Here is a 72089-nt window from a genome sequence, read left to right as displayed (position 1 = left end):
GTTCATATTCATAAATGTTACAGGGACTTTACCACTACGGTAAATTTGGCATAAATACATACTCGGAGAAACATTATGGCAAAGAACATAGATTCTGATTTTCATTATGAATGGACTTACATCTTCACTAACCTGGTAAAATAAAATAGCCATAGTTTAGCACAATCAAACCAACCTGTCAATTTTTAACAGCTGTTTGGAAAAGCCATGTGGAATAGAGAAGAGCTGCATAGTCACTATAAGCTTGCTCTTGGACCATTGAAGTCAATAACAGGTTAGTCATTGCCTTCAGTGGGATGAAGACAAAGTCCCTAATAGAGCAGATAGTGGTAAATAGCATTGAAAAATGTCAGTTTTATTTAAGATAGAGAATGGTTCCCTCAATAGTTGTAATACTTTCTCATTTCTATATAGTTCCTATTAGAAATTCCTTTGAAAACTGCAAATACAGAACTAGCACGCAATTTCAGATTTGCAGGTAATCTGAGAAAATTGGGAAGTTTTAAAGTACCACCATGCTATCATGCTTGTAATTGCTATGGATCATCTAGTGTATTAGGGCTGCTTGTTTTCTTTGGCAACATTGACTTAGTAACTATCAGTCCAAAGAACTTCACCATCTAATTATCTGATAAGGTATTTTGCCAGTTACGGTGATCGGAGTGAGACAGATTCTCTTTTATTTCCTTTTTACATCAAACTTTTATTTAGCAAGTGTTGGCAGAGAGACGTGATCCTGCTCTTTGGCTGCCTACCTGCTCCATCTGGTGCCCAGAGTTGTCTGGTGGCTATGCAAATAATGTTTGGTTGTTGCCATCCTTCTGCTAGTATTTCATAACCTGTCCTGCAGCATGCCACTGGTGTTGGCCTTCTTTAATTTAAATACACTCAGTAGTTTATTAAAATAGATGCTACACTTGCTGGAACCATATCCCCACCTACACAGATCTATCTATTTGACAGAGGGCCAGATGCTCACGCTTTAACAATGTGGTGAAGCTGTCTGAATGATAAAGTGTTCACATATAATGATGGGTGTAGTCTAAAACCCAGAATAGAATAAGGTAGAGAGGATTAAAAAATTAGGCTTGCTTACATGGTCATGAATAAAATATAATTCAGTATCACTATTTCAAACACCTTACACAATGTTGCTCACCTATGTTTCTCTATTAGTGTCTGTCCCTTTAACCATTTGAACCAATGCACTAATGTATTTTTACATGCAGCGTTGTTGTAGCCATGTTGATCCCAGAATATGAGAGAGCCCAGGTGGCTAAGGTAATATCTCTCTTATTGGACCAACTTCTGTTGGTGAGAGACACAAGTTCTGGAGCTTACACAGAGTTCTTCTTCTGGTCTGGGAAATGTTCTCAGCATGAGAAGTAAACACAGCTTGAAAAAAAATGAGCATAAGTAGTTAATATGTATCTCAAAGGGCCATTCAAGGTGAAGTGACCCATTATCATCTCTCCAGTCATGGGGGGCAGGGGTGGGAACCCTGGGGAGGGGGGCATGGATTTAAGTGGATAAATAAGTTATAAATCCACTGTCTCTGTTCAGTCCATGACTTTCTGTATCTAGCAAAGTTATGAATTTAAGTTCCCAGGCCTATCTTTTGAAGGTGTTCAGGTTTCCTTTGAAGATGAGGATTGAATTGTCAAATAGAGTGATCGCTTTGTGAAAAGTGCCTCCACACTGCTTCAATGCAGAAATAAAACCCCTTCTGACTTCACACCTCTAGCTGTCACCTGCCAACCCACACTGGAACCCATGTGCAGTATCATCAAACAGTTACAACCCATATAGGAACACATCCTGAAATCAATCTTTCCTGAAATCTCTCTCCAAGCTCATCAGAAGCAAGCTCCCCACAGATCAGGATGCACCAACTCCAAGAGGCACCAGACCCTGCCAGAACAAAGGATGTAAAATCTGAAAAATCTTTCCACTGTTACTATGATCAACATCCCTCACAACACACCTTTCAAGATCTACGGGTCCTACATGTGCCTATCACAACATGTTGTGTACCTCATCCAGTGCACTAAATGCCCCAATAACAACTATCTGGGTGAAACTAGACAACCAGTACATTCTCAACTGAACTCAGAAAAATGATGAAAGACAAAAACACCCTAACACCTGTGTGTGAACACTTTTCACAAAGCGATCTTTTTATAGCTGACCTCTCAATCCTCATCCGCAAAGGAAACCTGCAAAACATTTTCAAAAGATCTGCCCGGAAGCTTAAGTTCATAACTTTGCTAGATATTAAAAACCATAGTGGACTGAACAGAGACACTGGATTTATGGCTTATGACTTCAATCTATAAACCTCTTAACTCTTCCCCCACCCTGCTGCTTTTTTCTCCCCCCACCCACCTCTTCAATGAATGGAAAGTTGTTAACAGGTCACTTCACCTTGAATGGTCTCTTGAAATATGCTAACTCATTATGCTAAATAAGCTATTCCATGCTGTTTATTTGTGACACTGAGTACAATTCCCAGACCTGAAGAAGAGCTCTGTGTAAGCTTCAGATCTTATCCAATGAAAGATATTACCTCACCCATCTTGTCTCTGTTGTTTTTATGGAAACTTTCTGTTTTGTTTGTTTTTTCTGGCTTCCTTCTTACGGAGGCAGTCTGGCTCACTCTGAACTTACAACGGTGAGGTATCCAGCAAACTTAGCATCTGTGAATCTGGGCTAGCTAACACTACTCTTTCAGCTCTGTATCTGAACATTTTGGACTAGTAACAAACTCATTCTATGTCTGTCAGTTGTGTTTCAAGTACTACAATCAGTCTTACTATATTATGTGTTCTCTCCCCTTCCTGATAAGTTATCTTCAGTGACCAAACTACTGTCTTCTGTCCATCAAAAATAGCACCACCAGAATTATCTGCCTCTTCAAAGCATGTTTTCTCTGTTCTGCAGCTGTTCACTCTGAAAACCATGAGGTGCTAATACATTGATGTGGTGATGTACATTTTTATTCATCTACACAAATATTAAAGCATCTTCACATAATATGGTTGGGGGTGTTCTTTCACCAAATGTCTTTTCACCATTCATGCCTGTAAGGGGCTCTCTGTGAATATGGTGCAAAAAGCAGAGCTTGCAGATACCTCATGTTGAAGGAAAAAATGATCCTCATGATGGCGTAGACTTTCATGAGGAGTAGAACTCATGCAAGGTAATGCCCAATTCTGCTAGAAGCAGGGGTGCTGGAATAGAGAGGGACAGGGGGTCATGGCCCCATCATTTTTAAAAGTATGCCCTCCCACTTTTTACCAGCTGTAAGGGACAGGGGGTGGAGAGGAGTGAAGGCGGGGTTGCATTATGGAGAGAGTGGGCGGAGAGGAGCATGCTGGGGGCAGGGCCTCAGGGGAGGAAGAGGCAGTGGGGACCACATTCAGGTACCAGTACATGCCCCCCCCCACAGTTTTAGAGAGCTTTTGCTGCTGCTGGCTAAACGGACTTGTAGCTGACACAATTGATTGTCTATATTAATCTTGTTTTGGTGCTTTACACTATGTGCTATTATAATAGCATAATTTGTATTAAAATGATTTTTAAATCAGCTGTTGATAATGAAAGATTCCCTCCTAATGCATATGTAAAAAAAGTTTAAAGTTACCTTGGAAACTTCTACTTTTGAATTTGTTAGCTTGTGTAGTTTTAAAAATCAGAAGTTTAGTTATATTTTAACATTTGATCATTTCATAGGTATGTTCTGAGATGTAGTTTGAGAAATGTTGTGACAAGGCTTTGGTTAATTGTAATTTTTTGTATCTGCATACATGGCAAAATCCTGGCAATGCTTTAACAGACCAACACAGGAATGATCACAGCACTCATTAAAATCTCAGGACTTGCTTGAACAGTAATGGGGGGAGTGGGAAATCAAAGTGAACACCAGGCCACTTAGGTCAACACATTGGTACTTTCTTGACAGAGAGATTTTCTTTGTAAAGGCAAATAAGTGAAAATACGAATAAGTAGATACAAGGTATTTATCTTCATATGCATCCAGAAAGATAATAGTAGCCAAAATTGCACAAGGCAAAATTAGTATCTAAATTTCAATACAGTGTTTAACAAGTGTTTTGTAATTATTTAAAACTGAAAACAGATCAATCCCATTCTTGCCAGCTACTTCCGGGAGAATAATCCCCACCTCTGTGCAGAGATGCGTTGATTTCAGTTGATTTCAGTGGGGCTTTGTATAGATGCAGGAGAATGCATCTTGCAGGATCAGTGACAGGTATGTAATCATACTTTTGCTATATTGCAAATAGCTTTTTTCCTTGCTGATAATCACAAAACAAGGTAAATTTTCAAAATGATGTGAATTTTAACCACATAATATGGATCAATGTCAAAAATCACTGAGAACAGCATATTAGTTATACATATTCTTGGTGACAAACTAGAGTCGATCAGGAATATTTTGACTAATTTTTTTGTCGGAAAGTGCAGATTTGTCAAGAACTAACCTTTTTGCAGGAAAAGGTCAGTTTCAACTAACTTTTCAACTAAAAACATTGAAGAAAAAAATTCAAAACTGTCTTGCTTTGACATTTTCTAATTCTAGTTTTCTCGTTTGATATGACTTTTTGTTTGAAATTTAAGCCAAGTACAGTTCAAAAATAAATGATCAAAATCAAAACAAATTTCAGAATTATTGAAACAAAATGTTTTGATGGACTTGTGACACATATAGCAATTTCCTGTAATACCCTTGAAAAACCTTAATGAATTAAGTTTAAGTATCTTTGGATATCGGTGAATTAAATGCAAAGGTTATGTATTATTGTGGGCCTAGATGATCAAAGGACTATTGAACCATGTTGCTGACAAGAATCATCTTTTGGGACAATAGGTGTAATGTGGAACTCCTAGGAAATATGTAGGAGGAGATTAATGCAAATTCCTCCACCCTGCAAAATCCCAGTCTTTTGAAGGTACGCCTTGAGGAAGGGACCATTGTATACTACTGATTAGTGTCCTGTTACCAGAATCTGAATATCAAAGCACAAGCTGTATAAAGAGCCAGGCTGATCTGTCCAGTCCAGTTGCCTGCTCTGCTGAGGCTGTTATGAATTTAGAACCACAGGGGGAAAAAGCCTTGGTGGGTTTGGAGGACTGACTCATACCAGATCCCCTGCTGGGGGATGAGGGGCAGAGCTCTGATAAACTTATTAGCGTGCATGTACATTCTTTTGTTGTTAAAGTCTTCCCTGTAATGCTTTCACTTTAAGAATAAATTGTTTAGGAAGAGCTCTGTGGTAACTCAGAACTGTGGTCAACTACCTGGTCATAGCCTTCAAAAAGAAAGCAAAATGCAGACGCTGCCCTTTTAAGCTGTCTGGCTTGCTGGGAATATTATAGTGTGGTCAGGGAATTGCAGCCAGGAAAAACCCCATCAGGAGGGAGAGGGGTGCTGGTCTCTGCCAGAGAAAGGTGACTGCTAGAAGCAAGTGCCCTTGCTGGACCCCAAAGGGGAAATACAGGGCCTAAATATGCACTAGGAATTATTTTGGGGAAGTTCTACTGCTTGTGATCTAGAGGATGTGAACCTATGAGTTACCCTGAGCTGTGACAGGACCCAAACAGAAATTTAGAGAGGATTTTTGGTTTGCAATTTTTATTTTTTATTTTGTTTTGTTTTATTTTTTACTTTTCATCATTATTGGAGGTGGGAATTTTTTTTCAAAATCTCAAAAAAAAAAAGTTATGCAAAAGGAAACTTTTTCCTGTCAGTTCTAATACAAACAAAATTGTTTGAAAATGGTATTAATGTGAAAAGAATACGAGGATGCTTAACAGCACAATACCTTACTGGCCCCCTCATCCCCTGCATGTGAGTTGTCCAGGCATGGGCTGAATCCTTGGTTGAAGGTATTACTTAGACAGAAGATGGGAATGGATGACCAGGGAAGGGTAACTCGATGGTTGCCTGTCCTGTTCATTCCCTCTGAAGCATCTGGCATTGGCCACTGTCAGAAGACAGGATACTGTGCTAGATGGACCATTGGTCTGACCCAGTGTGGCCATTTTTATGTTCTTAAACTCTCTGGGGCAGGGACTCTCATTTTATTCTGTGCTGTACAGCACAACGGTGTCCTAGCCTAAGTTCCCTGTAAGCTGTGTGTCCGCACAGCAGCCTATTTAGCACCGCACAGGCGCTTAGGGAACTTGCCCAGGGACCAGCCATGGCCAGATTAGGCCCAGGCAGCCCTCCCCCGGCCCAGACCTGCTGGGGATGGGGGAGGGGTGCCTATCCTGCAGCCCCAGCCCCAGAGCTCCCATGGCGGGGACAGGTGCCTATCCCCCGCAGCCCAGGTGTTGCTGCAGGGAGAGAGCGCTGGGGGGAGTCCCCTTTCCCCACAGTAGCTCCGGAGCACCCTCCTGCACCCTAGACCCCACATCCACGGCCCCACCCCAGAGCCCACACCCCCAGCCGAAGCCTTCACACCCCTGCACCCCAATCCTCTGCCCCAGCCCTGAGCCCCCTCCCATAAGAACCCTTTGGCCCACCCCCACCACATTAATTTTGTTATGTGCACCAATATGAAGGTTATGTGTCACACATCACCTCCATATTGGTGCACATAACAAAATTCATTCTGTACATGGGTGGGAAAAATTAGAGGGAACACTGGTCCAGGCCCATGACTCTGGCTTCTAGGCACTATGACAATACAAATTACTAATAATTAGGAGTTAATGCTACCTGATGGCTAAAAGGTATGTGCTAAAAAGTAATTCTGAGTTGAGTTTAATAAAGTTGCAGCCGGCTGTGTTAAATCCATTCATGTTCAATGTATCTTATTACACGTGTGTCTGGATGAAAATAGCTCTTATCTAACAGGTTTAATCTTAAATGATTCAGATCTATCTAAGATATTTATGTGGCCCATCACCATAGTATCTGAGGCCCTTAATATCTTTAATGTTTTTATCTGCACAATACTTCTGTGAGCTTGAAATGCTATCCCACTTTACAATTGGGGAATTGAGATACATAGAGACTGAATGACTAGCATGTGCATGTATGGATGCAGAAAACAGATGGATTATCAGACTGGGCTCAGTTTCACATGTCATTCAGGCAAAAGAGCAACTAAATTCAGTGAGAATTTTACCTGAATGTGAAATCAGGTTTTATGCAGTTACATTATTATTTATTAAATCTCATCAGTTTTCTGAGACATACAGTAAAGAAAGTCCTGATCCCAAAGAGTTACAGTAAAGAAAGTCCTGATCCCAAAGAGTTACACCCAGAAGATTGGACTGATTTTTTTTAATTGTATTTAATTTGACATACAAAGAAAGAAAGTGGAATATACTTCATCTTGATAAATCACTAACCACAATTCAAGGAATTGGTTTAAAGGTACATAAAATATATAGAAAAGTATGTCAAAGTGCATCAGTCAGGTGTATTAAGTTTCTCATAATCATACAGATGGTGATGTGTACTACTGCAGGAATTGTTCAAAACATGAAATAGTACGATGGGGAAAAAGCCACAGCCTTATGATTTATTATCTTTTCTGTCATGTCAACATTCATATATGTGACATCCTGTTTAAAGGCATTTCCATTCTCTAAATGAATGCAGATACGATATAAGTGTGTGATATGACCATATCACTTAGTTGGAGACCACAGATATTCCAGGGATTTAAAAGTATGGATATCTCATTAGGAAACTTTATGAATGTAGCCTTTCAAATGTCAGTTTAGGTATTTAACAGCTTTTACAACTTTAATCGGCAATAGCTCGGGTTAAAGGTAATAAACGTGCGCTGAACTCCATAAACAGAAATTGCAACAAAATGTTAACAACCACTTTGTCCAGATGATTTCTCCAGCTACATAAAGAGCTGGAGAGGATGTGGTAAAGCAGATGTTGAGCTATTTAAGGTGCAAATGAGTAAACAATTGAATTTCAACCAGATAGGCCAGTTGGATCCCGTAGTCTTGTTATGTTATTCTTTGGCACCACTCATACCATAGTTATCTATCTTCAAAATAGATCAGGCTAGCTCTGTTGTTTTATATAAATACATCTGAAAATGTTGAAACTATTTCAATAACAGTTCACATATCTGCAGTGGCTCAGCAGTACTAGTGTTACAGTTTAAGAATAAAAATTAACATGCGTACTTAATTACAACTTTTTCACTTGTTTTTCAGTATAAATGTTACATAGAATAAATCATAGAACTCATAGTTTCTTCAGTTTCTTCTCCAAATCCTCCCACTGCAGCTTACTCAAAGACAAATAACGGTAAGTTTTCAAGACTACTAGACAAAGCTAACATCCTCTTGTAAGCACTACACAAGCATGAAAATATGTGAGAAGGTTCCCACGAATAATAATGAGTACCCAGTAAGTCAAACGCCTTAGTCAGTTTTGTAAGGCATGAATCAATATATGCTGATTGGAGGAAGCAACTGGCAAGGTGCTCATAATGAGGGTGACACTCCATTTGGAGCTCACTTCCTTTCCTTTCGTTACCTTCCAGGCACACTCCAAAGTTAACCTGTTTCCCCAGGTGTCCTTTGAGGATTGGAGGAAACCAATGGAAGAAAAATGGGAGGCTGATTGAGGGGGTAGAGTATGAAAGGATTAGAAATATTGGGAATTCATGTATCAAGGAAAAAATCTTTTTATTCAACAGTAATAATCTCTGAAAGAGGTCTGGGAGTAGGGGAGAGAATACAATAATACCACATTTGGTCCTTTGATGAACTGAACTCTATTGTTTTGACTTTTTTGGTACAGTGCTCAGGGCACTGGATGGGCACTTTATATAAAATGTTTATAAAATTAAATATAGCTTTGAGGGGGTTTGAGTTTATGAGTAGAAATGATGTCTAGAAAAGCCATAAATATGTATCTTATGGTTAGAGTATCACCAGCTCTTTCATCAAAAAATATATTATTACTTTTATATTAGCTGTCATAGGCTTTCTTTGTATCTGTCTACTGTATGACTAATACGTCTGTCACTGTAATATCTAGTTGTTGCTATCTAGGTCTCCTTTCCAAATTATTTTTTACTTACCTTATCATTAATTCAACCTCTCCCACCTCTTACATACAAACTAAACTATAGGGGATATAAAAACTACATAATGGAAAAATATTTTTGAACATAATTTACTGTGATTACTGAATGTTTGAGGACTTTTGGAGCATATAAATTAGTAAATATATTGATAATAGCTTGTGACTGTGGAAAGTCTATAACTTTTTACAAACAATGGAGTTTTATACAAGACTTGAACAGCAACCTCAGAAATAATACAGGAACAGGCTTACTTACTGAGTAACACATTGACATCTTATTAAACTTTAAACATCTGCCTTGGAACATGGCAAAAGAAGTTGGGAATTGTGCTGCCTTGCCTCACTAAACAAACTTTGTTGCCTCTGCAATACACAAGTGATACGGATTCTCTCTCGCAAATTTTAGGAGCCATACAGTTTCTTTGGATACTAGTCTTCAGACTAAAACTGAATAGAAACAGATGATCAATTCTAGTATTAAAGCAAAGGTACTTTGTGTTCTGGATATGCAAAGGTCATGACGTTAGCATAAAAGCTTTCCCATGTGGAATTTCACATCCCTACATTCTAATAAGGTGTGGTCACTGTGACAAACACCCCATTTGGCAATAGAGACAGAATTTTTTTCTTTTAAATCAACATGCTTTTTTTCTGTCACAGTGCTTGAATTATTCTGATGTATGACACACCTGCCCTTACATACTAAACAAGGAATTATGCAGATGTTGGCTGAAATTCAAGTCTTGCATATTCATTTTAATAAATTCTATTTAGCTCATTGGTGCTATTATGACACATTGTCACTGGGGCTAAAAATTGAGGTCCTACGCAGTTCAATGTCCCTAAGGTCAAGAGATTTTTTACCCCTCTTGTTTCTGGAAAAGCTCACTAATCTTGACTCAGCCAATGTGTTCCATTATTCAACCTCCTGACTGAAGAACTACTGTAAATCTTCTTAGTCATTAGAATATTCTCTTTTATTGTGTCATGTAAATTTCCTACGTACAAAATAATGTATTTACCTTTTGACTGAGCTTTTGTCTATTACTACACTAGTGTCACATTAGTTTAGGCCTGAATCCTGCAATTACCTAAATATATACATAGTTTTACTCATAGGGGGACATTTTAAACTACATACTGAAGTGTTTTTAGAATCAGAAACTTAGGCCAGATCCAAATCCATCAAATGCTTTGAGTGGGCCTTATTCAAAGCCTATGTACCAGGTTCTGAGTATTAACCCTTTAGCAGTCCCATTGATTTTAATGGTACTGCTCCAGGAGTGAGGTACTACTTGATGTTTGTAAGCATAGCAGAAACTGGCCCACAGTAAATGACATGCCACTCTTCTAAGATATAAAAGAATTTTGGAATACGTGTTGAAAGAATGAAAATAGTTTGCTTTTTTATTATCCCATTAGCACATCCCTAACCCTTTAATTTAGTTCATTCGTTCGTTCATTCATTCATTCATTCATTCATTCATTAACAAACTGGATGCCACATTTCCAAACTCAGTAAGATTGGCCAACTTTCAAAGCTGCTGTGGGGAAGGAGAGACCGAGAATGAGCTTGCATTAGGTGGATGAGGTGGATGAGGCTTTCTTCCGGCAACTCGCAGAAGCTACTAGATCACACACCCTGGTTCTCATGGGTGACTTTAATTTTCCTGATATTTGCTGGGAAAGTAATACAGCGGTGCATAGACAATCCAGGAAGTTTTTGGAAAGCGTAGGGGACAATTTCCTGGTGCAAGTGCTAGACGAGCCAACTGGGGGGGAGCTTTTCTTGACCTGCTGCTCACAAACAGGGAAGAATTAGTGGGGGAAGCAAAAGTGGATGGGAATCTGGGAGGCAGTGACCATGAGTTGGTTGAGTTCAGGATCCTGACTCAGGGAAGAAAGGTAAGCAGCAGGATACGGACCCTGGACTTCAGGAAAGCAGACTTCGACTCCCTCAGTGAGCGGATGGGTAGGATCCCCTGGGGGACTAACTTTAAGGGGAAAGGAGTCCAGGAGAGCTGGCTGTATTTCAAGGAATCCCTGTTGAGGTTACAGGGACAAACCATCCCGATGAGTCGAAAGAATAGTAAATATGGCAGGCGACCAGCTTGGCTTAACGGTGAAATCCTAGCGGATCTTAAACATAAAAAAGAAGCTTACAAGAAGTGGAAGGTTGGACATATGACCAGGGAAGAGTATAAAAATATTGCTCGGGCATGTAGGAATGAAATCAGGAGGGCCAAATCGCACCTGGAGCTGCAGCTAGCAAGAGATGTCAAGAGTAACAAGAAGGGTTTCTTCAGGTATGTTGGCAACAAGAAGAAAGCCAAGGAAACTGTGGGCCCCTTACTGAATGAGGGAGGCAACCTAGTGACAGAGGATGTGGAAAAAGCTAATGTGCTCAATGTTTTTTTTGCCTCTGTCTTCACTAACAAGGACAGCTCCCAGACTGCTGCGCTGGGCATCACAACATGGGGAGTAGATGGCCAGCCCTCTGTGGAGAAAGAGGTGGTTAGGGACTATTTAGAAAAGCTGGACGTGCACGAGTCCATGGGGCCGGACGAGTTGCATCCGAGAGTGCTAAAGGAATTGGCGAATGTGATTGCAGAGCCATTGGCCATTATCTTTGAAAACTTGTGGCGAACAGGGGAAGTCCCAGATGACTGGAAAAAGGCTAATGTAGTGCCAATCTTTAAAAAAGGGAAGAAGGAGGATCCTGGGAACTACAGGCCAGTCAGCCTCACCTCAGTCCCCGGAAAAATCATGGAGCAGGTCCTCAAGGAATCAATCCTGAAGCACTTACACGAGAGGAAAGTGATCAGGAACAGTCAGCATGGATTCACCAAGGGTAGGTCATGCCTGACTAATCTAATTGCCTTCTATGATGAGATTACTGGTTCTGTGGATGAAGGGAAAGCAGTGGATGTATTGTTTCTTGACTTTAGCAAAGCTTTTGACACGGTCTCCCACAGTATTCTTGTCAGCAAGTTAAAGAAGTATGGGCTGGATGAATGCACTATAAGGTGGGTAGAAAGTTGGCTAGATTGTCGGGCTCAACGGGTAGTGATCAATGGCTCCATGTCTAGTTGGCAGCCGGTGTCAAGTGGAGTGCCCCAGGGGTTGGTCCTGGGGCCGGTTTTGTTCAATATCTTCATAAATGATCTGGAGGATGGTGTGGATTGCACTCTCAGCAAATTTGCGGATGATACTAAACTGGGAGGAGTGGTAGATACGCTGGAGGGCAGGGATAGGATACAGAGGGACTTAGACAAATTGGAGGATTGGGCCAAAAGAAATCTGATGAGGTTCAATAAGGATAAGTGCAGAGTCCTGCACTTAGGACGGAAGAACCCAATGCACAGCTACAGACTAGGGACCGAATGGCTAGGCAGCAGTTCTGCAGAAAAGGACCTAGGGGTGACAGTGGACGAGAAGCTGGATATGAGTCAGCAGTGTGCCCTTGTTGGCAAGAAGGCCAATGGCATTTTGGGATGTATAAGTAGGAGCATAGTGAGCAGATCGAGGGACGTGATCGTTCCTCTCTATTCGACATTGGTGAGGCCTCATCTGGAGTACTGTGTCCAGTTTTGGGCCCCACACTACAAGAAGGACGTGGATAAATTGGAGAGAGTCCAGCGAAGGGCAACAAAAATGATTAGGGGTCTGGAACACATGACTTATGAGGAGAGGCTGAGGGAACTGGGATTGTTTAGTCTGCAGAAGAGAAGAATGAGGGGGGATTTGATAGCTGCTTTCAACTACCTGAGAGGTGGTTCCAGAGAGGATGGTTCTAGACTATTCTCAGTGGTAGAAGAGGACAGGACAAGGAGTAATGGTCTCAAGTTGCAGTGGGGGAGGTTTAGGTTGGATATTAGGAAAAACTTTTTCACTAGGAGGGTGGTGAAACACTGGAATGCGTTACCTAGGGAGGTGGTAGAATCTCCTTCCTTGGAAGTTTTTAAGGTCAGACTTGACAAAGCCCTGGCTGGGATGATTTAATTGGGGATTGGTCCTGCTTTGAGCAGGGAGTTGGACTAGATGACCTCCTGAGGTTCCTTCCAACCCTGATAATCTATGATTCTATGATTAATTTCACTAACTCAGAAAATTGTATACATGTTAATAACACTGGATTGCTTAATTTTGTATTTCTATTTTTCAGTTTAATGTACCCTGAATAATTCTCACAATTTATAGTTAAGTAAATCGGATTACTGATGATACATATATAGTATGTACTGTGCAGCCTATCAGGAAGATATCAGGTTCCTGGTGTGGTTGTGATCCTTCCTTCAGAATATCTACAACTCTTCTTAGTATATTAAAGATATGAGTTATTTAGATGGGGTAGTGACCTTGAAATGCTGCATGGCATAATGATGATACTGCTACTACATTATCTACTAATAACTGTATGGATAATGTCTCCATTAGAGATGGATGAATCACTTTAAATACAATAAGAATCACCCTTCTCTCACTCTCATTCACACCTACACCCATGCTCACACTCCTATCTCTGCCCACTTTTTTAACCTGAATTTCATTTTTAAAGTTCTGAACTGTTAGGATGAGGTTTTGGCATGTTTAGTTTCTGGCTGGATAGAAACTGAGAGGAATGAAATACCAAAAATGATCCACATACCCCAAAATTCATCAATCCCAATGCAAGGTAAATGGATAAGGTTCAAACTTTCCTTCCTTCCCCTCCCTCCCCCACTCGCCAAATAATAGTGAAGGGTGTCGAGTGTGCAGTTTTTAAAGAATTGAATTATCAAATGTTTCTGAAGTGAAGAGCAAACATTTTGGAAGGAAAGAGAAGGATGTAGGAGATACTGTTACAAATCAGGGTGATCTTAGACTGAAAGAAGAAAGCAAATTCCTTGCAACTAGCCAAGGAAAAGCCAGGAGGAGAAGACATTATCTGGAAGGGGGGGAAAAAGGGAAATTACCAACAGCTTTGGAAATAAGGAATGAGTAGAAATTAGCAGCCATGTAGAATATCTGAAGCTATTTCCTTGTTTCGGCATATGAAGTGTGCTGATTACAGTTCTTGTGCATTTGGTATGTAATTTGATTTTTAAGTATGTTCTGTGGCTCCAGGCTTCAGTTAAGTACCATTGGTTTCTTGGTTTGTATATATTTTCTTCATATTTTCATTAGCAGTCACACACAGAGGTTCAGCTTTCTTTAGTATACAATTATCACTTGAAGACGTGAACTTCATTGTGGCATTGCCTACAATTTGACAAAATGAGTTGTTCTGATAAGTTCCATGATTACTCATAGAGACATACAGTACCAAACAGCTGTAGTTTTTTTAAAAAAAGTTACTGGTTCATCAAGTCACCCACCGCCTCAATGATCCATGATAGAATTTCAGACAAAAGCAGCTGATTTGAGTCAGCCAACTATACATGAGTTTTCCTTCTCCCTTCCCAGAGTTGCATAATTCTTTCCTCTTCTGCATCTGAGGATTTGGTATGTAATCATCAAGAAAAGCATGGTGTATTTAACAGCTAAGAGCAGAAGTATTTGTATATTCAAACCCCACCTTTTTTACTTATGAAAAATAAACAATTACATAGAAACATTTAAAAATTGTGTTCCCTTATGGGAAAAGTCTTAAGAAATTTGACAGCAAATGATATCCTTGGTATAAAATTTTTAAATTAATGTATGGGATGCTATCCTGGTTATGTCTAAATTATTAGTTATGATTTATTAAATCCTATAGGCGGGGTTAAACATTCTGAAGAAGGAGATCGTTTTCTATTATAGCCTATAGTTTTTGTGAGTAATTTCCATAGAATCCGGGTTAATTTCTATGCAAACCTATTAATTTAAACTCTATTAAATTCTACAAACATTTTTATTAAGGATTGAGATTGGTTTTTTTCCCAATTTTGAATTTATTTTAGGAACTTCATTTTAACAAAGAATAACAAATACCAAGCCATGCTAAATCCTCTTATACCAGGGGAAAAAGGCGTAGGTACAGGGCCCAGATACAGTATATTTACACTAACTGGTAGCAGGGGAATTTTCTATTGGGCATTTGCAGCTACACTATGGCTCCTTTGTGCCACCTGAGTGGTGCAAAGGGGTCATAACTGTGTAGAGATTCTGGCCTTTTGCAATGATATCATAACATTTCCAGAGAGTAGAAGAACAAAAGGATTCAGATGGAGAAAATCTGGTAATAAACGCCTAACTTTATTTGCAGTTCAATGCATCTTTTTAAAAGATTTTAATATTTGGTTTGTATTATCTAAAGTTCATGACAAGGTTGATAAAAACACTCTTTCATGCATATTTTTGATGTCAGATTAATGTTTTCTCAGCATGTATAGAAATAGAATTGTAAGCATCAGCATATAGAAACCTATACGATATTTCATAAAAATCAATCTTTTGCAAAGAAAATTTCTTAATTAACAGCATTTTTAGAGAAACTGTATTTTTATGTTCTAAACACATTAAACCAATGGAGTGTGTCATCATGACTTCAGTGCATAAAATACAGCACTAGAAGTAAGTATTGGAGCAATTGATGAACTTAAACTCTAGCAATTGTTGTTGCTAGTTCCTAGCACTAGGTGCTAATGCACTTGGAGTCAAAGGGTTAAACAAAATTGAGCAGAAATATCTCTCAGCTGGACTAAAGTCACTTTCACAGACAGGAAAGAAGCATAAAAAGCTAAATACGGATACATTGCTACCCAAATTGTGTATGCACAAAATTGGTAATTGCTCATATGCATATTTTTTGGCACAACACAGGCACTGAGGATTGAGAATTTAGCCCGAGATATACATTCACCAATCTTAGGAAAGATTTACTAATTTTGCTTTGTACTTCATTTTCCTCTGCAGGAACTCAAGGGGTCTTAGCGTCCTTTAAAACAATAATATGTGTTTATAAACAGTGTTAGGATCTTGGCACACACTTATACCTTGTACTGCCTAAGTTATGTATAAGAAAAAGGAAAAAGAAAAATTCTGTTCTAGCTATATAGCACAAGTCATCTACTTGGAAAATTCACCTATTATAAATGTTATTTTGCCTGACCAGGTATGTATAGCGACATGACTAGAAATAAGCACGTGATTTTTATAATCTTTATAAAATACAAAGCACCTTCCATTCAATAAACTCAAAGAATTGTACAAATATTAATGAACAAATCCCTATGGTATAAGTAAAATTAAAAAAAATAAAAGTACAAGCTTTTACCAAACAGGAAACTGAATGATTTTTCCCAAGAGCACACAGGAAGTATGTGACACAGCTGGGAATAATATCCATGTCTTTTGATTACTAGGCCCGTGTGTCTTAACTGCAAGACTATCTTTCCCTTCTTGTATTTTTTTCCTAGTAGTTGCCAGAATGTACTAGGTGGTATACAAGCATATAAGAAGTAACAGTCATTGCCTTAAAAAACTTGCAATAATTGAGACATAATGTCGTTTAATGCCAGATATAGCACAGGATTTGTCAAAGGTATTAGAACACTTTCTGCTAAGGTGCATCCTAACAATTTAAGGATAGATACTTGCATATAACTGCCATCCTTACAGGTGTGCATCAGCGACATGCACTCTTGTATATGATCTTTTGAAAATGTGTTCTTGAGTGTGACATTGTGATGAGCTAGTGGCTAGATGGGCTCTGAGGCCATCTCTGGAAGTCCAGTGGATATGGGCTGAGGTAGTTCACATAGCTCTGCGTCCATCCTGCAAGAAGCCCTCTCAGTGCACTCTCATCTAAAATCTTGTGATCCCCTCCACTGAAAAGCCTCCACTGAGTAGCCCAGAGCATCCTTTGAGTGCTGGATATCTGCCCCTCCATTTTCTGTCTTTGGAGGCTACCTTGGTTCCTCCAGTGCTCAGTCTTCAGAGTAGACAGGATATCTGCCTATCCTGGAATAGATCAGACACTGATCATTCTTCATCACAGCTGGCTGATAGACTGCGACTAGAGCCCCAGAAGGGCATCTCCAGAAGATACCAGTTGCCTGAGAAGGAAGTGGGAAGGTGTTGGGCAGATTGCTCCAAGAAGGCAACAGTAGGAAGTAGCTGTGTCTGTAGAGCTTGTGGGGTAAAACTGTTGCTGGGAGCAGTTGTCCCATGGGAATGTGCATGGGGAAGGTGTTCCTGTGGAAACAAACTGGTTAAATAAAACTGAAAGAAAACTACTAAAATTGAATGAAAAGCAGAGGGTTATTTCTTAACTTCAGGAAATATGTGGATTTTCTGCGATATTTTACATACTGACCATTATTGGGCCACTTCATTTTTTTTAATGTCAAGATCTTTCAATGTTCATCAGTGCTGACACCCTCAGAAGATCCTCCCTAGGATGAACTCATTACATACCTCCAGCAGAGTGAACATCAGTAATGATAAAGCTAAGGGCCACGTTACTTGGAAATTATGCAATGAATTTTTTAGTGGGGAAGGTAATGTTCACTGAAACTATTGCTTCCTAACTAAGATTTAAATATTAATTTTCAAAAGGATGTGGCTTTGTCACTTTTTAACAAGAAGTGAAGCAAACTCAGCACACTCTTAGATACTTTATTATTTAAAATGAATAGTACTTAGCACCTAAATAGCTATAATGGTACATACATCAGCTCACTAATTCTCATAACTACTCTGTAGATAAGTAAGTATTGGATCTGATTGAAAGCCCATTGAAGTTGATGAATATTTGTGTTGGCTTCAATAGATTTGAGTCAGGCCCTCAAAAACCTGGGATTTGAAGTTGGGTGTTCCTAGCTCCCAGTCCTGTTCATAGCCCACTGGATCTTTCCTGGAGAGGAAGGGCTTGCAGAAACAGAAGGCACGGATAACCCTTGCTCAAAGCTTGAAGCCAGCCACAGGGAACCCCAAAACTGGCTGGGAATGTGCTGAATGAGGAAATCCACTGAGAGCAGCCTCCACAATGGTGCTTCTCTAAAACCCTGACCATAGTTAATAGCTGCATTCCCCTGAGGAGAACAATGGTTCAAATACTTTCTAGCCTTCCCTTATGGAAAACTTCTATACAATGTAATAGGCATCAAACCAATAAGATTCTCTAGAACATAAATGGAAGTGGCTCTTTTTATAAACTACATGAATGCTCATGCGGCTGTATGAATGTACATCATGGACAATAACAGACTGCAGATACCAGTGCTGACTGAACCTGGTGCTATTCTAAATAAAAAGGGCTCTCAGCCATGCTTGTAGATATTTCCTTTGCTTCACACTGACTCAGAGACTAGGCTTCAGAGTGACATACAGTGACAATCCTAAAATCTTACTACATAGATTATGTCCCCCTGTAGAATTCTTCTTTATTCTTTATATTATCAGAGTACCTAGCAGCCCCCAGTCATGTAGCACAACAAGGTCCTGGTCCATATTGTAAACTCACAGAACAAAAAGTCTCTGCTCTAAATCTAAGGATAGATGAAGCAAAAGATGGATGCAGACAGACTAGTGGAGGAGTACAAGGGAACAATGAGACAATCTAAGTCAGTATGACAGGCTGCAGTCTAAGCATGCCAGCTGCCTAGCCATTGTCAAATTTTTTTTGCAGGAATCCTGTCAAAAGAGTTCTGAGGAGGGTTTTGAAGTAGGATAATTAGTTTTGTGGATATTTATGGGGAGCACCTTCCAAGTGTGAGGAGCAGCATGGGACAAAGCTCAAAGGTGCTTAGCAAGTAGGTGAGAAAGCTGGTATCATGGTCCAAAGGGAGGCGGCTCAAAATTTTGATAATGAGGGTATAGATAGGGTTGGGGTAGGTCATAAAGGGATCTGAAAGTAAAAACAAGCAGCTTACGTTTGATATGATGCAGAAGAGGTAACCAGTGGAATGATGCTAAGAGAGGTTAGTTTAGGTATCTATAGATAGGCTATCATTCTCTATTGAATTCTCTAGCACACCTCTGTGTAAAACACCATTTCAGGTGCAATTTAACTAGAACATAATACTACAGAGTTGGCTTATTCCTTTCTGTTCTGTGCGGTGTTGCCTTTATACAATCTAAACATTCATTGGGCATTTTTGCAAGCGTGTTTGATTTGAGATTCATTCTCACCCCTACATGTTTTCCAGCATTACTGTTTCCCAGATCTCTTGCTCCTATTGAGTATATGTTTTGGATTATTTCCTATGCTTCAGGTTATAAAGTGTTTTGGGCAGGAACCGGGCTGTTTTTGTGTTTGGAAGAGATCCTAGAACATTGTGGGTGTTACCACAATCTAAATGATAATATAACTGCTTAAAGTGATGGATATAAATGTCTAAATTAGGAGTAGAGGACAAAGTTGCAAGGATCGATAGCCAAGAGAGACGGAGGAAAAAAGGATTAAGATGACAACACAAGAAATGGTACCGTTAGCTCTTTACAAGACATCTGAAATGAGCTTCCATCCCATAGCAATAAATATGATGAAAAACTGGAATGGAAAGGTTAATGGAGTCTTTTGAAACTACTCAAGTAAAGTCTCATGAAGTCAAATAAATCTAAGTTTCACATTTTTCCTTAGTGTGAAACCGTTTGGTGCTGAGTTCATACAGTGAGCCCTCAATTTTTGTAAGATCACTCAAGTAGCCAAGAAGTCCCTGTTTTTTGTAAATGGTAAACTTTCCCTGGATATTAAAAGCTTTCTTAATGGAATGTGAATAACCATCTTTTATACCATACTTAATTAAATTATTAAACAATTTTCTTGTTTTTCCCCACATCTGTGCTGCTGCAATTTAACTACATTACTGTTAATGAAATCATGATGATTAATCTACATAGTAATAATCTATTCAGTTAAAAGCTGAATAACTTTTATACCTGTTATTCAGGAAGGCTTTATTTGCAGAGGACAGAAACTGGTATTCTATTCATGTAAAAAAGGAAAAGCAATTTTCAGGATGGAGATTCCTCCCCTACCCCACATTTGCGTTGCTTTGGTGACTTAATAAATAGTAGCATGGTGGGGCCATATACTGCTCTCTATTCATGCAGGCAACTCCCATTGAAATCAATAGCATTTCATTCTTGGTCAAGGGTAGCACATGACCCCTGATGTCTCATACCTCATCATTCTCACGGAGACATAAAGCAAACAGGACTGCTTGTAAAAATCAGGTTTCAGACCTTTGTTTTTCATCACATTCTAACATTTAGATTTACATTAGCAGATCAGGTATATGCTATGATTCTGATACTAGTGATAAACCTTTCAAATTATTCTGATCTGACAAATAAGGTCATAAAATAATAGAAGCATCAGCCCCTTTAGTACCAAAAAATTAGATATGAAACCCATGTCTTAAATTCCCCACAACCTGATGGCTGTATACTGGTGATCATGGTTTGAATTTATTGCCACTTACCTTTTCTTGTGACTTCTGTTAAAAAGTAGCGGTAGCAAAATCTAGCTGCAGTACTTTCTACTTTTGTTCACCCAAGAGGGGAAAAAGACATTTCTTTTGTGTATGAAATAAATTTACAATTAGACCAACCTAATCCATAATAAAACAAAAGTGAGATTAACAGGCTAGTGAATCTGATAGCTACATTATTTTTCAGATCTTCAATAGACCAGAACACAAGGATCAAGATAACATGATTAACCAGTTCTGAAAATGTACATTATTAGCATATACCTTTAACCCATGGAATTATAATGAATCCCTAGTTTTTTTCTTTATGGGAAGGTTTTCCCTTTAAGTTATCATCATTCAGCAGGGTTTTACTTATGCCATTCCAACCCTGTGAAAGAAGAGAGCTCTTTGGGCATTTCACACCCTCTACTGGCTAGCACAAATTTGGCAGCACTCTTTACTACACTGTCTCCCTTGTTCCAGGGGAGTTCTGAGACCCATCACTTTATGGGTGTGCCTCAGTTTCCCTTTCCATGTGGTGTTTTGAATTATAGCATCTATTAGCCATGCCTAGTTTTCCTGTTCCTAGTGGAATCATGGACTTCCTAGCTGTATTTGTGCCTAACTGTTCCTGGCACACTGTGGGCCACAAACATACTCCCCCCTGATTTAGTTTCTCCAGGAAGGGTGGACAGAAAGCTCACCCCCTTGGCCACGGAGTCTGGCCATGGTGGGCTTGCACCTAAGTCCTCTGGGTTTAAACCTGTTATAGCATTACAGAAGATAACACAGCAAGAAAATTAATTTCCCATAAGCAGAGTTCCAGCACCTTCTTTGTGTCCATATTAACTCAGGCTACTGGCAGGGCAGTGAGATTTCTCATATCCATATATGTTTGCTCTTTAGCAGCTGCTCAGGCACACCCTTCTGTCCTTCCTCCAGGGTCCCATGGGCATGACTTGATCCTCCTGTTCAAGTCATCTGCATTTCTCCTGATCGGCAAGCTTTTGTCGAACCAGCTCTCTCTTGATGCTTGGCCTCTGGCTCTATCTGTCTCTTTTGCACGAGTGGCCTTTTCCACTCCAACCTTCACAGTTCTGGACTTCCCACTTCCATGACTCCCTCTTCTGGATGATCTATGGCCACATGCCATAGGAGAAAAAGGGACATTTTTTGGCCCCCTGTTTGAAGAAGGTGCCCCATCCTGCCTCGCAACATACGAGCACAGCATAGCCATCAGTTCCAATTTCTGTTGATTTGTAGCAGACAGACTTTGCTGCTTTCTCATGAGCTGTTTGTCACTTATGCTTGCTAACTAGCTTTTATCCACGACAAACTGTCTATATAGCAAGTTTCTGAGCCTGGGTCAACTAGGGTGACCAGATAGTAAGTGTGAAAAATTGGGATGGGGGGTGGGGAGTAATAGGTGCCTATATAAGACACTGCCATGAATTTGGGACTCTCCCTATAAAATTTGGGTTGACAGTTTCAGGCTATTGGGGCTCATGTTAGTGCTCTAAAAACAGCTGTATAGCCAGTGCTTTGAAGTTGCAACTTGAGCTGGAGTTCAGGGTCTGAAGTCCCCCCTGTTTTTAAATTGTTTTAAAGCTGTTTTTAAATTGCCACCCTGAGCCCCACTCACCCAAGTCTGTCGATCTGGACTGGGATGCTCACTGCTACGGGCTGTGCAGACTACCTTAACAGATATGCTCTTGGTTTTCAGTTTAAAGAGCAAAAGTATAAGCTCTTGCAATAAAGTTTTAAAAAGCTTCACATGCTACCAAATAGATCCCAAATGCTGCCACCATTTTGTCACATATGAATTCTGTGTCAACTTTCTTTTGGTAGTTAACATTTGCTTCCTCTCTAACCTTACTAGGAATTAAAATTGGTTAGACAGGGACTGAAATTAGACTCTCAACCTCCAGCTGGTCAGTTTTATGAAGACAACACTTAACTAACAGTTTCTTTTACTTTCCAGAATAAATTCTCATAACTCCCACTGCTTTCACTGGGTGTTTGTGTATTTATGTGGAGAAAATAGAATTCTTACTTATGGTTATCATGTGCAGCCATTGCAAGTACAAAGTTAGCTAAGCCAATAATCAGCTAAGTGTGAAGCCATGACGGGGCTAAATAATGGAATATCTAAACTAAAGAATTTACTAGACTGGATGCAGTACAGGGCTAAGCTAACTACCATTTGCTTACAAGCCTTACATAATCATTTAAGCTGCTTCCCTACTTACATAACTGAACTACAGTACATCAGTATGAACTGTTCATACTTCCCCAGTCACTAAAACACTCAAGGTTCTATCCATATTGTCTATTCAAATAGACACAATGTATATTAAAAATTGCAAAATTAGTGGGATGGGTAAGTCCTTATACCGGATATGATTGCCCAGAGTGTACTGTCAATGGCAAGTGGAAACTGGAATGATCGTGGGCAAAATGGACTATTCTATTGTAAATAGGGTGATAAGAAACATAATGTGTTGCAAAACAAATGCTGAACCTCCTTATACGGTGCATTTGTTGCATTTGTAACAGTATAAGGCCCTTTAATCTGTAGGGACAAGCTTTACTTTGTGAAAGCATGTTCAATATTAGTTTTTAGTTTGATTTAAGTGGACTTTCTCTCCACATTTTCATTTTGCATAGTTTACATGGCTTATGTACATTTCTTATCCCTTATTTTAAAGCAACCATGATGACTTTTCGTTGTTAGAAATTTTTCACACACTTGTAGCCTAATGGTTTATAATCTAAAATATTTTGAATGAAAGGCAAGAAGGGTTTGTTCTTACAGCTAAAGTGGTTTTGCCTAGAAGAAACTGATTTTCCTGTAGTAGATATTCCCTGGGGAAAAACCATTCTGTAATATCTTGGTATGTAATCTGAAAGGATTTTAATAACATGCTTCAGTTGCTCATATCTGCTTTGCAAGCTTATAATACCAGTTGCGCACTTCTCTTAAACTTTGCCTTGATCAAAATAGGGTGTACTTATCACTGATGTAAAATAATTGTTCCAAATATTTGATGCAATGTTTTTATCTTGTCTATTGAAAACGTATTATGCAATGAAAATGTAGTCAACAAGAAATTTGAATATATACAGTGTTGATTGTTTCACGTTCAGAAGAGTTTTAAAAGTCAATTTAATGCTCCATGAAAGTTGCTAGGCTGACAGCCCTAGAGAATTAAGATTTCTCTTTACCTTAAAAGTGGCATGGAAAAAAAAGTGGTAGTGCAAGTTGCGGTGTATTGTCAAAAATCTAACAAGTTTCTAGGCTATTTCTTGGAGCCTCTGGGTACATCTACACAGCAGTGGTAAGTCAAGGCAGCAAACCTCCAAGCCCAGGATGACAGACTCAGGCTCATTGGGCTTGTGCTACCATGTTAAAAACAACTGTATAGACAGATCTTTTAAGTTGCAGCTCAGGCTGGAGCTTGGGCTCTGAAGGCCACCCCCAGCCTGGCCCTAAGCTTCAGAGCCTGAGCTCCAGCACAAGCTGCGAGCTGTCTACACATGCATGTCTACACAACTGTCTACACATGTCTACACAACTATTAGCACCATAGCGTGAGCTCCGTGAGCCTGAGTCTGTTGACCCAGGATCAGAGGCTTGCTGCTGTGGGCTGCAGATATATCCTCTGATGATGATCTTTGTGATGGTAAGTATTTTTGTGATATGGATACCTATCAACTGACAACTAAACTGACACCAAATATCTCCTTATTAGAGATACATCAGCATCCGAATGGTGGGTGCTGCTTTCCACCAACATTTATTTTCTCCTTGTACAGACGTGATGAAGTTATTCTGTTTATTGGGCAGAAAGATATTGCATTCACATGCAAGATTAGGTTCATCAACAGCATCAGACCTGGAGACTCTGAGAAACAGATGTGCTTAGTATTAAGGGGAATCAGAATGTCTGAAAAATCAGGAACTTTGTAACAACTAAGGATCAGGCTACATTATGAAACCTGCCTTCTATGGTTTTGGGACATTTTGACAGGAAATAAAAGTTTTGTGTGTGCCCAGACATCTAGTAGATAGACCACAGCTGATGAGCCACTGGTTCCTAAATTCTGTTCTAACCTCTGGCTTACCAACCTGAAGAGAATAAAAATGTGATTTGTGAAAATTATCATCCAGTAAGAATAAATTCTGTCCTGGGGAGGCTTACATTTAAACAAAACTTTGTGATGATAAATGAGAAACTTTCTTACTATTTGGGCCTTCATCAAGTTTTTGCTGTCTTTGTTTCCCCTTAAAACATCATTAGTGCATATACTAGAACAAAAAGCTCAGGAAAGCTGCATCAAGATATATTTGTGTAGTTACAGACCACAAAATGGAATACCCAGGCTTTAATCATAATTTTAGACAAAGATAGAAAGATCTTGATCATCAGGTCCGCTCTCCAGCCGATTTGTTCTCTGTAGCACATTCTTTCTTCTTTTTTTCTCCAAATCTGATTCTGATGGCAAACTAAATACTTAGCATTGATTTCAGTGTTGAATACTCCCAATAATCAGCCTGTGCAGCGAAATACATGTAATCATTTTTTTTTAAAAATAGTAGTCGTTGTTCTTCCTCCTGGTGGAATCCTTTTGGGACTTCCACTTTACTGAAGATACCTCAGAATGCCACAACACAAATACCAGAATTCATAGAGTTCACTGCAGTTTGATACCACCGAACGATATGTATGTTATCTTTAATGTAACAAGAATTACTAAGTGAATATTATCAAGGGGGGACATAGATGTTTTAAATAATTCTTTAAAACCTTATATTCATGTTGACTGGTTAATGGGGACGTGATAAACCTGCAAACACTTTAAGCATGTGAATGGTCCTATCCTGCAATGAGTACTGGTCAGGTGAGTTTAAGTCTACACAGAGCACCACTGATGTAAACTGGGCTCCATATACATGCAGAGTTCCACCCGCACAGAGCAAAGTGCAGGATCAGGACCTTAAAGTTGAACAAAGCCCAAAAATTCTGAAAAGTAAGCAGTAAAAAACAAATAATTAAGTCTTTGTGCAAAAGACCAAACAGGACTTTTCCTTTAACGGTTTGAAAAACTGCCTATGGATTGTACATAATTACTTGATATAATTAAAAATATTGCCTAATTACATTAATTACATAAATGTAGCACAGTTAAAAAAATCAATCCTAATTAGTGTGTATCTTTGCCAGAGAGACTGTATTGCTCCAGTTTAGTCTCCAGGGTAAAGTATAGATGCGTTTAAAAATACCAAGCCTAATTATATCTTTACTGGAGGTTATGTCTGGTTATGTACAAAGAAAAATATACATTTTATAAAAAATGTTTAAATATTTACCCAAGAAAATCAAACAGTCCTTTGGAAAACCATAATTTCTTTTTAAAAATATTGAATCAAAATTTTTAAAGTATTCTGGTGGCTCAAAAATGCTGTTCTTAAAACAGATTAAAAGTAGCTGTTAAAAAAAGCTAATCAGGTCTTAATTGGGCTGCTTTCCGGAGGAAATATGCATGAATGTCTGGACCATGTAAAAATGTTAAAAAAAAAATTTAAATGACAGATTATGGTTCTGTAGGAAGTTAACCTATTGAATGGAGACAGTAAAACAAAACAAAACTAACAATTCCTGATTGAAAGATTCAAAAGAGAGACCAGGTCATGCAAACCTTAACATATATAAGTAGTCCCATTGAAACTAATGCAACCACTTGCTTGAATAAATGTTTGTAGGATTTGGTCTTCCTGCATGAGTATGTGGAGAATTTATATAAATGAGCTGGCCTCTTTTCTTGGATTATAGATCCCTATAGCTCACTTTAACAATGAGGTAAATTAAGATTAAATGAACTAATGCAGTGCTAGAATGGAAAAAAATCTCCCCTGTAACCACAGGGGTGATGGGATAAACTCTGACCCATCTTTTGATAAGACATTTTGGAAAAAAATAAGAGTTCCTGGGAGTGATTAATGTAATCTCCACCATGTATAGTGTAAAGATATGAATAGCAGTCATCAAAATGGCCATCAGGTATCCAAGGTTCCTTAACTATGGAAGGTTGGTAAGAATTCCTTCAGGTGCTCCCAAGAATTTTCATAAAAGCTAGGGAGACCTGTTTAATATAATCACTCGCCTTGGCAAGGCCTCCTGATCAGTAATGGGGGAAGTATAAGCAAATTATGGTATAATTAATTCCCTGCAGTTGACCTGACCATGAGCACAGTTTCTTAAAAACCCTTCCTGATGATTATTGTGTGATAAGCAGGACTGAAAGAAACCTACAAAGTTTTATTTTTATTTAATGGAAACGGAATGTCAAATTCAGCAAAAATCAGTAGAGTCTTAAATGATTATTACATGCCTCACCAGGATATCCAAAATGAGATAAATCAATCATAGTCCAAGTTTTAAGTCTCTGTCTTCTGAATTCATCCAGTGCTATTTGGGGGAGAACCTTCAGATGATGATGATGATACTAACAATTAATGTATGGTGAAAATCCATTACTTCCATTTACAATACTGATGAAAATGGGGGAGAATTTACTTTTACATTAGTATCTAATTATCACCATAGTATCTAAATGATGAAGAGGGAAATATATCTGCATGATGATTGTTCATAATGGATTTCATAGAGAATTATTTTCTTTACTCTTCCCAAGATCTAGGCAGCTTTCTCTGGTGTATTTTTGTTATTGCTTTAATTTTCCTGGTCTTTTCTTAACCTCTCTTATTGTGATACTTCTTTTATCAAATAGATGGTCTGTACAGCAGGTTTTAAAAGCAGTCATGCTTTGTCTTAGTCTAATCCTCTTCATAAATGAGTCCCCTTGGGAAATAAAATGTTCCGTTCTGAGGGACTTTGCTATAGATTTTGTTAGCTGCATTGTCCCAGAATATGCATGTGTCTGGGGGAGGGAAGACGTGTGATGTAGTTGTTGATGGTAATGAAGACTAAAACTTTGACCTGTAATCAGAAATGAATTGGAAGCAAATAGAGGAATCCTCCTTCAAGAGAGTCTCTTTGGGGGATGCTCATTCAGTGGAGTATCCTGGTAGTGTCCTGTTACAATAAATGGCAATCAGGCAGGTATGTCAGAGTCCACTCTGGAGAAGAGGTAACATTGAAATGCTAATGCGATAAGCAAACTGAAGATACTGCTCATCCACAGCAGTTCCTTTTGGCTGCTTCACAACAACTGGCAGGGAAAGGTAGAAATATAATTTCCAGAGTATTGCAATGACATCTACATTAGCTACATTTCTGACCTGACAGGCGAAATTTCAGATTGACAATTCATAAAAATCTCATTATATTCAGTGGGAATCTCATGAATCTCCTCTCCCACCTAGATAGGAATTATTACTTCAGCAGCTGGCACTGGATATGACAAAGATACCTGATATTGATAAAGATGCAGCTGGAGAATTAATCTGACATCTTACCAGGATGTGTATATAAAATCTTTTGTTCAAGAGGTAATTTTTCTTTATATAGCTAATTACATGGCTTTCTAAAGATTCTGATCAATAATAAATAGATTCAGTCTTTAGTGCAGAAATTGACAGAGCACAAAGTTGGCTGGTTAAGGGCTTGATCCAAGGCCCATATAAGTCAATGAAACATACCCATTAACTCTAACTCAGGGCCTAAATAGAAAAGCAGGGAAGCCTTTAAAAATCTTCATATGATTGCTGTGCACCATTCTGTGGCATGAGTGGAACTAGATTGGAAATGGAATTATAGTTTCAAATATTTCCATAGACAGGATTGATTTTTTTCCTTATCTGTAGCTGGACTATTAACTCTATCAATCACAGATGGGGAACTGCATTTGGAAGTCTCACTCCTAATTATTATTATGTTTACATTTTTCTCCCATTAAATTAAAAAGCATTTCTTTTTTTGATCTTTTGGCCCTTTGTGACTGTTTTTTAGCTTTTAAAGATTTTTTGGTCAACTGATAGTCAAGTCTTAATTGTACTGTCAGTGGAGAAGAGCCAAAATTGTTAAAGCACCTGCTTCTGAAAGATAATTTGTTACAGGAACTGAGGCTAACTAAACGTTAAAAGGAGGGGCCTAAATAGTTACAGAAATGTAATTAGAGTATAGATAGAATCATAGAAGTGTAGGACTGGAAGGGACCTCAATAGGTCATCTAGTCACGTCCTTTGCACTCAGGACAGGACTAAGTAATAACTAGACCATTCCTGACAGGTGTTTGCCTAACTTGCTTTTAAAAACCTCCAGTGATGGAGATTTCACAACCTCCCTAAGTAATTTGTTCCAGTGCTTAACTACCCTGACAGTTAGGAAGTTTTTCCTAAAGTCCAACCTAAATTTCTCTTGCTGCAATTTAAGACCATTGTTTTTTGTCCTATCCTCAGAAGTTAGAGAACTGTTTCACTCTTCTCCTTGTAACAACCTTTTATGTACTTTAAAACTGTTATGCCCCTTCTCAGTCTTTTCTTCTCCAGAATAAACAAACTCAAAGTTTTCAATCTTTCCCCACAGGTCATGTTTTCTAGACCTTTAATCATTTTTGTTGCTCTCCTCTGGACTTTCTCCAATTTGTACACATCTTTCCTGATTTTACTTCATTTGAGGCATGGAGTAGAGTGGAAGAATTACTTCTCATGTCTGGCTTACAGCAGTCCTGCTAATACATCCCAGAATGATGTTCACTTTTTGTTCCCCAACAATGTTACACTGTTGACACATTTAGCTTGCAATCCACTATAACACCCAGGTCCCTTTCCCCAGTGCTCCTTCCTAAGCAGTCATTCCTATTTTGTATGTGTGCAATTGATTGTTCCTTCCTAACTGTAATACTTGCATTTGTCCTGCTTGAATTTCATTCTACTTAATTCAGACTATTTCTCCAGTTCATCCAGACCGCTTTGAATTTTAATCCTCTCTTCGAAGCACTTGCAACGCATCCCAGCTTGGTATTGTCTGCAAACTTTAGTAGTGTACTCTCTCTGCCATTATCTAAATCATTTTATGAAAATATTGAACAGAACCAGACTCAGGACTGATCCCTGTGGGTCTCACTCCATATGCCCTTCCAGCTTGACTCTTAACCACTGATGTCTATTTTCTGGGAATGACAGGTTTCAGAGTAGCAGCCGTGTTAGTCTGTATTCACAAAAAGAAAAGGAGTACTTGTGGCACCTTAGAGACTAACCAATTTATTTGAGCATAAGCTTTCGTGAGCTACAGCTCACTTCATCCGATGAAGTGAGCTGTAGCTCATGAAAGCTTATGCTCAAATAAATTGGTTAGTCTCTAAGGTGCCATAAGTACTCCTTTTCTTTCTGGGAATGGTTTTTCAACCAGTTATGCATTCATCTTAGGCTATGTCTACAGTACTGCGGTAAACTGACCTATGCTATGCAACTCCAGCTATGTTATTTACGTAGGTGGAGTTGACTTACCTTAGTTGGTGTTACCGCGGGGTCTACACTGCGGCGGGGGGGGGTCGATGGGAGAAAATCTCCCATCGACTTACCTTCCTTTTCTCATCAGGGGCAGAGTACAGGAGTCAACTGGAGAGTGATCTGCAGTCGATTTGGCGGGTCTTTACTAGACCCTCTAAATCAACCGCCAGTGGATCGATCTCAAAGTGTCGATCCCCACTGTAATGTAAACCTGTCCTTAGAGTAGCTCTGTCTAGGCTATATTTCCCTAGTTTGTTTATGAAAAGATCATGCAAGACAATATCAAAAGCCTTATTAAAGTCAAGCCATACTACATCTATCACTTCCCCCTATGCACAAGGCTTGTTACCATGTCAAAGAAAGCTATTAGGCTGGTTTGACTTGATTTATTCTTCACAAATCCACATTGACTATTACTTATCACCTTACTGTCTTCTAGGTGTTTGCAAATTGATTGCTTGTGATTACTTGCTCCATTATCTTTCTGGGTACAAAAGTTAAGATAACTGGTCTGTAATTCTCCAGGTTATCCTTATTCTCATTTAAATCAGTTTATGTACCAAATTACTGGAGGATAGCTAATGTGACACCAATTTTTAAAAAAAGGCCCCAGCGGTGATCCCAGCAATTACAGGCCAGTAAATCTATCTTCAGTGCTGGGAAAACTGGTTGAAACAATAGTAAAGAAGAAAATTGTCAGACACATAGATGAACATAATTTATTGGGGAAGAGTCAACATGGTTTTTGTAGAGGAAAATCATGCCTCACCAATCTATTAGAATTCTTTGAGGGGGTCAACAAGCATGTGGACAAGGGAGATCCAGTGGATATAGTATACTTAGATTTTCAGAAAGCCTTTGACAAGGTCCCTCACCAAAGACTCGTAAGCAAAGTAAGCTGTCATGGGATAAGAGGGAAGGTCTTCTCATGGATTGGTAACTGGTTAAAAGATAGGAAACACAGGGTAGGAATAAATGGTCAATTTTCAGAATGGAGAGAGGTAAATAATCATATCCCCCAGGGATCTATACTGGGACAAATCCTTTTCAACATATTCATAAATGATCTGGAAAAAGGGGTAAACAGTGAGGTGGCAAAATTTGCAGATGATACAAAACTATTGAAGATAGTAAAGTCCCAAGCAGACCACAAAGAGCTACAAAAGGAACTCACAAAACTGGGTGACTGGGCAACAAAATGGCAGATGAAATTCAATGTTGATAAATGCAAAGTAGTGTGTATTGAAAAACATAATTCCAACTATACATATACAATGATGGGGTCTAAATTAGCTGTTACCACTCAAAAAAGAGATCTTGGAGTCATTATGGATAGTTCCCTGAAAACATCCACTCAATGTGCAGCGGCAGTCAAAAAAGTGAACAGAATGTTGGGAAAACATTAAGAAAAGGATAGATAATAAGTCAGAAAATATCTTATTGCCCCTATATAAATCCATGGTATGCCCACATCTTGAATACTATATGCAGATGTGGTCACCCCATCTCAAAAAAGATATTTTGGCAGTGGAAAAGGTTCAGAAAAGGGCAGCAAAAATTATTAGTGGTATGGAATGGCTTCCATATGAGGAGAGATTAGTAAAACTGGGATTTTTGAGCTTGGAAAAGAGATGACTAAGGTGGGAATGTGATAGAGGTCTATAAAGTCATGACTGATATTGAGAAAGTAAATAATGTGTTATTTACTTCTTTTCACAACACAAGAACTAGAGGTCACCAAATGAAATTAATAGGCAGCAGGTTTAAAACAAACTAAACAAAGTATTTTTTCACACAATGCACAGTCAATCTGTGGAACTTCTTACTAGAGAATGTTGTGAAGGCAAAGACTATAACAGGGTTCAAAAAAGAACTAGATAAATTAATGAAGGATAGGTCCAACAATGGATATTAGCCAGGATGGGCAGGGATGTTGTCCCTAGCCTCTACTTGCCGGAAGCTGGGAATGGGCGACAGAGGATGGATCACTTGATGATTACCTGTTCTGTTCATTCCCTCTGGGGCACCTGTCATTGGCCACTGTCAGAAGACAGGATACTGGGCTAGATGGACCTTTGATCTTATCCAGTATGGCCATTCTTATGTTTTTGTGTCCTTCCCTATTTTAGCCACCGATCCTACCTCATTTTCACTGGCATTTACTACGCTAGACATCCAATTGCTTCTATCCTTTTTGGGGAAAACTGAAACAAAAAAGGCATTTAGTTCTTCTGCCATTTCCACATTTTCTGTTATTGTCTTTCCCCCTTCATTGAGTAATTGGCCTTCCCTGTTGTTGGTCTTTCTCTTGCTTCTAATGTATTTGTAGAATATTTTTTCTTGTTACCCTTTATGTTCCTAGCTAATTTAATTTCATTTTGTGCCTTGGCCTTTCTAATTATGTCCCTACATACTTGTGCTGTTTGTTTATAGTCATCCTCTGTAATTTGACCTAGTTTTCACTTTTTGTAGGACTCTTTATTGAGGTTCAGATAATTGAAGATCTCCTGGTTAAGCCAGGGTGGTCTCTTGCCGTACTTCCTATCTTTACTGTGCAGTGGGATAGTAATATCTCTTTGAAAAACTGCCAACCTGTTTTTCCCCTTAGACTTGCTTTCCATAGGAATCTTACCTACCAACCCTCTGAGTTTGCTAAAGCCTGACTTCTTGAAGTCCATTATCTTTATTCTGCTGTCTTCACACCTACCATTCCTAAGAATCCTGAATTTTATCATTTCATTAGCACATTCACTTCTAATTGGAGAAGAGAGGGAGGAATAGTGCTTCAATACAGAACAGGTAAGTACCTTATAGAACAAGTACATTATCTTGAACTGTGGCTTTCCTCAGCTGATTGCTTACTGAGCCTCCACTTTGGAGATATGCCAAAGGAGTAAATTAACCTACTTAATGAATGCTACCTAATGTCATTACCAAGCTCACAAGGGCAGTCCAGATATGGGAAATCACTTGCTCCACAGGATCTGTGTTGATGCTGTGGACAAACGATGAGATAATATATAGTGAGGCAAACTTCAAACAGCTTAGAGGTCAAAAATGCAATAATATAGTTCATTATACAAATAGACATTTTAATTGAGTCACAACAGTCAGACTAAGATAGAACTACCCCAGTTTGTGTTTACCAAACACCCTTCTCCTTTTCTGAAAAAATACTATCTGTTCTGTGATGCCTTCCGACTATAAAGACCATTACCACACTCTGTGTGTGTTTGTTATTGTTTAGTATTGTACCTGTTTGTGCCTTTACAATCAGAAATCATCGAGGCAAAGATTATTACAATTGGCACATTTCAATACTGCCATTCTGTCTGGAAGACTCACAACTATGAGTGCTGACCTCAAGACAGACTTTCAAAAGCAGGGCAGATGCCCCAAACTGGTGGCATGTTCTATAACTAGATTTCATCAACCCAGTACCAAATGTGAACTCCCACAGTACTGCAATAGTCTTATAGTGGGGTTACAGACAGTCCCATTAGATATTCCAGTCTATCTTGCTACCTAGGCAAGCTTGATTATGTGAGAAATGGATACTTTCACCAAAAATCACAAATATTCCAGGTTAATCCCAGTACCAAGAGATCAGTCACTCATCCCGGTCAAGTTGTATCCTAGATCTCACACGAAAGACAACGCTTGGTAGCCGATTCCATAGTAAAATAGTGAAATGTTTATTAGCTAAGAAAAGAAATGAGAATTATTGAGAAGTTAAAGCAGGTAAATATATGTACAAATGAGTCACAGTCTATAATTCCAAATTGTAGCAGATGTAGTAATCTGCCAGTTTCCTAAAAGTTTCTCAGGGCTACACAGAATAACTCTAGGGATTTCTGTCTTCTCATTCAGATATGCTGCCCTGTTAGAATCCAAATAATCAAAAGATGAAGGATTTTCCTTTGTATCTATATTTATATTAGTTCTGTTAGAACAATTTGACAGGACAGCTATCACAAGTTTTCTTCTTTGATGGCCGTAAGCGAAGGATGTTTTTAGAGTTTTTGAACTCTGAATGTTCTACACAATGACCACTCACTTTGAAGTGCTCAAGATGCATTATCTTTCTGATAAGTGTCCTTCATTTCCATTACACAAGGCTTCTTTCATGTTTGGAAGGTTATTTAGATATTGGGAGTCATATGCAATGCGAAATATTAACAACATACAGATAAGTGAAAACAATGCAGGTAACATCCCATTAATTTTCATGATGTTTAAAAACCAAATACATTCTTGTACATGAACAATCACTTTGATCTATAATAATAAACAAGTGAATTGACCTAGGTCTTTGGCATGAGCTGGCTCCTGGTCTGCCAGCATCACAGATACACTTATAGCACTCTATAAATAATAGTTATAAACCCCTTCTATGTATTATAATTATGGGAAATGAAGTTTCTTTCACTTCTTTTTCTGGCTACTGCCTCTTTATCCCTGCTTCTTTTCGTTGCCATTGCCACTTCCTCTTTAGAGTTGTGTTTACCCCGCTGCCAATCTAAGATGCTTACTGAGCAGCCTCTTCAATAAGAGGCTGTAGGACAGCATTAAAGGAAACAGGTGAATTCATAGTAAATTCTAAGACCCCAGGCTTGTACACACTTAGGCCCAGATTCCCAAAGGTGCCTAGAAAATGACTGGAACAACAATGAGAGAGACACCTAAACTCCCTATACAATGAATGCGGAGACATAGGTGCCCAAGAATGTGATCCACAAATGTTAGGTGGGGAGTTGCCAAAAGTAGCATATGGGAGATACTAGCATGAAAGGTAGGTATTTCCTAAGCTCCATCCATCTACCGAATTAGGTGTCTAAATCCAGGCTGCAGGGATGCACCTATCTCCTCTTGCAATCCTTAGCTGGGCATCCCTCTCATGGAGCCAGGCAGCTTAGGCGCCTAAATCATTTCTTGTCAGAATGAGTTAAGTGTCTGCCTCACTCCACATAGAATGACCAAAGGAAGAGAAGCAGCCCTGTTTATATCTTTTAGCTTAGTGGTTAGCATACTCTGCTGGATGTGGGAGACCAGATTCAGTCCCCTTTCTGTCTGAGAGGACAAAAGGATTTGAACAGAGGTATTCCACCTCTCTGGAGAGAGCACTAACCACTGAGCTATGGGAGGGGGCTCAATCTTACTTGTTGAAGTTGTTTCACTGTGTATAAATACTTAAACAGTCAATGGGCTAGTGAATTGAATGAAAATAACTCTACAAGCCATTTGTTAGGGCACCCACATGAGAGATGGGAAACCCAGGGCCCAGTACCTTTGTGACAATGATTCTTGAATTATTTATCCAAAGTGGAAGAGTTTCAACAGGTTAGCCAGAGGGCATTCCATATCAGAATATCCCATTACTCGGTGCTAAGAGCACCCTCCCGAGAGATGGTGGAGACCCCTGTTCAAATCATTTCTCCCCATCTGGTAAAGGGAGGAATTGAACCTGTGTCTCCCACATCCTGGGTGATTGCTCTAAGCATTGAGCTAAAAAATAGAAGGTGGGTGGTAGTTTCTCCTCAGGCTGGATTTTGAATGGGGCTTGCTAGGCTTGCTCAGAACACACCTATAAAACACACACATAGAAGGCACGCACTCCTCTGCCTATCTTTTTCTGGTTTATGGATCCATGCTTGGGCTTTGGTGGGAGACCGGCACTTGGAGTGAAGCAGCAGCAGTGCACCTGTCCAGAGACAGAAACTTTGGTGCCTAGGGAAATTTTAGGTGCAAAGCAAATTTAGGGTTAGTCGGCAGCCAAGCAGTGGTGTTATGAATTGCAGTGTAGCCTAAGTCTGGGGTTTAAGTGATTAAGGCCCTTTGTGGATCTGGGCCTTATTTATGTATGTAATTTAACTTGTGTGACGACTACTGAACTACTTGCATAGTAAAGTTACAGATTGTGTTAGTGTTTACAGGACTGGGGTCATACCACAGTGTTCAATCCTTTGCAGTTTTTATTTATGCAAAATGAATGTTGTACTATTTAAGGAAATTACATGATGAATACTTTCCCCCTCTGCAGACTTTGGGAGTGTTCTCTATGATGAAAACATATATAGACGACATATAATGACTGACAGGGATGGAGTTAAATCTTTTTCCCTGAAGTGGAAAGCTGCAACAGGTTTTTTTTTTTCCCCTCACAGCAGGGCCTGTTAAACATCCCAATAATGTGGGGAATATTATTGGGCTCAGCTGAGACAAATTACTAACTTTAACAAAAATCACAACAGCTGGGCCTATAAAAGGGAAGAGTGGATAAGTCTTTTCTTTCCTGGGTTTGGTTAAGTTTTGGAAACATAAAGATTTGGTAAGCAGCTCATTTTTTCTTTATTATGGGTCGGTTGTGCTCTGTGGATGAAAATATGAGGAAAGATTTTAAAACCTAGACCTTATGGTGTTTTTTTTTATTGTTTAATGGGGATCTATCCAAGCTGTAAAATTTCTCTTTTCATACTCTTGGGTGTTGTGATAGAAATCCTATACCTTGCTGTCTCAAGGGCACTTTACTTAGCTGTTTTAAAAACATGATTATGCTTTTATATTGTATGTGTGCTGATGCTGTATATAGAAAAGTGAGACTGAATATGGTATAAGGATCAAGAAAATTCATTCAGCAAAATGTGGCTATAATATTGACATTTTTATTTACATGTAACTGGAAAATACCTTTAATCCCATATAGAGGCCTTTTCCTGCACCCACTACTAAAGTAAATAACCAGAATATGCTTCCCCACCCCTACCACACTGCAGACACAGACTTGCTGGTGTGTTGCTTATTCAGGAAAGACATAATCACACACCAGAACTTGTGCTGTTGACTTCAGTGGGAATAAGACTGGCTCCTAAAATAGTGAGAGAGAACCTAAAAAAGGGAGGGAAATTTACATCAAATTTTCTCAGTGGAAAATTGGTTTTCTCAATCAGTAAGTGAGAGCTTTACTGGCACATATAAAACTAAAAACATAAAATTGTTTTCATCAAAAGCCAAATGCTGGCTTTTAACAAGAAGTAGAAAATTTTCTGTGGAGGTTCTCAGGTTTCTATAATAATACAATAACTACTTGACTATTTAATTTACCTTAGAACTAGAGCTGGCCAAAAATATTCTATTGTTCCATCTTTCAGTAAAACATTGGGTTTCTGACTTACTGGAATTTTTGACAAAGGATCTGTTTCAGTGGAAAATATCAGCTAAAATGGCACTCACAGGAATTGAAGTTCAGATATTTTATGCTCCTGTTCTCCCCCTGCTCATATTTTCTGGTCAGACTACATCTTTCATGATGCACCACAGCCAAATGGACTCTTAGGACATACCCTCTTCCTTCACCAAGAGGAGAAAACATGGTGTATTGTGGAAGACGTAGTCCAACCAGGAAACCAAGTCTGCAGGGGAGAATGAGAGCATAAGGTGCCCAAACTCATAAGAGGCCCTGAAGTGCCATTCTGAATAGAAATGTTTCAGTTTTTAGTTTAAATATCTCCCCTAAAAGTTCCACAAAATCAGGAAAAAACTTTGGTTTTGTCAATTTTCCACATGCAGAAAAAGTATTTTTCAACTAGTTACAGGCTTTGGACTATCTTATAATAATACTTAGAAAGAAATGTTAAACCTAATTGTTCACCATCGTGGGTTTTAGGAATTTTCACTCTTCCAATGAGTTTCAGAAAACTGATTCTGAAACCAAATCTTTGCTTTCTTCATGTACCTCTAATGCAAAAGTTGCACAAAAGATTTTAGCATGAGGAGTAGGTTCAAATTGCTTCGTGAATCAGATCCCACTTTCTGGATATCCTTGAGGAGAAACTACTTCCTGAATATAAAATGTAGACAATTTTATTTCCTTTTCTGAAATCTTTAATTCTGAATACTACAAGATCCATACCTTATATGGTAGCATATATGCCACTGCATACCATAACAAAAGATCAAAAAAGAAAAATTTAGGTCTATACTAGGAATTCCTAGTCATTGAAGTACTGACTTATCTTTATAAAAGACTGCCCTACTTCATCACCTACCAAAGGGTTTTCAGGGTGGTTACACCAAATTACCATGCAACCCACATAGAATGTCTACAGAGACAGGAGTACTACATGCTTGCACAAGTAAATTATAAAGGTTCCAAGTCAGAAAAATAAGAGTAAAAATGTAAAACTGTCTTGTTACTGCTGAACAGTAATAACAGTAGACAAATGGCAATATTTATATACAGAAAATATAATTAACCCAGCAATACAAAGGGAACATGAAATTATCCACAATGGAAGCCTACTCCAAGTTTAGCTTCCGCGGCACAGCCGTCTTGGATATCTGAGAATTTTAGTTTAATCACTGTAATTTTGTATTGTATTATAACTTATACATTGTTATAACAGCCCTTCCAAAATAATTATGCTGAGGTTATAAATGACATTTAAAACAAAAGATTAAAGTGAAGCCATTGTTTGGTTTTCTTTTCCCTAAAATTACATCTCCTTTTTCAACAGATCTGCCCTGTTATGTATGTAGTCACGTCTTTGCTTTTTTTAATAGAGATCTCAGTAATTTCTACTCCCCTTAGTGCTGCAGATCCGATGCATCTGAGGCTCTGAACCAAAGTCTGCTGAAGACAAATCCCTAGCTTGAGTGTGTAGGGCTGTCATTTAAGAAACTTATTTTGGTTGTAGAGTGAGCAAATTTGAACTGGATGGATAGTGGCCTGTCCAGGTTTCCAGTGAAACTTGTGTTTGGAATGGCTTCTCTTCCCCCCTGTTATGGTTTCAGTTTATATAATATATACTGTTTGAGCACAGTGTTTGTTTACATTTATTTACAACTGCATGCCCCCTGAGGTGAATGTTTTTTATGCTTAATTGTTATGTAAATACATTCAATCTATGAATGAACATAAAAAGCAAGTGCATTTCAGTAGGAAAAACTGAAGGTCAATATGTCATATTAATACACAAAAAGCTACATTTAAAAACACATTAGCTTTGTTACACCAATTGGAAAGGCCAGGATATAGCACATTAAGAAATAGATGGTGCCCTGAACTCAATGATTATCCATGATAGCATAAATTAAGACTGAAATATCAGACTAAACTTTGAATTTCCTTGCTCTTATTGGCAGGAATTACATTTGGGGTGAGGATCCTAAAGTTTGAGGTAATCCTGTTAATCTACAGGATATTTTCTAGTGCTTTGCATAGTTCAGTTCTAAATATCTCAAACAATGGGGTACTTCCTGAAGGAAAAATCCATCTGAACATATAAGGACTTGAATATTCTAGGCCAAACTATTTCTGAACTAGACTGTAGCAAGGAAGCCTTAAAATAAGGGATATATCTCAAATGTCTTGTCAGATTCACCTCAAGTTAAACTGAAAGTCTATCCTGTTCAAACCACACACACACTCTCTCTCTCTCTCCCTCCCCCCCACCCCCTGAACTTGGAAGTAGGGTGACCAGATAGCAAGTGTGAAAAATTGCTATTGAGGGTGGGGAGTAATAGGCGCATATATAAGACAAAGCCCCACATATCAGGACTGTCCCTATAAAATAGGGACATCTGGTCACCCTATTTAGCAGTTACAATTTTTGAAGATTTTTAGAATCAGGGGTTAGTGCAAATAAGCTTTGAATGGAAGCTGATGTAAGAGGCAATGAACTCTTCAGAATCATTCGGCAATGGCTTATTGAGAGTTACAGCAGACTAATGTGCAACTTCAGTCTTTTTAAAATGGATATTCTTTATTATTAGTCTATACCTCTTTCTAAGTTTCTACGATTTACTATGTAAGTATGCCTGTGTGATCCTTTTAATCAAATATTTCATGGCCTGACAGAAAAAATAGCATCGGAGGAAGCTATAAACAATAAGTTGCCAAGTAGAGCAGCATTCAATAATGCAGTAATTATTAGATAGTATGTCTAAATGCCAAAATCGGCATTAAATATTTACTGACCCAAGCAGATCACATCTGTTCAATAACAGTTTGTTTAAAGTCCAAATGCAGACATCTAAATTGCCACCACTATAACTGTGTATGTGACCTGAACAAGTCCCATATTTATATACATATAATTCAGATGGCAATTTATACATGCTGTTGCTCAGTTTGTGAATGCACAAATGTGGCATGATGGTTCACCATTACATCTTGTGGAAACAGCTTAGGTGCTCACATTCTAAAATAGTCATGAATAGGCATAGCAATTTGAAATTGAATAATCCAACTCCATAAGTCTCAGATGACTGACACTTTAACCACTGAAATCTCTGTATGTGATTAAAATTCAGTTTAGAAAGAGCTCAAAGTGAAGGAGTGGGGAAGGAGAAACAGCCTGTAGAATCAGACTCATCTGTTTGTAGAAATAGATATTGGTCTGTTTGTCCAAAATAATACAATAGAAAATCCCTAGATTATTTTTTTAAAGCTTTTTATAAAACATAATGAGACTTTTGGGGCAATATTTTGCTCTATTACAATTGTATGGCATGTTAAGTGTCACATTCAATCACCTTTTTGCAAGCCATGTTACTGTGGAGGAGCATGTTTGGACATCCGTGACCATGCTATGCCTACTTTACACATTTTCATTGACAAAGTAACTTCGAGTTGGTTGATGAGCATTTCTTGGTAAAGGCCCAGGCCGCACTGAAGACCTCCTCCTGGAACCTTACCCAGTGAAGTCTGTGCGTGGGGTGCTGCTGACTCCAGTATTGCCTATCCTGGGTTGGAAAATGATCATATCTTTCTGTGGACCATAGAAAATAAAACTCACTTCATTCCCTATGAAATATAAGTCTTAGTTTAAAGAGACAGCTTGTTGAGCAGGGACTACATCTCTGAATCTTCAAAAATGACTGACACCCTCAATTTAAGGACTTGATCCAAACCATCAGTGGTAGTCTTTCCATTGATTTCAATTGGCTTTGGATGAGGTCCTTAATAAAACAGGGGTGTCAACCATAATGACCTCAACCTAAGACCATTGATGTCAATTGAATGACTGATGCTGATTTCAGTGGGCGTCAGCTCAATCCTTAGGCGAAGAATTGATAATATCTGTCAGTTATGGTATGACAGCCAGAACACTGGCTTTGAGCAATCAAAACTTAGTAAAGGTCAGAGCAATCCGTGGTAAAACAAATGAAAGACTAAACATCTCAAAGTAGGTCTCATTCTGAACCTAGGTCTCAATTTCTGAAAAGCTGAAAGTTTCACTTCAGACATATATATTTGAACACATTACAACTAAGAAGCAAACTCTACTTACTTTGCAATATTAGCCATGTCTTGGTCTCTTTGTTTGGTTTCTTTCCCCATGATTATACGTTTAACTGCCTCTGCTTTTGGAAATGCCTCAGTACAGGGAGGTTCACCAAAGGGAGTGTAAGAAACGTGTGCTACTAAGCAAAAGGAAATCAACACTGCCAGTATGTCAGCAGGTGTCTCATGTTCACTGCTATCTTCACTAGTGTGCAGCTCAATATCTCAAACAAATATTATTTTGCTTGATTGCAAATAATACCAGCTTTCAGTCTTGCCAGAAGTCAAGTTAAAAAGTATCTGTCAGGTGAATTCATGACAGCCATATCTTCAGAAGATTGACATTTCATTCTGTACAAGAAAATTATTACACAGAATGAGTGAAGCAGTTCAAAAACCCTGGCTGACCCTTTCAAACAGGACTGGAAGAACAACTTTGCATTTTTTTAACCTTCCTGTCTAATTAAGAGTTTCTCAAAACTTCCCCAAAATACAGACCAAACCCAAGCCAAAAAAAGAACACACTGTAGGGATACAGAGGCAGCAGGACCATGCTGATCTCCACTGTCCATGATTTACTACCTGATCTTGGGGGAGGGGCAGGATTTTGAGGAAAAGGCCAAGACAAGGTGGGGGTTGGGAGCAACCCACAACCGTGTGAGACAAAAGAGAAAATAACTGGCATGTAGGTGTGAAAAAGAGATCATAGAACCGATCTTAGGTACTCTCAATGACATCTGAATTAATTAGGTACTCCAGTCCTGAGACATTACTGAGATGTATCATCTTAACCCTTTCCCTGCTCATGAGAAACAAAAGAAAGCTGAACTGAAGGGCAGTCTGTTTCCCCTTGCAGCCAACAGGTATGCTGACATTAGGGGTGACCATATTTCCCTATGCTAAATACAGGACACCTGATAAAATTACTCATAATCAAGAGAGTTCAATGGCAATCAATCAGAACTATGTAGTACAAACATTCAAATTAACATCAAGTTGACTGAGCCTCTGTTAAAAAAATAAATACTGTATAGTTGGATTCTTTTTATTTACCTTCTTGTCTTTAAGGCTTTAGGGCTCGCTTGGGGAGGAGTGTCTCTCTCTCTCTTCCCCCTCCATACCTGTCTAGGTCCCCAGGACAGAGACCCCCCCCCCACCCCCCCTTACTTGGTGCCACATCTGCCTGAGGCAACACGTGGGAAGGAGGGGCAGGCAGGGTCACATACCTCCCTCCCTAGATTTCTGCCAGGGTTCGCACCACAATGTGGCCAGCAACAGCCTTTTGGCACTGTGTGGGAGGGAAGAGATGGGAGCTGCTTTCAGCTGCAGGGGAGGAGGGGGAGTGAAGGGATGATCTGGCTTGTGCCTTTGCAAAGCTCACTTCTCCCCCACCCGCTCCACTCCCATGTGACTGGAAGCAGATTGTCCCTTCCTGCCTGCACAGTCTCAAAGGGCAGCTAACACCTCAAGGCTGCTGCTGGCCACCAGCATAACCCAGCTACCTCCTGTCCCCAGGCTACAGCCTGGGCAAGAAGGGGTTAAGCATTATGCACCAGGGCCCAGGTAACCTGACTGCAGGGGTGTCAGCAAACCCAGTCAGAGAGGTGGCTCAGCAGGGGAGTGTGTCTAGGGGACAGAGCAGCCCCGTGTTCCCTGGGGGCAAGATAGAGGGGGGATGGGGAAGTGAGTGAAGAGGGTGCTAAGCCTCTGCCTGCGGGCTGCTGTGGAGCCTGCAGGGTTGGGAGTGAACATGCTGGAAATCACTCCCCCCACCCCACCGCTACTCCAGAGCTTAGCTGAAGGGCGAAAAGGCTTCCCCATGCCAGTGCTGTGCAGGGCTTTGGCCCATGCAGGGCTCGGCTCCTCCTAACCAGTGTTCTGAGCCAGAGCATCTTGTGCTTTCTCAGGCATCAGCCCAGCCAGAGGCAGTGGGGGAAGGAAGGAGTCTGCTGGCCAGGCTGTTGGTGAGCTGAGTGCTCCAACCAGGGGCTGCTTCTCTGCACAGTGCTGAGAGTGGGATGCACCCCGGAGGGGGGTTATGGAAGAGGCACGTCGGGGCTCGGGGTGAGGCGTTGCGGTGAAGGGGCAAAACAGGGAGAGGACAGCGAGAGGGGGAGCACATAAAGGGCTGATGAGTGGGCAGCAGAGGTGACACGTAACCAGCCGCCACCTGGCACCTCCCCACGCTCACCAGCCACTGCCATGTGCAGCTAGGGCTGGCTGGAAACTGGACGGGAGGTGGGCCCTGCTGGCCAAGAGCTGGCATATAGCAGGGGCTGTGCTGACAGACCAGCAGGGGGAGTGGATGGCCCCATGTGCTCCACCTAAAGAAGAGAGGGAAGAGCATCTTCGCAAGCAGGCTGGCTAACCTAGTGAGGAGGGCTTTAAACTAAGTTCACCGGGGAAGGAGACCAAAGCCCTGAGGTTAGTGGGGATGTGGGATACTGGGAGGAAGCATGAGCAGGAGAGTATGAGGGGAGGGCTTCTGCCTCATACTGAGAAAGAGGGGCGATCAGCAAGTTATCTCAAGTGCCTATACACAAATGCAAGAAGGAAACCAGCAGGGAGAACTGGAAGTCCTGGCACAGTGAAGGAATTATGAAGAACAGGCAGGGCAGAAAAGATGGGGGAGTTGCATTGTATGTAAGAGAGCAGTATGACTGCTCAGACCTTCAGTATAAAACTGCAGAAAAACCTGAGTGACTCTGGATTAAGTTTAGAAGTGTGAGCAACAAGGGTGATGTCGTGGTGGGAGTCTGCTATAGACCACCAGACCAGGGGGATGAGGTGGACGTGGCTTTCTTCCAGCAACTAAAGGAAGTTACTAGATTGCAGGCCCTGGTTCTCATGGGAGACTTCAGTCACCCTGGTATCTGCTGGGAGAGCAATACAGCAGTGCACCGACAACCAGGAAGTTTTTGGAATGTGTAGGGGACAATTTCCTGGTGCAAGTGCTAGAGGAACCAACTAGGGGCAAAGCTCCTCTTGACCTGCTGCTCACAAACCGGGAAGAATTAGTAGGGGAAGCAAAAGTGGATGGGAATCTGGGAGGCAGTGACCATGAGATGGTCGAGTTCAGGATCCTGACACAAGGAAGAAAGGAGAGCAGCAGAATACGGTCCCTGGATTTCAGAAAAGCAGACTTTGATTCCCTCAGGGAACTGATGGACAGGATCCCCTGGGAGAATAACAGGAGGGGGAAAGGAGTCCAGGATAGCGGGCTGTATTTTAAAAAATCCTTATTGAGGTTACAGGGACAAACCATCCCGATGTGTAGAAAGAATAGTAAATATAGCAGGCGACCAGCTTGGCTTAACAGTGAAATCCTTGCTGATCTTAAACACAAAAAAGAAGCTTACAAGAAGTGGAAGATTGGACAAATGACCGGGGAGGAGTATAAAAATATTGCTCAGGCGTACAGGAGTGAAATCAGAAAGGCCAAATAACACCTGGAGTTGCAGCTAGCAAGAGATGTTAAAAGTAACAAAAAGGGTTTCTTCAGGTATGTTAGCAACAAAAAGAAAGTCAAGGAAAGTGTGGGCCCCTTACTGAATGAGGGAGGCAACCTAGTGACAGAGGATGTGGAAAAAGCTAATGTACTCAATGCTTTTTTTGCCTCTGTCTTCACAAACAAGGTCAGCTCCCAGACTACTGCACTGGGCAGCACAGCATGGGGAGGAGGTGACCAGCCCTCTGTGAAGAAAAAAGTGGTTCGGGACTATTTAGAAAAGCTGGACAAGCACAAGTCCATGGGGCCGGGTGCGCTGCATCCGAGAGTGCTAAAGGAGTTGGCGGATGTGATTGCAGAGCCATTGGCCATTATCTTTGAAAACTCATAGCGATCGAGGGAGGTCCCGGAGGACTGGAAAAAGGCTAATGTAGTGCCCATCTTTAAAAAAGGGAAGAAGGAGGATCCTGGGAACTACGGGCCAGTCAGCCTCACCTCAGTCTCTGGAAAAATCATGGAGCAGGTCCTCAAGGAATCAATTCTGAAGCACTTAGAGGAGAGGAAAGTGATCAGGAACAGTCAGCATGGATTCACCAAGGGCAAATCATGCCTGACTAATCTAACTGCCTTCTATGACAAGATGACTGGCTCTGTGGATGAGGGGAAAGCAGTGGACATGTTATTCCTTGACTTTAGCAAAGCTTTTGACACGGTGTCCCACAGTATTCTTGTCAGCAAGTTAAAGAAGTATGGGCTGGATGAATGGACTATAAGGTGGATAGAAAGCTGGCTAGATTGTCGGGCTCAACGGGTAGTGATCAATGGCTCCATGTCTAGTTGGCAGCCGGTGTCAAGTGAAGTGCCCCAACGGTTGGTCCTGGGACTGGTTTTGTTCGATATCTTCATTAATGATCTGGGGGATGGCATGGATTGCACCCTCAGCAAATTTGCAGATGACACTAAACTGGGAGGAGAGGTAGGTACATTGGAGGGTAGGGATAGGATACAGAGGGACCTAGCCAATTTAGAGGATTGGGCCAAAAGAAATCTGATGAGGTTCAACAAGGACAAGTGCAGAGTCCTGCACATAGGATGGAAGAATCCCATGCACTGCTACAGACTAGGGACCGAATGGCTAAGCAGCAGTTCTGCAGAAAAGGACCTAGGGGTTACAGCGGACGAGAAGCTGGATATGAGTCAACAGTGTGCCCTTGTTGCCAAGAAGGCCAATGGCATTTTGGGATGTATAAGTAGGGGCATTGCCAGCAGATCGAGGGATGTGATCGTTCCCCCTCTATTCGACATTGGTGAGGCCGCATCTGGAGTATTGTGTCCAGTTTTAGGTCCCACACCACAAGAAGGATGTGGAAAAATTGGAAAACATCCAGCAGAGAGCAGCAAAAATTATTAGGGACTGGAACAAATGACTTATGAGGAGAGGCTGAGGGAACTGGGATTGTTTAGTCGGCAGAAGAGAAGAATGAGGGGGGATTTGATAGCTGCTTTCAACTACCTGAAAGGGGGTTCCAAAGAGGATGGCTCTAGACTGTTCTCAGTGGTATTAGATGACAGAAAGACGAGTAATGGTGTCAAGTTGCAGTGGGGGAAGTTTAGGTTGGATATTAGGAAAAACTTTTTCCCTAGAAGGGTGGTGAAGCACTGGAATGTGTTACCTAGGGAGGTGGTGGAATCTCCTTCCTTAGAAGTTTTTAAGGTCAGGCTTGACAAAGCCCTGACTGGGATGATTTAATTGGGGATTGGTCCTGCTTTGAGTAGGGGGTTGGACTAAATGACCTCCTGAGGTCCCTTCCAACCTTGATATTGTATGATTTGCCCTGCTACCAACCTTGCACATCGTTGTCCACTAGACCCCCACTCTGGCCAGCAGCAGGACCTGCCAGTACTTGTGCGGGGGGTGGGGGGAGTTAAAATATGGGACAATTTTGCCCTTTTTTAATAAAAAGTTGGGACACCCACAGGAGAGTTAAAATATGGAACTGTCCCTTTAAAAACAGGATGTCTGGTCACCCTAGCTGACATACTTCTTAGCAACAAGGATAAGACTGTCAGAGATGTGACTGAACTGAGCGGGAGAGCTTGTGAGTTACCACTTTGGCAGTAGCAGGGAATTACTCCAGCCCTGGTCAGGGCATGAGAGAGAAGACAGAGCCATGCACCTACGGCCTGCTTGTATAACTTTAATTGTCCTGAAAGCTTTGTGTGCTACTGCTAAGATTGCTGTTCAAGGCTGTACAAACAATGGTGGTTAGGCTTTGCTTTGTATCTTATGATAAAGTGGGATAAACTTCAGCTTCTTCTGAATCTTTTAGGATCAGAGAAACTTTGGTTTTGACACTTTACAGAACGTCAAATTTCTTCACTAAGATATCCACTTCAATGGGACTATTTGCCTAATTCATATGACCGGGGTGAAAGAAACTTAAGGGACTTACCAGTATGTAGGGCCAAGGTCCTGGGTAGGGGGGTCCCTTGGGCGGAAGGGGCGGGCCCTTTAAATTGCCGCTGCTACCGCAGGGCTCCAGCCGTGGGGCTCTGGCGGCAATTTAAAGGGCCCGGGGATCCTGCCGCTGCCAGGAGCTCAGGGCCCTTTAAAATTGCCTGCTTGGGGAAGCTGCCTCCTGCTGGTACGGTTGGCTGTGTACCAGCTCTTGCTGGTATGCCGTACCGGACCAGCTTACTTTCACCTCTGCGTGTGACTTACTAGATCTGGACCTAAGTTAATACATAGTGCTGCCACTTACTTATGCTGACTCATATACAGAGGCTTTTTATAAGTTAAATGTACAAGAGAGCTCACTTTCATTTTGTTTTGTGAATTGGTTATGGAACAAATTATGAAATCTCTGCTCGCATTAATGAACATTCTCACATGAGTAATCCCACTGAAGCTATTGCGTCTATGCCACGGTTTTGTTACTGAAGCAGGAACCATATTTATTAACTCAGTCCTAGGTCATTTGGTAGTAGACTTAATGTGGTGAGGGGTAGATATCACTCTACTGTAAGGTGACCAGATGTCCCAATTTTATAGGGACAGTCCAGATTTTTTGGGGGCTTTGTCTTGTATAGGTCCTATTACCCTTCCACCCCCTGTCCTGATTTTTCACACTTGCTGTCTGGTCACCCTACTCTACTGTACACTTCAATTTTGGAATGACAATAAGGATTCTCACTTGACTTCTAGCTAAAATAGTGGATAATTTCAACCATTTGTCAGCTAAGTTTGTCTGAGCAGTTTTTTTTAAACAAAAACAAAACCTCCTCGAACATTGTTTCTATTGTATTAAAGCTGCATCTTCCCTCAATGTTAAAAATAATTTTTAACCCCATCACACTGTCCTCATCATTCAAAAACCTCTTAAGTCAAAATCTTCTACCCATCTGCTATTTTTTGTATTGCAGCTGATAGTCAGATAAGCAGGTGAAGCATTGATAGACTCATAGACTCATAGATATTAAGGTCAGAAGGGACCATTATGATCATCTAGTCTGACCTCCTGCACAACACAGGCCACTGAATCTCAACCACCCACTCCTGCAATAAACCTCTCACCTATGTCTGAGCTATTGAAGTCCTCAAATCATGGTTTAAAGACTTCAAGGTACAGAGAATCCTCCAGCAAGTGACCCGTGCCCCATGCTGCAGAGGAAGGCGAAAACCCCCAGGGCCTCTTCCAATCTGCCCTGGAGGAAAATTCTTTCCCAACCCCAAATATGGCGATCAGCTAAACCCTGAGCATGTGGGCAAGATTCACCAGCCAGATACCTAGGAAAGAATTCTGTAGTAACTCAGATCCCACCCCATCTAACATTCTATCACAGGCCATTGGGCCTATTTACCGTGAATAGTTAACATGATTTTGGCAATTAATTGATCTTTATCCCATCGTACCATCTCCTCCATAAACTTACAGAGTTTAATCTTGAAGCCAGATAGGTCTTTTGCCCCCACTGCTTCCCTTGGAAGGCTGTTCCAGAACTTCACTCCTCTGATGGTTAGAAACCTTCATCTAATTTCAAGTCTAAACTTCCTAATGGCCAGTTTATATCCATTTGTTCTTGTGTCTCATATAGTTATGTTGCATCTTCACCTTTCTGCAAGCAATGTGCATTGAGCTTATGTAACTTTTGCTGGAGTACCAGAGTGTAATAACTTGAAGTTCAGCTGTTGCAATAAATGCCTTAACAGGGTCTTATTAACCACAAGGATTATTATTAAACACTTATATTGTGTTAGCACCTAGATGCCAGTTAGGTGTAGGCCCTATTGTGCCTGGTTACGTAAAAGCAGGGAATAGATAACATTGTCATTGAATACTTTAATCATGTATGTGTAATGCATAATGTCCCCTTTGATTACAATTTCTTTAAACTAAAAATTGGTGGCAGCCCTTTTTTACAAATTGCAATCTGAAAACAATTCTAGGAAAATATATTCATAGAAGTATACTAGAAAGTGCTGGATATATCTGCATACCTATTTAACTATATGGCCTACCTACATCTCCGTTATTAGTAGAATAGATGTGCATCGCACACAGTCTGTGGGGATTACATAAAGCATTAATGAGTCAAATGTGGTTAATATTGTCTGTCTCTCTCTCTCCACTCGAAACTATTTCCTCTTCTGCACTTTAAAGGAATCTAATTTCTGCCATGGCAAATAGATGCTCTCTCAAAGTAAAGTTTAAGAAGCTACACAATTCCCTTCAACTTTAATCATTAACATTTCATAAGTGGCCGAAACTTTTTTGCAGTGCTTGTTAGCTGCATCATGAAGGCAAGAGTTGTTTCTGATGTTCAGCCAAGTGGATCTGCCGCTGTCCAACCTACAAAGAAAGAAAGAAGTATTTTGTAAAGTAAAACCTTGCAATTTTTGAAATGTCTTGTTTCATTTCTCTTATTCTTGGTGAAATCTATATTGCAAAAGAAAATCCCATGGATATTGGATGGGAAGTAAAATGTAACTGTTGTAAATTATTGAAATGTAAAATCTAAAATTTAATAGGGCTTCAAGTTGGACTATATGAAATAATGTTCTCAAGAGATCAGTCAACACAAGGTTATTAAGTGTAGACTAGAAGTAGTTCCTGACTTGAATAGATGAATTTGTTTGCTATTGAAAGGAGGAGATACTTGGAGGAAGCGTTTGGGGTTGAATTGAGTTGAAGTCGATTTCTATGAAGATAATTGTTAGGGCCAGTTTCCCTGCCCATTAATTTACTGTACAATTCATCTGCTATACTTCTAGAGGTACGAATTGATGGCTATGTTAAATATGGACACGAGAGGTATGAAACAACTCAGACAAAATGAATCTCTAATTATATGAGGGCCACAGCAACTAAGTACTTGGGATAATACAGTGCACAGTTCTGGCACTCATTTACAGAAGAGACACAAAAGGAGGGGAAACTTCAGAGTTTGGTAACTTGACATGGTTAGATGAGCAAAATAGGATGATAGATATAGGGAGGGAGTTTGGGGAAGAGAAACAGGGACCTTGGTGATACTCCTTCAGTGTTTGAAGCTCATGTTACATAATATTTTGTTCAATTGAATAGAAAACTGTAAAAATAATAGTCCAAAAGAACTTAAAGCTCAGTTATATCTTATAGCAATAAAATATTAAAGGCCAGATCCTCAGCTGGCATAAATCAGCATAGGACTTTGAAAGCCTATGGTTATTTATACCAGATGAGAATCTGGTTGTCTGGCACAAATTTTACACATAGATCAGGATGTATGGAGCCCCATTGAAGTCTGGCTGACTTCATTTTGGTGCAAAGTTCCATGAAAGCAGCTCTGATTGCAGGGTTAAATGAGTCAAAATGGGATGAATCAAATATTACATGTTAACAGTGAATTGAAAATAAGGTAACACTTTGCTAACATGAGCTAAAAATTGAAAGTTTTTAAGCTGTCAAAACTATTAACTGACTGCAGCCATTTCAAGTCTAAATGTAGAGAGTGGATACAAGAGCTTCTGCAACAAGGCTAGTTCACTGAGAAGGTCTAAAACAGGGGCGGGCCAACTTTTTGGCCTGAGGGCCAAATCGGGTTTCCAAAATTGTATGGAGGGCCAGTTAGCGGAGGCTGTGACTCCCCAAACAGCCAGGCGTGGCCCGGCCCTTGCCCCCTATTCAACTGCCCCCAATGCCCCCCCCCACCCGGGACCCCTGCCCCATCCATCATCCCCTGCTCCCTGACCGCCCCTGGAACCCTGCCCCGACTGTCCCCTGCTGCCCCATCCAACCCCCACCCCCTGACCACCCCCTCTAACTCCCTTGTCCTCTATCCAACCCCCCCTGCTCCCTGCCCCCTTACCACACTGCCTGGAGCACCGGTGGCTGGCGGCGCTACAGCCACGCTGCCCGGCTGGAGCCAGCCACACCACTGTGCAGCACAGAGCACCGCGTCAGGCCGGGCTCTGCAGCTGAGCTGCCCCAGGCACTCTCAGCCCCGCTGCCCAGAGCATTGCGCCAGTGACACTGTGAGCTGAGGTGCAGGGGAGGGGTCTGGGGGCTCGCCTCCTGGGCCAGGAGCTCAGGGGCCGGGCAGGAGGGTCCCATGGGCCAGTCATAGTTTGGCAGGTCATAGTTTGCCCACCTCTGGTCTAAAATGAGATGGAAGAGATTTAGGCCAAACCACATAGCTTTATCAAAAGGACCAGTAAAAGGGGGAAACAATAAAAGAATCTAATTTAAAATCCTCTTGTAACAATCAATTCATAACCAGTGAATGAGAGGAATAAAACAAACTAAAGCATCTCTGGTGAACCGCTGCACACAGTGTTCCCAACCCCTGCCACCAGGGCACACCTTGAATTTCCCACACTCACGACCCAGTCCCTTGTGATTTGGAGATGCTCCCCCATAATCTTTCTTAGACCTAGCTCTACCCTTCACACAGGATGGAGACCATTAGCTAGGAGGAGTAGAAGTCAAAGCAAAGAGACATCTAGATTGGCTTTGGGGCTTCCCTAAATCCTGATACTGTCTGCTTTCTGGTATGCTCTGGTGTTACCAATAGTGAAGCTGTATGGTTAAAGAGTTGTTTTAACACCATATTTAGATTTTGAAGATTGTATATTGTACCATGCAGTGGGAAATAGGATGGATACTAAAATAAGCAGCAATTCACCTCCTTCCCCCATGTTTTAGACACATTGTGCTGACCCTATGAACTCCAAGCTGTGCTGTCATGTATTCTTTCAGATCTGTCAGATGTCTGTTTCTTATGCAGTATTTTTGACCTTTAATTTAAGGTGGAAGGTATCCTATTGCACAGTTTTGATACTGTACTAGTGAAAACTGCAGGAAACTTCAGATGGTTTTAAATATTTCCTTATTACAGCTGTGTGATAGCTCTGTGGAAAACATCTGCCTGGAGAGCAGATAGTTTTATGTGTGTGTTTAAAGCTTTTCCAGTTTATAATCTTAAGGAGGGATTAATTATTGTTGCTCTTTTTCTCTTCTATGTGGTTTGTCAGCTATCAAGCTGGTAGATGATTCTTAGAAAAAAAGGATGCAAGTAACAACCATCATGGTTTTTCCTTACTTTGGCATAAGTTTCCAGTCTGAGTGCAGTGAAACCTGTATTCAGTTTAGTGCAGCAAACACTCTTACAAGGCAATTGACAAATATAAGAAATGATGCCAAAATATTTCCAAATACACAAACTAAAATTCGGCTCCACCTTTCTTAGAAGACTCCCCGTATGACACAATCATTTTGTCAGGTCCTTGAGTGGTTCCTAAAGGCAAGTGATTTTTTACTTTTAAATACAAATAGGAATAATGAGCTTTTTCTGTGGAAGCAGTGGATTCTAAGAAAATAGATGTTCACGTCCACAAATAAAGGTTGTATTAACTAAATATAGATATTTGACATTTTAGGACTAGAGCAGGTGTTCTTTTTTAATGTTGCTTGAGTTCTATTGTGCCAATTTCATCCCTCCTATAATTTATGCCAGGGATGAATTTGGCCCTTACATGTGTCTGAAATGCTGACAGGATAAGATGGTGTCTCACAAACTTGAATGTTGTTTGTATCTTGGGGAGGACGCTAGGATCTGTTTAGTACAGCCCTGTTATAGATCCTCCAACATGTATGTTAACTCTTGTTCCAATACATCAAAAATGACTGGCAGTTTGAAGTTACAGCTCTAAAACATACTGACTTCCATTTGCACTCGCCCCAGCAATATCCTATTGCCTTGAAATGTCAATCAGGATAATTTTACACATTATAACTATTTTAACATTTATAGATTGAAATGGCTGAGTAACTTTTTCAGCAGTGTAGCAAGCATGGTATCTTTGCTCAGGCTCCATCCTGTATTCACTGTCACTACTCCCAGTGCTCAGAGCCTAGAGGAAAAGCCCCATTCTAAATCAGCAATTAGCACAGGTTGGCCACAGACACAACTCTAGCTACTTTTCCAGATCTATTAATAAAGAGAGGTTGGTATGTTCTGATTCAATGATTTTTAGTTGGGATGAAAATAGACTGGAGTATTGCCTAATGCCTGTCACCTACCTGTATGCCAGAATCAGCATTTGTGTGCAGAACAGGTAGTCCTGCAACTATAATGAACATTATAAACTGGTGCAGGAAAACCAGGTAGACTAATCTTTTTGTTTGGACTAGATCACGTTAATATAATTTTAAGAAGATTATATAATTGATAACGTCGAAATCATGCTTGGTGAAAAGACTATGTGGAACTGGAAATTAATGAACCCAAATTGGTGTCTGATTGTGCCAAGCTTGTGGAAAAAATAATGAGGGCTGGGCTATTGCACCCATCGCTTCCTTTTTGGTCCTTAAAGAGACTTTGGGTGGTAGAGAGAGAGAGATGGGGGGAGGGAGGAGGTGAAGGGGTGGGGAGGAAGAACAGATGGCAGCTACTGGAGCAAGCTTCACCATCATGGCTCCCACACCCACCATCTCCTGGAACCATGGCCTTTGTCATCCTGAGGAGTCCTGGCCAGGCCAGATAGAAGGATCCAAGTGACATCACCACCCCTACCAGCTCCAGCTGAATCCCAAACGCCACCTGGGATGAAATGGGATTGGTCTCTAACAGCTCCAGCTCATCTCTGTTAACTTCTCCTCCTTTCCCCAAAAGGACAGTTATTACCATCTTTGATAGTATCTAGGCTGTCAAACAAGAGGTTTTTTCCCTTCTAAAACTCTTCAGTGAAAGGGAGCCAGAGATGTTAAAATAAAAGCCTTATATAATACTCTGCATTTCAAATGCTTTAACTCCCTCCCCCCTTTATCTTTAATGAAAGGTTTAAAGGATTTTTAATGTTGTTTTGCCATGGTATTAAGCAGGCTGAGGTCTCTAGATCAGGAGTGGGCAAACTGTTTGGCCTGAGGGCCATATCGGGTTTCCGAAACTGTATGGAGGGCCAGGTGGGGAAGGCTGTACCTCCCCAAACAGCCTGACCCCTGCCCCCTATCTGTCCCCTCCCACTTTACACCCCCTGACTGCCCCCCTTCAGAACCCCTAACCATCCAACCCCCTCTGCTCCTTGTCCCCTGACCACCCACTGCCCCCCTGGGACTCCACTCCCTATCTAACCCCCCCCGACTGCTCTGACCTCTATACATCCCCCTGACTGCCCCCCGGGACCTCCTGCCCCTTATCCAACCCCCCGACCCCCTTACCATGCCACTCAGAGCACCAGGAGTGGCAGCTACACCGCCCAGCTGGAGCCAGCTACGCCACCATGCAGTCTAGAGCACTGGTGCAGGCCAGAGGCTCTCGCAGCTCCGCTGCCAGCAGGAGCTCGCAGCCCTGCCGCCCTGAGTGCCAGCGGCACGGTGAGCTGAGGCTGTGGGGAGGTGGGGCAGCAGGCTAGCCTCCCAAGCCAGGAGCTCAAGGGCTGCGCAGGAGGGTCATGTGGGCTGCAGTTTGCCCATATTTGCTGGAGATCAAAACCTGAACCTTGTGTCCCACCATTTAATGTTGGACAGTGAGTTATGCTAACATCTTGGCCCATTTATTCCATCTAAATTAATAAACACTACACCCAGCTGCCTGTCAAAATTGTTGCCAACAGTGCATGGGCGAGAAACAAAGTCATGTTTAAAAAAATAAATAAAGTGGAAGGCTTAAGTGTAAGTATGGAGAGTATTAGGCAAAAATTCACAGAATGCCTGAAGCAAGTAAAAACATACCTAATATGTACAGGTTGCAGACAGAAACAAATATGAGTAAAACGAAAGCAAAGCACATTCAGTGCATTTGAAACTGAAAAGGAAACACATTTAAACCAATATCTGAGTATTCAGATAAAATATTGTGAAAATACAAAAGGGTGCTGTCAAGGCTGATTTCCCCACTCTGGCCCTTCGAGTGCAGGAGGTGGGGGCCCACAAGGATGCTAAAAATTAATACTTGCCACTCCAGGCTTGTATTAAACTCCCAAGGTTACAGCTTTTCTCTGGCCTTGGATTTGTAGATGCTGCTACCATCCAAGTGCAGAACCCCTTTGAGAGACCAGGAAGGCTCACTTGGGAATTCCTTCCTGTGGGGTACCCTCAAGCCCTTTCACCCCGCTCTGGGGAAGAGCTGAGAAGGGGGGGGGGAGTGCACAAACCTCTTAAGACACAGAACTCCAATCCTGTTCTTAAAAAAGGAAGAAAATACATCTGAAAAATCAGGCTATTGCTAGATTTAAAAAGAGAAAATAAAAGAATTAAGCATCAATGATAGCTTTCTTGAGATCCAGCTTCAAGGTTACAAGCAAAAAAAAAGCACCTGGGGTTAGCACAGAGCAATCCACAAGCCATAAAAAAATAAACCTAATTGCATCTTCCTAGACATTTCCTGATCTGCTTACATATCTGGGGTTTCAAATGAAGAGTTTCTAGGTATGATACAGATTTTTCATACCTGACCCAAAGCTTCTTACAGCATCATTGCTCTGTCTGTGGTTCTATCAAATCACCACTTGGCCATGCCCTGTTTATTCTCAAAATAGCACACTGGCTGGCTATGACAAACTGTCAAAACGTGATCTGTAGATCTCCCTCCACTACACAGTGCCTCTAACTGCTCTGGTAATGGGGTGTCTGTGTCAGACTGCTCAAAATCAACAATCTTTCCAATCTCACTCCACCCCTTCCATGCTGCCTCCAATACTTTCCCCTTAACTTTGCAAACATTATTTAAAACACAACATGGTGTAATAACCATAGGTATACTTAGTGACATCCAGTCCCATTCTGAGATCTCTCCACCAGCTCTTTAATCTGCTGAAGGCATACTCTACAGTCATCCTTCACCCACACCAGTGGTGATCTTTCTTGTGCATGTCTAGCAGCCGAGTGTATTGCTTCCTGAGTCAGGGAAACATGAGAATCTCAACTGGCATTGGAAAGCATGTCCCTGTTTGCAGTTTCTCAAAGTCCTTTATTAGTAAGGATGCATATATTGTGCACCTTTTTCTGACCACCCAATGTTAATGACAGTGAAATGTCTCCTGGGATCCACCAATGTTTGCATAACCATGGAAAGGTTCCTTGTTTATGTACTCCAAAGCAAGAGGGGAAGGCATCTATTGCCCCACTGTAGTTAGGGAAGCCCATTAGATCAACTGTTTCCTGCACATTGCACAGGGTTGGAATCCTGTGGAATAGGACATGTTTAATGGCTTTGCACACTTCAGTGACAACTGCCCACCAACAGAGAGCAATCTGGAGTTGCAAGTTTCCCAAGTGTTTACCACCACGCATTTTTCCACTGTCAAAGCAGCTCTCCTTTTGGTGTCTTTGCTATCTTCTTCCTACCCCTCTGCTTCCTTTGAAAAACTTAGTCTCCAGGTGAATAGGGAGGGAACAGTCACCAGGCACAGTGTTGAGAATTCTTATGCAGGCCGCACAAGGGGCAGGGAAATTCTAAGCCCCTTCCCCTGATACACTATATGCTTTGCTGGAATTGGGCCCCTGTACTGGCAAACAAGAGGTGCTTAAATAAGACCACAAACTGAAAATGACAGTCAGAAAAAATAGCACGTCTTGGGGGCAACCAATGAATTTGGCCGGGGGGAGGGGGGGGGGAGAAGAGAGAGAGAGGCTACTAACCTGTAACACAAAATATAACTCCTTTAGTTAAACTATTGCTTAAAATTTAGCATGAGTAGATGATAGCAGATTTTTCCTGAGTGTATTTACACAATTGAAACCTTGCTTTGTAACAACTAAAAATATTTCACTGCCATTATCTCTCTCCTTGCATTTCCTTTGTTATTTTCTTAATCTATGAAACAGTTTAACATTTTATGTTTGATCAATGTACCCTTGCAAGTCACTTATCTACCAGTACACTGAGCTGGTAATATATCATAACGTGGTATTCTCTCAAAGATTAAGATTAAATCAAGTCAGATTCTAACCATCAAAGGGAAAAGAAAATGGAAGTGTGCTGCAAGGAAGATTAGATCATGCCATCTCCAGAACTTGCTGCATGCTTAGTGTAACTGTGTAGTGGGGTGGTTACCCGCTCCTGCCCTGTGGGGCTTAAAAGCCAGCCCTGGGAGAGAGCTAGGGCTGAGAGCAAGAAAAGCTAGGCTGATTGGGGAAATGGCGGCAGCTGGGCCTATAAAAGGGCTGCTAGGCTAAACCTTAGCCAGAGTCTCCCTCTCTGTGTTCAGAGAGGGAAGGGCCTGGCTGCAGGGACCTGAGGGAATACCTAGATTGGAGCAGGGCTGAGGGAGAAAGGCCAGGGGAGCTCCAGCCTGAAAACCCCCAGGCTGCAAGGCCTAGATTAGGGCCTATTAGGTACTGGGGTTGCAAGGGGGCAGCCCACAGGTAGACTCATTGCCTGTGATGAGTGGCTGATACACTGCAGTCTGCCCCAGGGGAGTGGGGCTAAACAATGACTGGCAGTAGCCAAGACTGAGGCGAGGTGGGTGGGGGTTTCCTGGGGAGGGGAGACCCTCAGGGATTGTTGGGGTTTACTGCCAGGGGGCAGCACCCCAGTGGGAGGAGGCACCGGGTCCTGGGAGGGACTGGGGCCGGCAGTAAGGCAGATCACCAGATGGCAGAGGGTGCTCCAGAGGCTGATGAGCTAATTCCCAAGGACAACCAGCAGGAGGCGGCGCTGGATGAGTCTAGCTCTATTACAAAGTGGAAGAAGCCGATGTTGGCAGAAACATTTCAGTTCATATTTTTGAAGTGTAATATTTAAATCTTGCAGACAATGTTGATAGGTCAAACATTTGAAAGCTGTATTTACCCAGATTGTGTATGTCTTATTGTATATATTGTGTATTTGTTCATGGTAGGCAGCTAATGAAAATGAACTGAAATTTTTTTTTCTTGTCTCATCACGTTTTACTTTTGACAGTGTAAAAAAATCTTATCTCTGTGAACAGGCTTTCTGATTTGATGGTTCAGTAACGTTTATGGTATGTGTTTTTCTTCTACCTGCTGAGCATTATACATCAAGACTTGTGTAGTATGACATTATAAAACACTCAAGCCCTGAATAGAAAAGCAGAAAAGAGTACAAAGTAAAATTGTGTAATGTGAATATTAACAAGATTCACCAGCCAGCCACCCAGGAAAGAATTCGCTGTAGTAACTCAGATCCCATCCCATCTAACATCCCATCACAGGCCATTGGGCCTATTTACCATGAATATTTAAAGATCAATTAATTGCCAAAATCATGTAGTTCCATCATATCGTCTCCTCCATAAACTTATTGAGTTTAATCTTGAAGCCAGATAGGTCTTTTGCCCACACTGCTTCCCTTGGAAGGCTGTTCCTCTGATGGTTAGAAACCTTCATCAAATTTCAAGTCTAAACTTCCCGATGGCCAGTTTATATCCATTTATTCTTGTGTCCACATTGGTACTGAGCTTAAATAATTCCTCTCCCTCTCCAGTATTTATCCCTCTAATATAGTTATGGAGAACAATCTTATCTCCCCTCAGCCTTCTTTTGGTTAGGGTAAACGAGCCAAGCTCCTTGAGTCTCCTTTCAAAAAACAGGTTTTCCATTCCTCGAATCATCCTAGTAGCCCTTCTCTGTACCTGTTCCAGTTTGACATCATCCTTCTTAAACATGGGAGACCAGAACTACACACAGTATTCCAGGTGAGGTCTCACCAGTGCCTTGTATATCCTTATCTCTACTGGAAATACCTCACCTGATGCATCCCAAGACCGCATTAGCTTTTTTCACGGCCATATCACATTGGCGGCTCATAATCATCCTGTAGTCAACCAATAGTCCAAGGTCCTTCTCCTCCTCTGTTACTGCTAATTGATGTGTCCCCAGCTTATAACTAAAATTCTTGTTATTAATCCCTAAATGCATGACCTTGCACTTCTCACTATTAAATTTCATCCTATTACTATTACTCCAGTTTACAAGGTCATCCAGATCCTCCTGTATGATATCCCAGTCCTTCTCTATATTGGCAATACCTCCCAGCTTTGTATCATGCGCAAACTTTCTTAGCACACTCCCACTTTTTGTGCCGAGGTCAGTAATAAAAAGATTGAATAAGATTGGTCCCAAAACTGATCCCTGAGGAACTCCACTGGTAACCTCCCTCCAGCCTGACAGTTCACCTTTCAGTATGACCCGCTGTAGTCTCCCTTTTCACCAATTCCTTATCCACCTTTCAATTTTCATATTGATCCCCATCTTTTCCAATTTAACTAATTCCCCATGTGGCACCATATCAAATGCCTTACTGAAATCTAGGTAAATTAGATCCACTGCGTTTCCTTTGTCTAAAAATCTGTTACTTTTTCAAAGAAGGAGATCCAGGTTGGTTTGGCACTATCTACCTTTTGTAAAACCATGTTGTATTTTGTCTCAATTATCATTGACCTTAATGTCCTTAACTATTTTCTCCTTCAAATTTTTTTCCAAGACCTTGCATACTACAGATGTCAAACTAACAGGCCTGTAGTTACCCGGATCACGTTTTTCCCCCCTTTCTTAAAAATAGGAACTGTTTGCAATTCTCCAGTCATACGGTACAACTCCTGAGTTTACAGATTCATTGAAAATCCTTGCTGATGGGCTTGCAATTTCATGTGGCAATTCCTTTAATATTCTTGGGTGAAGATTATCTGGGCCCTCCGATTTAACCCCATTAAACTGTTTGAATTTCGCTTCTACCTCAGATATGGTAATATCTACCTCCATATCCTCGTTCCCATTTGTCATGCTACCATTATCCCTAAGATCCTAATTAGCCTTATTAAAGACTGAGGCGAAGTATTTGTTTAGATATTGGGCCATGCCTAGATTATCCTTAATCTCCACTCCATCCTCAGTGTTTAGCAGTCCCACTTCTTCTTTCTTTGTTTTCTTATTTATATGGCTATAGAACCTTTTACTATTGGTTTTAATTCCCTTTGCAAGGTCCAACTCTACTTGACTTTTAGCCTTTCTCACTTTATCCCTACATGTTCTGACCTCAACAAGGTAGCTTTCCTTGCTGATCCCTCCCATCTTCCACTCCCTGTATGCTTTCTGTTTTTTCTTAATCCCCTCTCTGAGATGCTTGGTCTACAACTCCTGCCTATGAATTTTTTCCCTTTCTTGGGATGCAGGCTTCCGATAGTTTCTGCAGCTTTGACTTAAAGTAATCCCAGGCCTCCTCTGCCTTTAGATCCATATGTTCTTCAGTCCAATCCACTTCCCTTACTAATTTCCTTAATTTTTGAAAGTCAGCCCTTTTGAAATCAAAAACCCTAGTCGCAGATTTATTTTTGTTTATCCTTCCATTCAGTTTGAAGTGAATTAACTCATGATCACTTGAACTAAGGTTGTCTCCTACAACCATTTCTTCTATGAGGTCCTCACTACTCACCAAAACCAAATCTAAAATGGCATCCCCTCTAGTCGGTTCAGGAACTACTTGATGAAGGAATCCATCAGCTATCGCATCTAGGAAAATCTGAGCCCTATTATTATTATTATTTATTAGCATTTGTCCTCCAGTCTATATCTGGGAAGTTAGTCTCCCATGATCATGCAGTTTCCATTAGTATTTACTTCATTAAAAACCTTTAAAAGGGCTCTATCCATATCCAGATTAGATCCCGGTGGTCTATAGCACATCCGAAGCACTATCACAGGGGAGGCTCTAGTAGTTTTCTTCCCCAATGTGATTTTTTTTTCCCAGACAGACTGTCTTATCCATTCCATCGCTTCTTATTTCTTTACATTTTACCTTATCGTTGATATACAATGCTACTTCACCACCTTTACCTTTATTTCTGTCTTTCCTAAACAGCACATACCCTTCAATAGCTGTAGTCCAGTCATGACTACTATTCCACCATGTTTCTGTTATCCCTATAATATCTGGTTTCACTTCTTGCACCACTCTAGTTCCTCCATTTTGTTACCTAGGCTCCTCGCATTGGTGTACAAACATCTTAATTTTTGCTGTTTAGCCTCGCTCACATTCGTTACCCAATTAGGCACGGTCATTCTACAGCCAGTATGACCTATTAGACTGGTATCCACACTGCCCTTCCTCCTTATGTCCATTTTCCTACCCACAGCTGTATCCTTTCTTACTTTTTCTTCCCTCTCAATGCTAAAATCCAGCTTGGAGATTACCTGGACATCTCCCCCCAATTCCTAGTTTAAAGCTCTCTTAATCAGTTGTACCAGCCTCCATCCTAGAAGTCTATTTCCTTCCCTACTCAGATGAAGTCCATCCTGAGAGAACTGTCCTCTGTCCATCAATGCGTCCCAGTAGCTATACATCCCAAAGCCCTCTTTATATGCTGGTGCTTCATTTCTGTAGCAGTCAAATCGTGCATTTGGATGCCCCCATCCCGTTTTTCCAGCTCCAATAAATTACATACAATTACTTTGTGATTTGATTCTTCTCTGATATCTCTTTTTACTTGCATTTCCAGCTTAGTTTGACATTTATACTATGAGAACTGCTATTTTTCATCTTCTATATAGTCTGAGGAAAGGTGATGAAGCTTAGTAAATATTTAGTGTTTGTGTTCATGAGTAACAAAAGTAGCTGGAGTCAGGTACACTGAAGACTAACACTGTGAAAACTTGCATGTTATGTCAGTCTTCATCTTCCATTTGACCACATTTCTTCCCCCAGATCATACTGGATGCAACTTTGGGGCTTTTTTACCTTGCTTTGCTGCTTGTGGGTGCAAGTCAGTTTCCAGGATTACCTGTGTATATCTGACTTGATCATTTACCAGCCATTGCAGAGGCCTCTGTCTGTGGCACATAATAGTCTAGTCTCCTCTGGGTCTAGTTTAGGTTATTCGGTTAATGTGCAGGTGCTGGGTGGTGGTGTTGGCTTGTAAGATGAATGAGGTCAGACACCTTTTGGCCTTAAACTCTGACAAACTGAAGCAGAGCAGTGCATCTCAATGCTGATCAAACCTCTCACAACTAGAGTAGCGGGGTGTTCCATAAGCAGAGACTGCCAACTGAGCCTTCTGGTGTGTTGGTGTTTGGGGCTAGGAGGAATAGTTGTTTGAGTAATTTTTTTATCTTCTTTGTGTTGAATGTGCTCAGTACTGTGCATGGGGGTTGGGGTCCCCATGGAAAACTTTTTGTAAAAGTGTGTGTGACACACATGCACACAGATACACCTCTTCCCCCCCCCGGAAACTATTTATTTAAGAAAAAATAAAGGGGAAGTTTGGTAGTAATATAAATCAAGCTTGAAATTGTAGAATTCATAGGGAATGCAAAAGGATACAAGGAAAACAAGGAGATAGAATTGACACAGATGTTACAGAGGAGACCAGCACTGTGCTCTTTTACAGAGACTTTATTTTTGTGTGTTTCATGTGTTCTTATTTCCCTACCTCTGAAAATGTTTTATGGATATACATAACAAACAAGTTCTGAAAGGTCAGTGAAAGCTGTCCCCCAACACCCCCACCCCCATTCTTCTTTCTTTAGTTCATGTATTCCAGGCTCTATATGAAACTGGAAGAGGAAATGTGGAAAACCACAAGAGGAAGCTGTTAACATACTATAGTAGTCAACATTTAACAGTTACCATACAATGGTACATCCTATCTTTTTTTAAGGTAATAGATCTATTTGGACACATGAAGTACTAAAATTATTGTGGGAGAGCCTGTTTCCATGAGATGTCTGGATGTTTATAGATCCAAGCAGTTTGGATAAGCATCCAGGCTATTGTGTATTTATCTGAACAAAACCTGAAGTCCAGATCTTTTCAGTTCATCCACTTCCACCTTTGACCCAAGATTATTCTTTCTCTCCTCAGTGTTGTACTTTCTTAGGAAAAGCTTTCTATTCATAGGAATGTAATTGCACTAGTAACCAGCAGTTTCTTGTCGTCTAAGTACTAGAGACCAATGAACTTTTTGTCACTTTTATTTTAGGTTTCAAACTTTTTCCATGCTTGTGCCAGTTACATTTTTCTGGACTCCCATATTTAATGAGTAGAGTATAATTCATCAAAATGTGAGTCATTCAGTGCTTCACCACAAATTATGAAAAATGTTTATTATGTAATGCTAATTATTTCATTATCAGAACCTTACAGAGGAAATATTTGTTTCTGGGTAAGCAATGAACTATTGATTGTCTTTTAGCATACAAATGAAAATGAATGCAGCTCAGGGGAAGCTGTCTAAACTCCATGTATTTCATTTTGTATAATATATGGCTGAACTGGCAGTTTGTGGCAATCATGGTTGAGCACAGAATACATCAGTTACTGTTTCTTCCACAAACCTTGAGAATTAGGTCAATTTATAAAGACTGAAACTCCTTCTTTGTGGCAAAACTGACCTTTTTTAATTGGCTCCAGAAAGCAGGACTACCACTGTTTCTCCCCCCCCACCCCCCCTATCCCCAACATATGGAAGAAGTGCAGAATATTTAGGAAGTGCTTTAAAATTTCTTACCCACCCCGCATCTTTTCTCTTGCCTCTTTCTCTCTCCATCCTTTCTTCTGCTTTGTTTTTCTATCTTCCTGCTCTTTCTCTTTTTATTCTTTCTTTTCTCTTACTGTTTCTTTGGTGCTTGATCACCTTTCTGATCTCAGTGTCATCAGCAACACATTACACGGAGCCCGGTCTGCAGATGAATAGTGTCTCTAGGATTCTTTTCTCCTGCAGACATTGTGTATGGAGTGCATCTGCGCTTGAGGGTCAAATTCTGGTTCTACTAAAACCAATCCCACTGCTTTTGATGGAGATCGGATATGTCCCTTAAAGCTCTTACCTGAAGCAGTAAATTTCCTTCAGCCTCAAAGGGACACACAGATCACCGTAGCTAATTGTTGAGATGTGCCAGGTTAAAGGAAGCTAACCATGATAATGAGATCCTAATTAGTTTCCCTTTCTATTTGGTCCTTACACATGGTGCTACTAAGCTGAAGTGCGTTCTAGTGCAGTTGCTGATAGTGAAACAAATAAAAAATGGCAAATTACCTATAGGATGAATCCATACATCCACTGGGAGACAGAGATCCCATGGACCATTGTATGCCATTTATAATCTAGTGATGTTAATGGGACTGCTTCATTTCTCCTCCTTCTACCCCCCCACCGCCGCTTAAAGCACTTTAAGCACAACAGAATTTGCTGGCTGTAGCGACTTAAGGTCAAACTTGCTAGAAATGCAGATAGTGGTAGATGCCTATTTAGAAAAGTGCCTAAGATGGCTAAGCAGCTATGCCTAACCAGTTTAGATGCTTTTACAAGTACAACTGGGTGCCTACCTAAATACCTCAGATTTTCCTAGATGCGATACCTGATGGATTCCTTCAGCAAGTAGTTGCTGAACCGACTAGAGGGGATGCCATTTTAGATTTGGTTTTGGTGAGTAGTGAGGACCTCATAGAAGAAATGGTTGTAGGGGATAATCTTGGCTCAAGTGATCATGAGCTATTTCAGTTCAAACTGAACAGAAGGATTAATAAAAATAAATCTGCAGTTAGGGTTTTTGATTTCAAAAGGGCTGACTTTCAAAAATTAAGGAAATTAGTAAGGGAAGTGGATTGGACTGAAGAATTTATGGATCTAAAGGTAGAGGAGGCCTGGGATTATTTTAAATCAAAGCTGCAGAAGCTATCGGAAGCCTGCATCCCAAGTAAGGGGAAAAAATTCATAGGCAGGAGTTGTAGACCAAGCTGGTTGAGCAAGCATCTCAGAGAGGTGATTAAGAAAAAGCAGAAAGCATATAGGGAGTGGAAGAAGGGAGGGAACAGCAAGGAAAGCTACCTTATTGAGGTCAGAACATGTAGGGATAAAGTGAGACAGGCTAAAAGTCAAGTAGAGTTGGACCTTGCAAAGGGAATTAAAGCCAATAGTAAAAGGTTCTATAGTCATATAAATAAGAAGAAAACAAAGAAAGAAGTGGGACCGCTAAACACTGAGGATGGAGTGGAGGATAATCTAGCCATGGCCCAATATCTAAACAAATACTTTGCCTCAGTCTTTAATAAGACTAAAGAGGATCTTAGGGATAATGGTAGCATGACAAATGGGAACGAGGATATGGAGGTAGACATTACCATATCTGAGGCAGAAGCAAAACTCAAACAGCTTAATGGGACTAAATCGGAGGGCCAATATTCATCCAAGAATGTTAAAGGAATTGGCACAAGAAATTGCAAGCCAATTAGCAAGAATTTTTAATGAATCTGTACACTCAGGGGTTGTACCGTATGATTGGACAATTGCTAACATAGTTCCTATTTTTAAGAAAGGGAAAAAACGTGATCCGGGTAATGACGGGCCTGTTAGTTTGACATCTGTAGCATGCAATGTCTTGGAAAAAATTTTGAAGGAGAAGGTAGTTAAGGACATTGAAGTCAATGGTAAATGGGACAAAATACAACATGGTTTTACAAAAGGTAGATAGTGCCAAACCAACCTGGATCTCCTTCTTTGAAAAAGTAACAGATTTTTAGACAAAGGAAACGCAGTGGATCTAATTTACCTAGATTTCAGTAAGGCATTTGATATGGTGCCACATGGGGAATTAGTTAAATTGGAAAAGATGGGGATCAATATGAAAATTGAAAGGTGGATAAGGAATTGGTGAAAAGGGAGACTACAGCGGGTCATACTGAAAGGTGAACTGTCAGGCTGGAGGGAGGTTACCAGTGGAGTTCCTCAGGGATCAGTTTTGGGACCAATCTTATTCAATCTTTTTATTACTGACCTCGGCACAAAAAGTGGGAGTGTGCTAAGAAAGTTTGCGCATGATACAAAGCTGGGAGGTATTGCCAATATAGAGAAGGACTGGGATATCATACAGGAGGATCTGGATGACCTTGTAAACTGGAGTAATAGTAATAGGATGAAATTTAATAGCGAGCAAGGTCATGCATTTAGGGATTAATAACAAGAATTTTAGTTATAAGCTAGGGACGCATCAATTAGAAGTGACGGAGGAGGAAAAGGACCTTGGAGTATTGGTTGATCATAGGATGACTATGAGCTGCCAATGTGATATCACCGTGGAAAAAGCTAATGCGGTCTTGGGATGCATCAGGAGAGGTATTTCCAGCAGGGATAAGGAGGTTTTAGTACCATTATACAAGGCACTGGTGAGACCTCACCTGGAATACTATGTGCAGTTCTGGTCTCCCATGTTTAAGAAGGATGAATTCAAACTGGAACAGGTACAGAGAAGGGCTACTAGGATGATCCGAGGAATAGAAACCTTGTCTTATGAAAGGAAACTCAGGGAGCTTGGCTTGTTTAGCCTAACTAAAAGAAGGGTGAAGGGAGATATGATTGCTCTCTATAAATATATCAGAGGGATAAATACCAGAGAGGGAGAAGAATTATTTAAGTTCAGTACCAATGTGGACATAAGAACAAATGGATATAAACTGGCCACTAGGAAATTTAGACTAGAAATTAGACGAAGGTTTTTAACCATCAGAGGAGTGAAGTTTTGGAATAGCCTTCCAAGGGAAGCAGTGGGGGCAAAAGATCTATCTGGCTTTAAGATTAAACTAAATAAGTTTATGGAGGAGATGGTATGATGGGATAACATGGTTTTGGTAATTAAATATTCATGGTAAATAGGCCCAATGGCCTGTGATGGGCGATTAGATGGGGTGAGATCCGAGTTACCCAGGAAAGTATTTTCTGTAGTATCTGGCTGATGAATCTTGCCCATATGCTCAGGGTTTAGCTGATCGCCATATTTGGGGTCGGGAAGAAATTTTCCTCCAGGGCAGATTGGAAGAGGCCCTGGAGGTTTTTCGCCTTCCTCTGTAGCATGGGGCACGGGTCACTTGCTGAAGGATTCTCTGCTCCTTGAAGTCTTTAAACTACGATTTGAGGACTTCAATAGCACTGATATAGGTGTGAGGTTTTTTTTGTAGGATTGGTGGGTGAAATTCTGTGGCCTGCGTTGTGCAGGAGGTCAGACTAGATGATCATAATGGTCCCTTCTGACCTAAATATCTATGAATCTAACCTCTTGTCTGTTTTGGCCCTTTAGAGCTTGCCTACATGCAAAAACAAGTTTTAGCTATAAAGTGATACAAACACACACAACTTGGACCCAGTTATGTGCATAAAGGTACTTTATACCAGTATAGCTTTCTCCTTCCTGTATGAAAATGAGAATAAGCTATGCTGACATAAGATATACTTTGTGCACAGTTATTCGTATAGTCTAGGGGCTGTGCAGGTATAACCTTTTTTTTTTAAAAAAAACCCTCAATCCTTTACCTCCTTTAATATCATTAAATTGGTTCAAAAACCTGTGTTTTTGACGTAGTGTGATGTACTACATTAGACATACATTAAAAAGCTGCATCTTAGATTTTGTTTTGTAATTTTCGTGGGGAGAGGGAAGTGTCTTAGGTTCCTAGGCACAGATCTAATCACATAATATGGGAGCATTATCCCTATTGTCTACCAGTAGGAAAATAATTGGGGATGAGTGTGGCTTACTTTTGATTAGTGCATATACATAATTTGGTGAGATCCTCAGCTCATGTAAGCTGGCATCGTTTAAGCAATTTCACAATAGCTGAGGATTCAGCCTAATATTTCTGAATTATTTGCCCTAATACATATTTTATATATCTCCTCAAGGTGGAATGAAGAGGATCTGTTTGGGATATATTAAAACTGAATGTGTTGCTTTCTGGGTGTGGTTTGTTTTAATTTATCTTTTAAATTCTCTGTTAATTGAAATATGATCATTCGAGGTTGCAGCTGGCCAAAACTTAAACAATCAAAACCTCAAACCATTGTGCCCTTTTTAAAAAGATCATATTATGGGCTCATGAGAGAAATGAATTTTCTTTTGATGTATTTTTCAAAACCAAAGGAAATTTTTGCTTGCAATTGCATAATAATTTTGTATGCCAATATTGAAAGTGAAAATCCCAATTTTACTCATAATTCTGCTGAGAGGCTTGATCCAAAGCTGATTAAATGAGTCTTCCCAATGACTTCAGGGGTTTTTAGATCTAATCAGATCTTAGTTTCACAGCCTAGAAAAATACAGTGAGGGAGCACCAATTTACTCATTACCCCTTTTTTTTTTTAATTATTTTTATTAAGAACTGTCCCACCCCCTCCCCTGAAGTGTTTACAATGATACTCCTAGCCTTGGATATGAGTCGATAAATTGTTCCTATATTCTGCTCAACCTTTCACAGGAACCATGAACAAACTTGTAAACTTAAAGAACAGCCATATGATTGCTATATTTTACTGCAATCCAATTTCCTTGCCCAGTCGCTATATTTATGGTTATGGTCCCATAAACTTGCCCTCTAGTGTAGACTGCTGATTACTCATTTGTAAAATGGCTTTGCCAGTCAGTATTCAAAGGCATTCTATAAACTGGCCATAGTGATTATCTATCTCATAAAAGTTGCACACATAGGCACTCATCAGTGATTCTACCTTGGAGAATTAGAAGAAAAGGAGACATCTGAAGATTTAAACTGCTCCAAAATTCTTTTAGCCAACATGATTTCTTTGATCACAATGGCAGTCCCAGAGCTTTGTCTGCACCTTTTTCCCTGCTGTGGATGATTGTTATTGAGTGTGTTTTTAACTGTGTATTCTTTTTCAGGTAAAGCTTCCAAACATAAATCCTTTGGTATAATAAATAAAAAGCCCTAACAAATAGTATTAACAAAGAGATTCATTGGACTTCATTATTTTACCTCCGGTTCTTAGATGCTTCCTAAATTATTCCTCATAGCAGCTCTACCTAGTACTATTCTGAGCTTGAATGAATAGAGCTTATCTAAATTTTAACACAAAATGCTTTTACCTGTAAAGGCTGAGATAAGGCTTCTATTAGCAACTACTTTGTTGTCTCATATTTCTATTTTAAGACATAAGAGGCTGAATTGCATTGCTTGGTGCCAACACATTGCACAGTGTAAAATATGGTGGTATATAGAAATCAAGCCGAGCAACAATGGACCTTGAGTTTCCAAGGATAAGAGTTTTTAGGTAAGATTTAAAAACCCTCCCATTGTAGTCTGTGATGGATATTGATCTTGATCTGCTCATTGTATTGTGCACATACATGGTCCAGGCATCTCTACAACATAACTCATGTGGCTGACTTCTCCCTCCCCCCCGCCCCCCCGGCAAACAGTGCTATGATCCATGTTCTTCATTTACGGGGGAACCTTATCTTAGTTCTATGTGGTTTTTCCATTTCACAGTGCATAGCAAATATAATTTATCTTCAGACAACAGGATTTTTTTTTAAATGTTTAAAAGTAATCACTACTTATTGCTCCTTTAAAATACAATGTACACAGTCTCTTCTGCTTCCCAAATTGTGTTATGATGTATTCTTTACATGTCTCAAGGGAATGTTCACTTTGGTAAGCATGTGTGGGGGTTTTTTACGTCCCCCCACCACCACCACCATGCTGCCTCAGAAGCGATAGAACTACAAATAAATATACAAAATTTAGGATATAGATCACTAGAGGCTTGTCCTCCTCTGGTGGGATCAGCTGTAAAAATGTAGGGTCGTGTCATTTCTCCCAGATCCACAGATAGAGGGATCATCTAATTCATCCAGGGCCAGTCAACCACCTTCCCAAACCTCCTACGCAGACTAAAGAATTTGGAAGAGAACATCTAGGACTCTTCCTTTTCATGACCATCGCTGTCCCATAAAATGGGATTAATGGGGGCCTAAACTAGTAGCTCGTTTAAACAAGGTGGTCTGCTTTTGGGGAATAAAGTTCTATGCTGTGAGTTACAGCTAAGCAAAAGGAATCTCAAACTGAGTCTTTATCTTCAAACTTGGTGAAATCAAATGTCAGACTGTTCACCTTTCAGCTTCCTTCCCCCTCCCCCAAAACAACAACCCTTAAAACTGCACTAGCAAGTTGAAATGTCAAGATGTAATTACTCTGAAATGGCCCTTTTTTCAGCTACCCAGAGTTGCTTATGGATTTAGTGAATTACCTTCACCACTAGGAAGCTTTTCTGTCTCTATCCACCAGTGAGAAGTAATTCCTATTTGCCTGGCTTCTCGTGTGACAGTCTTTTTACATGCTCAATCCTGCTGGTATGTAGTCACTCTTTTCCTCCCCCACAAGGGAAACAATGGCAACCGGAAGTTGTTACTCCTGTAACAGATTCAAGTGCTTTTCTTCTCACCCTTCTAATAGAGAAACTCTTATAGGGGACCAGCTCTCTCCTAATTCACTGTCACAGAGGCTACCCCTTCTCCCACTCACAACTGCACAACACTCCTATGGCAACTACAGCATTTGTTTACACATGGAAAAATAGTATTGGAGGGAAAATACATTTTTGTAGCTGCCTTTTATTCAGATGTGTTGTCCATTTTTGAGACAAGTTAATCAAGTGCCTTTGCTGTTTTCTTCCTCATTTCTAGCATGCAGTGAGCCAACACTCTGTGATCATCCAGATCTCTGTGGACCACAGCTTGGGAACAGTTCTCCTATGGCACCTGTGAGAATGAAGCAGCGTTATTTACTTATGATTATGGAGAGGTTAAGATGCATCATCACTCTTAAAAAAAACAAAAAAACAAAAAAACCCCACAGATTAAAGATCCTCTGAGGAAAGCCATTGTGTAAATGGATAGGATTACAATCCCACTGAAGTTAGTGAGTGAGGAAAAAAATCTCGGGTTTATTTCTAGTCCTAAATTCAAGGTAAAAGGAAAGTTTTCAGAACTACTCTTCTACTACTTGTGGACTAATATCTTTATTAGAAGCAGGATTAGCGAGGAATATTTCTCTTTGCTACTACAAGACTTCTCATCTCAATTGTAAACCTCATTTATACTGAAACTCTACCCAACCTCATAAATCCTCAACTCATATGTGCCTCATTACAAATAAAACTATTCCCTACACAGAATTCTAATTCATTTTTTGTCAAGTTGGTCATGCAGATCCATAACTAACACAGAGAAAGGAACATAAACAAATCTGTTCCCCATTACTTACAGAAGTGCATAGGCTGAAATTCAGAACCACATAGGATATTTATTTCTGCTCAAGAATAAGTCAATTTTTTTCAATGAATCACTTTTTCATTGAAAAATGCCAATTTGTTGAAATTGAAACTGTTTGTAATTCAAAAAAGTTCTGAATTTTCAAAATTGTCAAAATGACCTGGTTCAAATCAATGTTTTGTTTTGATATTTAACCTAATTGGATTGCCCCCTCTTCTCCCCCCCCCCCCCAAAAAAAGGAGCTTGGAGGGAGGGGGAAGGAGGCTAAAATGAAAATTAATTGATCCAAATCTAATTTTTGTGTTTAATTCTTTTGTTAAACATTTTGGGGACTTCACTTCTTCATTCCAGTTTGGGACAGTCAAGTTGTTCAAACTCAAAAATATTTGTGGGAGAGGAAAACCATTTCCTGTGAAGGGAAGCTCTACTTATGAAGGGATTAGGCAACATAATGGTTTTTGAGAACAGTTGTTTTGAGCTAAAACATTCTTTAGAATGCGAAAACATGAGTCTGCAGCATGTAATTGCCATATGCTTATTTAATTTTTTTTTTAAAAGATGGTCCATATAAAGTTTTTTTTTAATTGATTTAATCTTTATTTGCCACCCATAAGATGACAAGTTTTTTATTAGATTCTGAAGTGTAAAGGCTCTTGCCACTGTAATTATGATAGTTTTAGAACTACTCTATTTATTGTGCACCTGAAAGTGAGCTTAGTGATACACAGAACAGAAAAAGGCACAACACACTTAAAACCCAATTGCAAAAAAAGATGGAGGCCCAATATCAAAGATGTTTAATTACTTCACATATATTAGGAACTACTTTTAGTGGATTCTCCATCCCATTATGGGATCAAATGACTGATTACTTCTTTGTGTTTAACTGTATAGGAATTTCCTTTCTTTAGTCAT

At 40.4% G+C, this 72089-nt stretch overlaps 1 long non-coding RNA gene across 2 annotated transcripts; it reads left to right on the top strand.

Moving 5' to 3' along the window:
* Positions 1 to 35991: 35991 nt before the first annotated feature.
* On the top strand, positions 35992 to 71077 carry LOC122465888. Of its 2 annotated transcripts, XR_006291018.1 has the most exons (4): positions 35992 to 36278; positions 63098 to 63179; positions 69052 to 69172; positions 70587 to 71077. It is a non-coding gene; the product is annotated as an uncharacterized LOC122465888 (long non-coding RNA). The 2 variants fall into 2 exon arrangements; XR_006291019.1 differs by lacking the exon at positions 63098 to 63179 and having other exon boundaries at positions 35997 to 36278.
* Positions 71078 to 72089: the final 1012 nt, after the last annotated feature.

The sequence above is a fragment of the Chelonia mydas genome, chromosome 5, assembly GCF_015237465.2.
Source record: "Chelonia mydas isolate rCheMyd1 chromosome 5, rCheMyd1.pri.v2, whole genome shotgun sequence".
Taxonomy (NCBI): Eukaryota; Metazoa; Chordata; order Testudines; family Cheloniidae; genus Chelonia; species Chelonia mydas.
The sequence above is the reverse complement of the archived record's forward strand: the minus strand, read 5'-3'. Positions and strand labels throughout refer to the sequence as shown.